Raw genomic sequence first — 72,089 nt, 5'->3', positions numbered from 1 at the left:
GTAAATAATACAATCTTTTTCCAAGCCCAGTTTCATCTCATTGAATATAATAGAACTTCAAATTTTCACCTTCAACACCTCCTGCTGGCCCTTCTCTGCTTAATCCATCTTTGACTTTCAAGACCTGTCAAATCTGCCTCATCTGTTATACAGAAATCAGACCATGTAAGAGTCTCCAAAAATTAACAAATCCTGAATGCACTCTCATACAAAAAAAGTAACAAAATAGCCCATATCACATACATCTCAAGAGAAAATGACACCATGTGTAAACACTTCAACATGACTCTCAGCAATTCATCAGAAAGTGACTCCATGTGTAAACACTTACAATATAACTCTCAGTAAATGGTTGGCAAATGGCGACCTGCCATCAAATAATAAGCCCCTCACTCTCTCCCAACCATTTAATTGTATCACAGTTAACTAATGTTTTATGAAATACATGCAATCTGCAAATATAGCACCTGCACTCAAGGCCACTGAATGACCACAGACAGACTACAGTGAATCTCTTATCCTTCTCTTGTGTACCACATATCTCACCACTAACCTTTCTGGCCATGCCCTATGCTGTAAGGGTTACTCACTCACAAAAAAAGTGTAGGATGTCCTAGAAGATGTAGCTCGTGACTGATGAATTAACCACCCTGCTACATATTGCCAGTGTTCCATACCTCTTCTTGTACAGTTGCAGGTAGCTCTGCTATTTCTGGGGCTACAGCTTGAAAGCTGAAGAACTGGAAATAAGACAAACTCACAACCTGGACATTCAATTTCCCTGGATCATATTTAGCAGAGGATGTCACTAACTCTAAGAGAATGTTAACACAACTTTCTCAACAAAAGCTGAACCGTATTAGATCATATGAACTTTTTTAAACAAAATGTGCACTTCTGCCTCGTTGCCTAAATGAAAATCTACATTGATGTTGCTCAACTAACCTTGTAAGGCTACACTGGATACCTAAATGGGCATCAACTCCAGAAAACGTATAATTTTCCCTTTGCAACGCCAGCTCTGTGACAAAGGCACCATAAACTACTTACTTTTAAAATAAACTCCCACCCCTAGATCTCCTGCTGAATTCACACAGCTGCAAAGCATCTGATAAAACCCAGGCATTTTACCACATAGCCAAACCATTAAAATACTCCAAGACCTGATTGCAGGTTAATAAATCTTTCTCCTTCTTTTTTCAGATGTTGAGTTCTTGCCTGGATTTAAGGATTTAAATTGTGGTATAGCAGTTTTATTGTGCTGAATGTATTTATAAAATGTAACAGGATAATTAAATTCTGGGCAAAAAAACACAGAACTGTGTAAGACTGACATATTAGCATATTATCTTCTATGGGAAAAAGGATACAACACGTTCTTATACTACATGTAAATGTATAAAAAGTACAGACGTGTAAACAGATGTACTAAGTGTCATTTTGTTTTTATAAAATGATGTATCTTTCCTCTTTTTTTTTCTGTGTGATTTTTTTCCCATTCTCAATAGTTTCTAACAGATGAGGTGCATGGTCATCAGTTTAATATCGCCTCTAATGGATGGCATCTCAGATGTGCCTCAGTCCCATTACTCTACAGTAGTATGTTAAATACTGGGAAATTAACCAAAGCACCTGATATGGGAGTAGAACCGAAGCCTTCTGATCATCCTGGTAGAATAGGAGAGTGTGCCACATAAATAGCCAATGAGAAAAATCTCTATCGGTGATCTTAGTATATTTTCATTTTCATGCATGAAACATGTCCATCATATTGACTAGCACTACTAGCCAATGTCCAGCAAACTAAGATTTAGTTATTTAGTTATTTATTGACAATTTTTAACCAGGTTGGTCCAGCTGGGCTTGTGGCCCATTTTCAGTGGAGACCTGAGGAGAAAAGCTCCAAAAAAAAAAACACAAAACAGTTTACAGAGAATCAGACATTTGAGTCAAAAATATGGTCAAAATCACTTATACAAGACCATTAGAGAGACAAAGCAGAAATGTAAACACATGATATATACATATCAATATTTTTGCAGACTAAAAAATATATTTACATATTTATAAAAAGAAGTTAAGTCCAACAGTATTGATTGTAGAGTTTAATATGTATCCACAATAGTGGAGTACTTAGCTGTATGTGGAGGGCCTGAAAAGGTATGTAGTAGAGTGGTGGGGAGCTTAAATAGGGGCTTGACAAGGACATATTTTGGAGCTGAGTAGATGAAGGTTGAGTTTTTTCTTTAAAGTGGGCTGGGTGAATGATGAAATAGTTTTAGAAACAAAATCTTCTTAGACATGTACTGTTCAATAGTCACAGGAGAAATAACTCATAGAAGTTTTCTTCTGCATTAGTAAATGCATTTGTCTTACATGAGCTTCAGTCCTATTAAAGTGGGTCCTTATGTTTGAAGAGGGGAAAAGAGTTGATGCCAGTTGCAAGACATTTTTGGTCATCAGAAAATAACATTTAAATTGATTTCCTTGCTAAGGTTCATATTGTGCAGTGGATGTGGGGATTTTGCCGACATATCACTTAAGTTCAGAATATATAATGATGACTATTTAACAGTCTCTTACAAGAAACTATTAGCTGGCCTTTGCATCGCAAGAGAAATACATTGATTGGCTTTTTAAAACATTCTCTCATTTCCTCATGATAAAGGGATTTTTTCACATAATTACTCAATGTAAACATCCTTACAAATAAATCTAAAATGTCTGCTTGATGAGTTAGTTTTAATAGCTACTTTTTTGTAAAACCCAATTATTTAATGGATCATGACAAGCTTAACTATCAACAAGAAAAGAGAAAAATTGCTTATATTTTGGAAAGGCAAACTGTGATCATTTCTTCCAAGTATGTGGCTTGCTTGTTAAAATGAAATAAAGGCTGTAGTTTATATAACAATGAAGTAAACAGCTTGCTCAAAAGAACTATAGCAGAATGATTGTGGTGTACATGAGTATGATATGAAACAGATTCATGAAACCATGAGGTACTCAGAGAGTCTTATTTATTGTCATTGATTGCACACATCTTGCAAACCTTTAATAATGTTTATGCTGTCACCAGACTAGAATACTTCTGTGACACACAATTGCATAGCTGTTGTGCTGTAATATTGCAGAGCTGCTTAAAGTAAATTACAAGGTACAACATGATAGTAAAAGTAAATACATATATAGCCTTACTGATTTTCATTGCATATTAATTAACTTTAAATTATTACTGATTTAAAAATAAAGTTCTGTAGAATGTACTATATCAGTTCACCAAAGTAAAATATAATAGACACCGGAGATAAGCTGACATACATAGATTGCTGCTGAAATAATACACACTTATGAAGACAAAATGCAAAAAGAATAACTAGTCTGTAAATAGCTATGAAAGCATTTTGCTTCTGTGCTCTTAAGATTAATGACCAAGAAAATTATTTGCTCTGTCATCTGTATCTGGCTTGCTAACTGTCATTATGCTTAGATGAATATGATCACATGCATTTCTTTATGGTAATATTGGTTCTGCAAAAGAACCCAGTAACCCTCACATGTGTTTCAGTAGGGGACACTAGTTAGATCTATAAAATTCTATGTTGTGAGGAATTTTTTCTTTGCAAAACCATCTTTGGACTATGCCCCCACAAAATATGTTCCATCTTAAATAATCAGATCAAAAACTGCTGTGATTTGAAAAAAAGTGACTACTTGTCACATTTCTGGTAAGTTTAGCATACAAAGGATGACTTTTTTTATAAACAAACCTTTCAAACATTGTAGTACACAATTTTTGGTGGTAATCATTGTCCTGGGTTTTGCACCTGCTTAGCAGTTATAAGCAAAGAGAATTGCTACACCTTTGTGAAAACACAGTAAGCACAAGCTATTTGCACTGAATAAGAAAATGTGAAGGTATTTTGATAAACTCTCCTACTTCTAGCAAAAGCATAAACTAGCTCAAGTTAGTCATTAAGTATATGGAATAGGACTATATCAAAGTCTTGGGCCTTGTATGAAGTTGCATTTATTCTGTTACTGAAAGCGAACACTGCTATGTGTAGGAATGCTTGGAAAAGTTAAGATAAGTGTCAGACTCCACAGATTTCTATTATGAGTATTAAAAAAAATAAAGAAGTTTAAAATGTGTTATATATGGGCCGCTTTATTTGGACACTGTGATGGTATGCTTAAAAGAATAGAAAGGGAGAGATAAGAAAGACTGAAAAATGTAAGATGTAACAAAGAGGGGAATACAAAGGAACACATTAGGAAACTTGTGTTGAAGGAGGTGGGAGAGGAGGAGAACTATGTTTTTGGCATGGGGATAGACCCCCTTATATGTGAGTGTAATTTGGGGGGTAAGTAGATAAGATGGTGTATTAGAGAGGATAAGAGAAGGAAGGGAATGAAGAAGATTGTGGCCTAAGAAATGTCTCCAGTCCACAAGACCTCAAATATTTCCACTGCCAGATAGTGTTGGAAAGGAGGAATCCAGTGTTGAGGGTGCAGAGGCCTGTGGTGGCATTGTTGTCAGCAGTGGCAGAACACTGAGTCTTTTATCTGCTGCAGAGAAGCCTAGATTTGTTGAAAACATCTGTCCACAACCTGTTTCAATGAAGTTCCAATTCCCCGATTCGCTGAGGTTTGCCAGACTGACACATGACAGGGTACATGAACAGGCAGAGGTTGAACATTCCCTAACCTCAGAGGTAAAAAGATGAGCTTTTCCAGAAGAATTTGGATCTGCAAAAAATTAACAGAAATAGGAGAGAAAGAAAATTAAGAAGAACAAAGAAATACATAATTAAATAAGAAAAAGAAAGTAAAATTAGGCTGGGGCAAAGAAGGAATACACACAATAAATGCACACAATGTTAGGCATCATTCATTTTATTATTATCAGTTTTATTTTTATTAAATCATTATTGAACTAAAACAAAATGGATGTGAAGTATTTATACATACATGGAAGCAATGATATGGGAAGTGTTTATGCATACATGGGAAGAATAAGTGTACTGCAAACAAAGAAATGTTAATACATTTGATATTTCTGCCTGATGTGGATTTTGATTGCAATGCTGTGCACAAAATACTTTATTCCTTCTATTGCCATTTTTTATGAAATCACTTAAAGACAGAAAACAGCATTTATTACTTCCTTCATACATAACAGCACCTTCAACCAAGCTTTTAAGTCTCCGACATTTATGACTATGATTACACTCAATTTCATCTTTCGTTAGATTGAGAAGATGTAAGACCATTGTTGTTTTCTTGTATCTCACCTATTTTCCTTAATATTTATGATATGATAAAAAAAAAAAGAAAAAAAAGATGACGCCATGAATGGCAACCTCAGTTCAGTGCTCTCTAGTATTCTTTTTGTTTTTGTTTATTTGTCGTGCTGATTAGTGTTCAACTGTAATTAAGTATAATCGTGAAGAATTGTTGAATATTCAGCAATTTACTTTGTGCAATTTGACGCGGTGGTGGTACTGCAGTAGCATTGTCGCCTCACAGTAAGACGTTGTCCAGTTCGATTCTCAGCTAAAGCGTCTTCTGTGTGGAGACATGCATGAATGGGCGTACCTTCTTTGAAGGTTGTGCATCAGGGCCGGCAACTCGGCATGTAAAAATCTACTGCCAATCATTAGCGGACCTGAGTTCCGCTGTGGCGACCCCTAAATGGGAAAAGCCGAAAGATACAACAACAACAACAACTTTGTGCAATTTGACACTGGACTTTTCATAATTAAGATATTTTCTGGAGATCCTAGCTGAGGGAGCAGCAGCTGCCAGCAGCAGAGGTAGACATAGGCATTGAAAAAGAAGGAAATGCTCTGGTGCACTTGTTAGGCTGAGACAGAGGGGTTTTTGAATGGCATTCCCAACTTTACATCTGGCAAACCTCTGCTCCCTGTGCAATAAGATGGATGAACTGTTATTTCTCAGTGAAACTCACAAGGATTCTTCACTTTCTTCTGTACTGTGTTTCACAGAATCCTGGCTAAATGAATCCATTCCAGACTCTACATTATATATATATATATAGACATACATTAGAAATGGATACAGAAGAGGTTATCAGGGACCTGGGGACCCAAGATCACTGCTGGACTGAACCTATATCTGCCCAACTTTCAACTTTACAGAGTGGACCGAGTATTGGAGACATCAGGGAAGAATAAGGGAGGCAGAATCTGCTTTTATATCAATGAAGATTGGTGCACTGATGGCATGGTGTTAAGTAAAAAATGCTGCCTTGACTTAGAAACATTTTTTTTATTGTAGACCTTTTTATTCACCTCAGGAGTTCTCTTCATTTATTCTGTTTAGTGTTTACATTCCACCTCAAGCCTGTGTTATAGCGGCACTACAAAATCTGTCAGATCAGGTAATGTGCACAGAGCAGAATTATCAGAACTCCCTTCTGATTATTCTAGGGGACTTTAGTAAGGCAAATCTCAGCCATGAACTTACTAACTTTGCACAGCATATAGAGTGCCCTACCAGAGACAAGGACAGGAGCACTCTGGATCATTGTTATACAGTGTTAAAACATGCTTATCGCGCTCTGTCTGTTAAACCTGTGATAAATACAATGAGAAGGTGGACTGTTCAGGCAAAGCTGAAGCTGTAAGCCTGCTGTGATTGTAAGGTCTGGAGTGTCTTTAAAGTTTCTGCTGCTAACTTGCATAAACTGGCAGACACAGTAACATCTTACGTTAGCTTCTGTGAAGATATGTGTGTCTCCACTAAGACCTGGTTAAAATTTAACAACAGCAAACCCTGGTTTACTGCTAAACTTAAGCAGCTTTGTCAAGCCAAGGAAGATGCCTATAGAAGTGGGGATAGAACACTTTTTTAGACAGGCAAGGAACACACTGACAAAAGAAAGCTAAGTGTCTAAAAAGAACTATTCTGAAAAGCTGAAAAAAAACCCAGTTTTTAGCCAATGGTCCTGCATCAGTGTGGAAAGGTCTACAAAACATTACAAACTACAGGAAACCATCCCCCTGCACTGCAGCTAATTACCAGCTGGCTGATGACTTCAATGCTTTTTACTGCAGGTTTCATAAGCCTGAGGCTACAAATGACACTGTTAGCAGCTCTGTCAGTGTTCAGACTTATATGACTCTCTCTTCCACACATTCTCACATTCAGCCTGCATTAATTATCTCTGAGGAGGATGTGTATCATTTTTTAAAAGACAGCAAATTAAGAAAGCCGCTGGTCCAGATCGGGTTTCATCCTCCTGGTTAAAAACGTGCTGATCAACTGGCTTCTGCTTTTACTTGGACTTTTAATAAATCCTTAGAGCCGTGTGAAGCTCCTTTATGTTTCAAACAAGCCAAAATCATTCCAGTCCCTAAAAAATCCAGTATAACAGGACTGAATGACTAGAGGCCTGTTGATTTGACATTGGTGGTCATGAAGACTTTTGAGAGGCTGGTATTAGCTCATGTAAAGCATATTACCCCCTTCAGTTTGCTTATCGAGAGAACAAGTTAGTGGATGAGGCAGTTAATATGGGTCTGCACTATATTTTGAAACACCTTGACAACCAAGGGACATATGAAGGAATTCTGTTTGTGGACTTCAGCTCTGCATTTAATACAATAATTCTGGAACTTCTTCACTTGAAAGTCTCCCAGCTTTCCATTCCTGCCTCCACCTGTCAATGAATCACCAATTTTCTGACCAATAGGAAACAGCAGGTGAAACTAGGGAAATTTACATCTAGCTATCACACAATCAATACAGCTGTCCCTCAGGGATGTGTGCTCCCCCCACTGCTATTCTCCCTCTACACTAAAGACTGCACCTCTAAGGACCTCTCTGTCAAACTTATTAAATACGTGGATGATACAACCTTTATTGGGCTCATCAGGAATGGTGATGACTCTGCATACAGATGGGAGGTTGAGCAGTCCCCCCCCCACCTTTGGACCTTTGGTGTAGTTAGAATAATCTAGAGCTGAACCTGCTTAAAACTGTGCAGATGACAGTGGACGTTAGGAGTGGCACTACAATATCATCCCCCTCTCTATATTTAATATTGCTGTGTCAGTTGTGGAAACCTTCAAGTTTCTTGGATCTATAATCTCCCAGGACTTGGAGTGGGAGACCAATGTAGGGTTCATCACAATAAAAAAGGCACAACAGTGAATGTACTTACTGTGACAGCTGAGGAAGTTCAACCTCCCGCTGGAGTTGTTGATTCACTTCTACACAGCAGTCATTGAGTCTGTTCTCAGCTCATCCATAACAGTGTGGTTTGGGTCTGTGTCTAAACATGACAAAAATAGGTTACATCAAATTGTAAGGTCTGCCAAAATATCATTGGTGCTAGTTGGCCATCCTTACAAGACCTGTACTATTCCAGAGTCATGGAACAGGCAGGGAAATCATCATAGACCATTCACACTCAGGACACCATCTTTTTGAAATATTACCATCAGTCAGGCATTATAGATTAATACACACCAAAACAAGCAGATATAAGAACAGTTCTTTTCCACATAAGTGGTTAATTCAGCTTATTAGCCTGGGTATTCTTTTTCCCAAGCCTTCAAGGGTCCTGCGATATTGTTTATGTATTGTTAACACTTGTTTCTTTCAGAGTTTTTCAGTATTTTCTTGTACTGAGTTGAATTTTGTACATTTATGTATATGCATGTTTACATTTTTTGTCTCGTTTTTAATAGTTGTATGTATGTTGTTTATGTAACTCATACTTGGAGAGTCATTGAAGCCAGAGTCAAATTCCTTGTATGTGTGCATACTTGGCCAATAAATGTGATTCTGATTCTGAAGTACTCTGTAAGGCATTTCAGTTGCTGTTGCAGTTACTTAGTACATCTGGTTACATTTTTAAACATTACTTCATATCTGAATTATCATACTGTGCCAGTATTTCCTCTAATGCAAGTTAAATAGTTAGATTAAACATCCTTCAAATTGTTACACTTTATATCTGTTCACAGCCTTAGATTACACATCCTTCAAATTGTTACACTTTATATCTGTTCACAGCATAAGTGTTTGTGGGACTGTGTTGTCTCTAATCTTACCATACACTTTCTGTCTAGATTCTACATTCAATGTTTTATGGTTTGCATACCTAAGTTGCACTTTTGTGCAACAATCTGTAAATTTTCTTCAAGCAGACACTGTGGACACACATAAACATGTAACAATTGAAAGGGAGTTTTCACTTCCTTTCAATTCAACAAAATGTATTTACTGTTACAGAGAGATACAGGATGTAGTTCAGAACAATAATGTGGTGCAAGGAGTTCCATGAAAACAGCCAACATTTGCACAGGACCTGATCTTAACAATGCTTAGAGGGGTGCTTAATGATTGTTAAGCACTGCTCTACAGGTTGTTAAGGTTGGGTCTGCATTGAAGCAGACAGTGCTGGCCAGTAAACGGTATTAGCAACAAATGAAATGACTTAGGTTTCAAAAAACTCCTGTTTCTTCCTGCAGTCTGCTAAACTACACAAAACATTTTTAATTAAACTGCTTCCCTTACACATGGAATATGTAAGGATGTAAACCACTCCCCCACTGCATTACTGGTTTTCAAAGCCGATACAACAAATCATATTTTTTATCTTACTTTTCACTAACTAGTAGTACATGGAGCAGATAAATCTTCATGCACTACAAAGAATTATGATCAGGTCTGCAAACAGAATGTAATATTTTGTGTTCTTGACATGGATGTTATGCTCTTGAGGTGAATTTCTTGCCATAAATGCTGAGAACAAATAATATATATGTTGTGATTGAAGACCCAATCATAATCCTTGATGTGGAGCATTTATATTTTTCTGCTTATTAACTGTAAGCATATAAGGAAATTGTTTGAAAATGAATATAGAAGTAATGCAGCTGGTCATTTCTCACTAATATTACGTGCAGCCATTCACTTGACACTGAAACCTCCACTCCCCTCCCTCCTACCTCCTCTCCTACTAGGGTGTGGTGCCCGACTGAGTTCAGCCATGTTGCACATGCAATTAAAATTGTGGAAGAAATGGCTGCCTTATATAATTATTATACTAATAAGTACTTTCTGGTCTACAAAAACAAAATCCTTTATTTATAAAAACTGCCTGCATGTACTTCAACTACTAACTAAGGTAATATATATAATGTAAATGAAATTATTTAGCAATCCAAATACTTTGTATGTGTGTGTGTGTGTGTGTGTGTGTGTGTGTGTGTGTGTGTGTGTGTGTGTGTGTTCATATAAATATATAGATTTATAAACATGAAAACCGAGTTACAAGAATACTCGTGCAGAAGTATATCTGTAATTTACAAACATGTATATGTATACTTACTGTACATACATTTCTTGACTCATACAGATATATCTGTGTTTATACATAAAATTTATCTTATAAAATATCATATATTTGTATACAGATACGATTCTATGTATTGATATGTTCATGCTTTCTTTTCCATTATTATAAGAACATTATAGATACACATTTGGAATTGCACATATTTCTTCTACCAAATACATTCAGTCATGCAATCTTCTTATAGCTTAATTTTAAGCACTAGTTAACATGACCCCTCCTCCCCAAAAAAGAGTGCTGTAGAACTTTGGCCTTCTCACTGCTGCCTCAACAACTAACTCAGCCAGCTGGTCAGGCCTGCAGTTTTGTAGGTCATTTTAACTCTGCTATGGGGGTCAGGGTGGGAATGCCCACAATTTCTTACAGATGTCAGCATTTTTATAGTCAGACATTCTAATGCCTGGATCTTACCTAGGCATGAATCACCCAGAAGGTAGAGCATAATTTTGGTTTCCTTGCCAGACCCAGCCAGCTCAGAGAGTAGCCTCATACCATCACAGGTGCTGTGATCATTTGAATTGCCAGTACCAGAATGAAGAGTGTATGAGCAGTCCTGTGGTTCACAGGTTTAGAAACATTTCATCTGGGGTATGACATTAATAGAAATACATATAGTTAACCAGAAGGGGCATTAAACCAAGTACATATAAGTGGCAACTTTGATTTGACCAAAAGTGCTTTGTCACCTATATGTTATTTTTAAAGAAATTATTAATATTTAATTTGTATGGTGGATAAAAGTCACTAATAAAACCATCATTGTTTTTATCTTGCTTAAAAATTGCTACAGCTGCTGTGCTCTGCTTTTGCTACCTTTTTGGAGTATTACACCTGAATGGCATTATACATTCTTCATGTAGTACAGCAGCAGTATTACTGTTTTTTTTTTGTTTGTTTGTTTTTGCTTGCTTGTTTTTTGAGGGGGGGTGCTTTTTTGAATAAATAAATATTTATGTGTGTGTTCAAGCACCAATGTTTAATAAATGTTGCGTGCTTTGAGTTGACAAGGTGTGCCAGATGATGTTAGATTGGCAGGGATTAGGCTTCATGGTTGAGCAAACTCACATGCATTTGACTCCATTTGTTTTTTCTAAACAGTGATTCTAGGGATTGCTGGGGACTGTTTTAGAGTCTGTCGCTGTCTGCAGTGCATGTTCATGAATCTGAAGCATCATTTAGTGGTACCCAAGCCTGGTTACATGATAGGTTGATTTACACATTCACATATTACTGTGATTCATAAAGACAACTGAAAGTGATCTAATTTGCATAATAACTTAGATGTAGCTATGCACAAGTGTTCAGGGAAGCACTAATAAGAAAATTAATGATTAAAATGGGTATCCATCCATGTAGACAAACACTGCTGCCAGTTCACCCACACCACTGCACAAATGATGATGCTTTTCTCTTTGAGGCCACAAATTATTGTGAATTGCAAGGTATGCAGTCATGTTAAATACTTAATTAACACATTTTATTAATTGTACCACTTCTGGACATTCAGTGCATACATACTTAGGTATACCATCTCTGCAAAATATATTGTACAAAACGATTAAAATGTGATTATTCTTTATTTAATGCCTTACAACATTACTGAAGAAGACTCAATAATCAATCAGGCATGACTACTGCAAGCAATAATGCAAGTACCTTCTCTGAAAAAAAAATGTATTTAAAAATGAAAAGTCTGATAAACAGTGGCAGTACACCATGTACCATAAAGCATAGCTCACAGATGTGTTTTTACAAGAAAGGAAACACTAACCTGAATGTCATGGTCCATAGTTCTGGACTAGTTGCCACCTTTTTACCTTTGTAGCAATATATCATACACAAGGCTGCCACATGGGATCCCTTACTCCTGCTGTCAGCTGGCCAGTGTTACTCATCGTAGGTCTGGAAATGGGAGCTGCAGTGACAGCATGGATCATTTCACCACCAGGTAGGAGCATGATCATGTGCGGAATGCAACATGCAGTCAATATCCTGCATGGAGTTGCTCAGTCATACTTGAAAGGTAACTGCATACTCATTCAAGTACCTAAAATTAATTTTCAAGAGACCAATGATCTTTCACTAACAATAATTTATTTATTATTTTATTTATTGACATTTGGTCACCGGGAAAGTCTGACTGGGTTAGGAACCCATTTTTCCTCAGAGGCTCAGGGAAATAAGTTCCAAAAACAGTAACTTACAGACAGGAACAGCAAATCAATATTCTAAAATAACATATGACTAACTTCAAGATCATGACATCATTTTAAAAACAACATCTGGTAGTAGAAATAAATACATACATTTTTTTTCAATTCGATCATTTACACAGTATATATCTTTCACGGTATAAAATTAACAATATGAGATAGACACAGAGAACATTCATTTTTGGTTTAAAGGGAGTAACATTAGGTGCACAAAGTAGTAGTAGTAGAAGAAAAGAGAGGTAAGCTAAAGGTGGATTATATGCAATATTATTAAGTAGTATAGGAGAGAAAGGGCAGATAGCTGTTACTGGACAGTGTATTTATGAATTGGAGCAAGGAAAAGTGAAGTTTGTAGGATGCTGGAGGGTAGGTGGAAGGAAGAGATGGGTGGATAATAAGGGTCTGGCATAGGACTGTGTTGTAGTTATCTTTACTGCTCCACATGGATTTCTCATTATTGTCATGAGCCATGGCCCTAGTTGATATCTAGCATCACCTGAAAGAAAAAAAAAAAGATAGAATAAAAAAGAGGAGGGAGACAAACAAATAAAAGTGGTGCAGTATTTTGCAATACATTTTAACACAGATAACTTCTTGACTTACAAACTAGATGACCTCTGGGCATCCTACCATACAGGATGAGGTGGGAGAGTGAGATAATATGCCTCATATGGGAATCATGCACACTACCATGGTGCTTGGCAGAGACATTGATGATGCACCCCCGTGAAGTAACATAGCTAGGGTGGGGTGACAGGAGCAACTGCCCTGATCACAAAGTGTTGGGGGAATGCAATCAACAGAAATTACGAAAAACTCTGTGAGTACTACAGCTGCAAGGTCTCAAAATAAGAAAGACATTCCAAAAAAGAATAGAGAGACCAACATATAATGGCACCAGAAAATACTTTAATAAAAGTATTCTTAAAAAATACGCTTCCATAGCTGAATGAATACAAAGCCTTCATCAGTGTGAAAAAGTAACAAATTAAGAAATACTTAAATACAAAAAGAAAAAGACATGTGATCAAACAGAGATGCTCATTAAGTCCTGGTTTACAGAGACCTCCTAATTTAACAATCCATTTTTTCTCCGTAGTGTTTAACAAATCGTGCCAACCCAATGTGTTATTCCTGGGTCTCATAATTTTATCAATAATAGTAAAATTAAAATATGCATTTTTATGTGACAGGATATGCTTATAAAGGGCATTGATTTCTTTGTGGTGTTTTATCTCACTAAGATGTTCAGATATCCTAAATTTCAAAGGTTTGGAAGTTTGACCTATGTAGAAAGCTGAGCAGTTGCAATTAGCCAAGTAAATCACCCAATCGGAAGTGCAATTAGCAAAAAATCTAATGTCATAGACTTGAGGGGTGTTTTGACTGCTAAAACGTCTCATTTTCAGTATCCTGGAATAATGGGCACAATGGCCACAAGGATGGTAACCAATTAGGGGCCCACCTGACAAAGAGGTTTCAGTTGGTTTAATATTGGGAGATTGCCCATGTCTGAAATGGTTAAAAAATGCATCAAGATTTTTGCCTTTGCGAAATTAGAAAAGACATCTGTCACCCAACAATTCACTCAGTCTAGTATCACATGTCAAAATATTCCAATGTTGTTGAACAATATTCATTAATGCCTTAGCATTGCGTCCATAGGTGGTGATTAGTCTAGGTGGCCAACCCCCTCTGTCACCCTTAAGAAGGTTATCTCGCTCCATATTATCAACCACATGTTTTGTATGTATAACCTGACCCATTTGTTAACCTCTGTCCCTGAATCTAAGTACCAAATCATCTCTAAAATGTTTATAGGTGTTATTATCGGAACAAATGCATTTCATTCTCATGAATTGAGATTTAGGGATATTCTTACAAATATGACGTGGATGAAAGCTGGTGGCATGGAGAAACAAATTATTTTCAGGAAATTTCTGGTAAACTTCAGTGGTCAATGTATGGTCAGGTGCATGAGAAACCAAAACATCCAAAAAAATAATTTTGTTTTTGTCATAGGTGACCATAAATTCAATTCTCCATTTGTTCTCATTTAAATATGTAATAAATTCCAAAAGGTATTCCGTATCCGATCTCCACACCAACCAGCAATCATCCAAATATCTTCTCCAGATATCCATTTCCTCTATGTATAAGTTATGGGAGTTATCATAAATGATCTGTTCTTCCATATAAGCCATAAATAAATCGGCATATATTGGTGCAAATGATGCTCCCATAGCTGTACCTTTTATTTGAAAGAAGCACTTGTCCCGATAAAAAAAGATGTTCTTTGTGAGCACATGTTCGGACAAGCACAGTAACAGAGCATTAAAACCAGGTTTCTACATTTCTGTTTTGTTTAACCAATATTCTAAGGCTTCTAACCCTGCCCAGTGTGGTATATTGGTATAGAGAGATGTGACATCTAATGTGCACAACAACCAGTCTGGTTCTAATTTTACTTCAGAAATAATCTGAAGAAATTCTGTGGTGTCCCTGATACATGCTCTGACACATTTTAGGAGAGGTTGCAAATATTTGGTTACAAAGTATTGGGGGAATGCAATCAAGCAATCCTGATCTCTAATGTAATACTGGCTTGCATTTGCAGTCAGAACTAAGCACCATAGCATTCCATATGTAGTCTAAACTGTAGCAACTACTTGATACATTATAGCAAGCAGTTTGTTACAGTTTAAAAGTAAAAAAAAAAATGCTCTCAATTTTTTTTAATAATTAAAACCTGAGCACTGTAGCCATCCTTGCAGGCAGGGTATAAACTATAGCAGTTGTTTGCTACATTTGTAGCAAGAAACTTGCTACAATTTATAAGATTTTTTTTAACTAAGACATGAGCTCCATAATGCTCTATACATGTAGAGTATAATAAAGCAGTTTACTACAGTTTATAAGAAGAAATATTCTTTTTGTTTTTATTTATATTTTTAACTAAAACCTGAGCACTGTAGCACTCCATGCAGGCAGGGTATGAACTATAGCAGTTGTTTGCTACATTCGTAGCAAGAAGTTTGCTACAGTTTGTAAGAAGATGTTTTTAACTAAGACATGAGCTCCATAGTGCTTTATGCATGTCGAGTATAATAAGCAGTTTACTACAGCTTATAAGAATAAATGTTTTTTTTGTATTTATTTATATATTTTAACTAAAACCTGAGCACTGTAGTACTCCATGCAGGCAGGGTATAAACTATAGCAGTTATTTATTTTGCTACATTTGTAACAAGCAATTTGCTATAGTTTAAAAGAAGAAATTGGTATTTTTTATTTTAATAAACTGTTTTGTAAGGCTTGTCAGCAGTAGGGCACAGAAATGGGACTTCAGTGTCTGGGCAGGATGAAGGGGGGTGTTGTGCATCTGGCCACCTGGTTGGTGTTTCAGGAGATGGAATATCTGTTTTTTTGTTCAGTGGAGGAGCTTTTAGGAGGGTGTACATTGCTATATAATAAGACAACTGCAATATTACTCATCACTTGAAGAGCTGGGGGGGGGGGGGCTGGTTGAGTTACCTGTGTTTCTGCCCCAGTGCAACACACACTACCTGGCATTTGATGGACTGATAGCCCTTCATATTGCAGTGTCACTCCTTCCATGGGTCAGATGAGGCCTTAATTGCAGCATGGATGCAATCTGTTTCACTGAGTACCTCAGGGAAACATGCCACCCCATAAAAGGCATGCATAGTTTGTGCTTCGTCCTGAGGTGACACTGGGAAATATATGTACTGATCTACACATGCCAAGAGTATACCTAGGAAATATTTAAGTATTCTTGAGGCAGAAGTCTGTAAAATACCCAACAAGTCCCCAGTCTGCCTCTGGAAGGTCCCAGTAGCAAGTATTGTGAAATCTATATGTACCTTTGTATCCACTGGGATAGGAAATCTATGTGTCCCCACAGTGCCCCTTTGGGGCCATACATACTCACTAAGATGCTTGCAATATCCCTAGCCACTCTGAACCTGTCAAGTATCTCCTGATTGTCAAAATGATAGTGTGCAACTCTGTCTTTATCTCCGTCTTCTTGACTTGTGAATGCCACTGGGCACAAGTTTTTTTAGCTTGACCATGACAAGCAGCTCACACCAGGAAAAGCAAGGCTAGTAGCTAGTGATAGCATCATTGTAGATTTCAAAGTAGATAAAATAGGTATGACTCTGACTTTTGTAATGAATTTGTGGACAGCTTGGAAATGCATAAAATCATGCTTATGAATCACAAACAGGCAGGAGAAGACTTCATTAACATTCACCATCCATGTCTAATTTGCATTTCATTATGACTTAATTTGCTTATATTTTTTTTATGGCCATTGTGTATTAATTAGCATAAGGGGCCTCCATGAATCACTCCTTTGCTATAGGAAAGCGTGGATATCCTTTGCATGTTCATACAATGATTACAAATACAAATATTTCTTTCAGAAAGGAAAAAAAAGACTCACAAAATGCAGCTGTTACAGTGCTTGGATACAATTCTTTATTAGCTAACTCATCTTTCCAATTCACGTGCTCCTGCAACTGTAATTTTAAGTTTGAACTCATAACAATATTCCTTTAAGGAATTTTGCTTTTAAGGAAGAGAATATTAGGACCAAATCATTGTAAATTAGAACAAGTTGCCAAACTGGTTATGGTATGTGAAATTAATTTTCATTTTCTTGGGGTCATTCTTCGCTGAAAATGCAAGATAAAAAGAGTTAAATTCAAAATTTGAGTGTTGTAGGGGCAGAAAGAAAAAACTAAGCCAGCAACAAGTGAGCCATGACACAATTAGTAGTTTATTAAAACTACTTGAGACTTCATAAAAAGTTTAATTAACAGACCGGTTTCGGCCTGGATTTAACCTGGCCTTCTTCAGTGTATAACAAAAAAGCTTACCAAAAAGAAGTCTTATATAGTAAATCAAAACATTTGATTGGCTGACAAGACACATCCAATTCCTTAAGCTCATGAATATTCATGTAATGTTAAGCAATATTTATACACCACAAAAAATTTTTCTATCATAAATATTCATTAAGCCCTGGATTAAATAGGGCACCAAGTTTGGTAATCCATTTCTTTTCTTTTGCATCAAGTTTCTGATGCCAACCAGATTTATGAGTTCGATCACCAATGAGTTTATCAATAATAATGAAATGAAACTGAGCTGTTTGATGTATAAGTGTGTGTTTATATAACGCATTTGAAGTTCTTTTGCATTTAATGTCACTCAAGTGTTCTGACATACGTAACCTAAAAGGTCGAGAGGTCTGACCTATATAGAAAGAATGGCAACTGCAGCAAGCCATATAAATAGCCCAGTCAGTGTTACAGTTGGCAAAAAATCGAATGTCAAATACTGTGCTACTATTTCTGCTACTGAATTCTTTAGACTTCAAAATGTGTTTACAGTTAATGCAATGACCACAAGGGAAACAGCCAATCAGTTTGTCACCCAAAATAGTGGTCTGATATAACTGAGGTAGTATAGATTCAGAATGATGTTTGTAGTGATTAAAATGTCCTGCTAAATTTTTTCCTTTACGAAAAGCAAAAGAGCATGTATTGGGAATTATTGTTTTGATATTACCATCCGCCTTCAGTATGTTCCAATTGTCCTTGACAATATCCATAAATCTGTTAGTGTTTCTACCAAATGTAGTGGTAAAGCGTAATAACTGCTAATCCCTATATATTCTTACATATACCTTATACCTGTTATATTTTTGTAAAACTACCTTCTCCTCTCCATCTTCCTGTACCTTTCTCCCCAAGCCCTTCTGATTACACTACATAGCTTAGGAAACAGTAATGTTTCAGCTTACTAAACTGATTGACTCGCTCTCCCCTCTAGCTATTTTTCTGGTTGCTCTGCCTCACGCCCCTTTCCATTATCCTTCTTGCCATTGGCTCTCCCTCTTTGATTCCCCTCCACCCTACCCCCCTCGTACTCTACAAATAGGGGTTCCCTCCCTGAGGCGCCATCTTTGAACTTCCCCTAGCCTACTGCAGGTTCTCCCTGGTGCCCGCGTGGTGTGCTCCCTGTAAGTATGTTTTCAGAGTGGAACATGATTTAATTTCTCTATTTTTTTGTTTAAACTGACTTTAGAGTGTTTTTAGAGTGTTTCCCAGCAGTCGCTGATATCCTATACACTAGAGTAACCGAGCCAACGCTGTTTTGTAATTATTTAGCGTCTGACTTTAGAGTGTTTTTAGAGTGTTTCCTAACAGTCGCTGACATCCTAGACACTAGAGTAACAGAGCCAATGCTGTTTTATGATTATTTAGCATCCTGTTTTCTCGTGGACCGCATTGTACACTGTTCTCTTGTAGGCGCTAAGTCTGTAGTTGTTTCCTCCTGTACTACACTGCTGGGTGGTCTCCTGCAGGCGCTGTGGCCCTAATATTCTAAATTACTACAAATGCTGTTAGTAGTGGCTTGTTGCCGAGTAATATCCTCTGCACTGAAACTTGTTACAGCTTGTCGTAGGTTGTATTTTCCACCGCATTTTGACTAGAGGGATCTTTAAATGTTATAGTCACTGTATTAGTCCCCAGATACTTACTAACTGGTGGATAGTGTGTACGATTTTAGTCGCTAGGACATATGTACATCTGGTTTACAAACACTGTATTAGTCGCCAGGGACTTATTAAACTGGTAGTTTGAGTGGGATTTTAGCCAGGACACAAGCAAATCTGTTTTATTTTCTACTGCGTTTAGACGCTAGACACTTGTTTCCCTTGGTTTATTTTCTACTGCAATTAGACTCTAAGGATTTATACTACCATTGCCCTGTATTTAAGTTACTAGAGACCTTTAAGACCTCCATTTTATGTATGGGATTTTAGTCGCTAAAGTTATAAATAAGCAGTGCTTAAGTTTAACGCTATGACAATGATGCCTACTTCCATGTTCCCACTGTTCACAGTTGCTAAGTAATTACTCTTCTTTTGAAACAAGTATACTACTGATGCTGCTTGATTGTAGTGTTTGCCCAGTACAGGAGATCAGCGTTAACTCATAAGATATGCCTAACTGAATTGTAATATAATACACTGTACCTACTCCTTGCATGTACACTTCCTAACCTATTTGAATGTGATTGAGCATTTAGCTCTTAACTGCAATGACCCTGTCTTGAATAACTACTTAAGGTAATCTGTATTACTGCATTATATCTGGTGCTACTAGAAATGTACATTACCTTGTAATTACTTGTTGCTGTGATTTGCAGATATTTTATTTTCTTTCTATTGTACCTGTATACTTCTTACATGATATCTCTCCTTCCTCTTCCATGCTAACCTCCTATGTTATTTCTGTTTCCCAATCTTATGTTAACCCTCTTCTATGCTAACCTCCTATGTTTCTTCCTGTTACCTATTTTCCCTAACCCTACTGTTCTGTTTTTGTATTCCAGCATTTTAAGCCTTGTGCTCCTCATCGGGTGTCCCCTCCCTATTGGCCTATCTCACTTGGATTCCCAGAAGATACAAAGCAGGCCATTTTGTGCTGGCACCCAGGAAGCACCCCTAACTCCTCCTGAATGATGGTCTAGTGATACTTACTCTCAACATTACGGACTGTACGTCTATTTGCTGAATTATATTATTCTATGTGTTTTCCTCTTGTGGGCAGCACTCACGTGGCTCCAGTTAGGACTGTTTGTCCCCTGCCTACCTGCAGTTTACTAGTTCCCCTTTCATCTTTCCTAGTTACTCCCTCCTGCCCCTGTTTGGCCTAGAGTCTCCCTCCTCTGCCATCTTCACCTCTGTAGCGACGTCCTGCTCGCCTGTCCTTTTCTGTTCCCTCGCTGTACCTACACTACTTTCCTGGCTGTTGCATTCCTCTCACTCTTCTTCTCACCTATTGATTCTCTAGATGACTGTATCTTGACTTTTCTGCTTACCTACATACTCTCACTTACTCCTTTCAGGGACCCACTGCTAATCCCTATATATTCTTACATATACCTTATACCTGTTATATTTTTGTAAAACTACCTTCTCCTCTCCATCTTCCTGTACCTTTCTCCCCAAGCCCTTCTGATTACACTACATAGCTTAGGAAACAGTAACGTTTCAGCTTACTAAACTGATTGACTCGCTCTCCCTCTAGCTATTTCTGCCCTTCCTCCCTCCCTACCCCTTATCCCACCCACCCCACGGGCCCTCAGCCTTATACCTCACATACCACACCCCTTTCACTACACCTATCCAAAACTCCTACTCTAGTTTGTACCTCCCTCCCAAACACACCCTCCTCCATTACCTCCCCTATCTCCACCCTCCCACACACAGACAAATACTTACTTTAACCCTTCCTTCTAGCTTCTCTTACTAATTCTATAATCTGACCTAACTCCTTAGTTAACTCCTTTCTCCACAGATAAACATGTCCTGCAAAGCTTTCAACACTTCTTCTAAAAACTCTGTAACAAAAACTGCACGGATAAAACAAATACTTCTATTGATTATTTTGCTTGCTCTCACACTACCCTACTTCCTAACCTGTTATGAATCATGCCTCAATTACCACTTTCACCACACTCCCAAATATACAGCCTCAGATTTCAATAGCCTAAACTTTACACACTTAAATATAACTTCTACTCCCAGCTTCATCCTAGCTAAATATCACAGGCTATCTCATATTAAAGTTCAAAATCTCATGCTTAAGAAACTAAAATACTTCCTGAACTTGTCTAACAAAGCTCACCTTGAATTTACCCACTCTACCTTGGCAGATGGGGACATTCACCCAAACCCAGGATCTTTCCCTACCTCATCAGACATTATCCCAACCACACTAAACTCTTCCTCACTGATACCAAACTCCAACACTAATACCCTACTCATAGGGCATCTTAACATATGAAGTATAAATAACAAAATCACCCATCTCCACTCCCTTCTTGAAAACCACTCCTTTGATATTCTCTGTTTAACTGAAACCTGGTTAAAACCCTTCACTACAGACAATGAAATCACTCCCCCAGGTTACAACATCTTAAGACTCGACAAAACTAATAAAGGTGGAGGAGTAGCTCTTTATTCAAAATGAACTCAATGTAACATTAGTACCCTGTGACAACCTGGACATTAGCAAGTCTGAACTTCTTATCTCAACGCTTGAACTTAACCGAAAAAATCTATCTATATAATCTGTATTTATCTACCACCAGGCAACAACATTACTACCTTAGAAAATATCCTCAGTTGGTCCACCTCCACCCACCCACAAGAAACCATAATACTAGGAGACCTTAATCTAGACTGGACCTATTTTAACACTAATAACCCAACCTCTCATATCAACCTCCATGGCTTTACACAGACAATAAGCACCCCTACTAGGATAAACAAACCTAATAACAAAGAAAGTATTATTGATTGGATTCTCGTGAATAAACCTCTACTAAAATATAAGTCTGGAACATTACCTGATGACTTTAGTGATCACAATTTAACTTATATTATAAGACAGAAAAATGCCCCTTACAATACTCCAATTTTTTAGAACCATACGATCTCAAACATTTCAACACTATTCAATTTAAAACTGAACTAAATGCCTGTAACTGGAACCCAGTAAAGACACTGCCTCTTGAAGAAGCTGTCCAATACTTTAACACCACATTCCTAACAATTCTAGATTACCATGCTCCAAAACGCTCCATCCGAATTAAATCTAAACCTCCGGGTTGGCTATCTAATGACACTAGACAAAAATGTTACTTAGAAATAAAGCATGGAAAAATGGCGAACTAGCAAATCTCCTATGGACCAACAGTCTTTCAGGCACCTAAGAAACACTACCAAAAAAGCCATCTTCACTGATAAAAGGAGTTATTTTAGTAACCTCCAGCAAGCTAATCACAACAACCCTCAAAAATTCTGGTCAACCCTAAATAGACTTCTTCACCCTGGACAGACTTCCACTCCATCCCCATCTGGGTCTGAAAAGAATTCTGCCCTTGATATAGCCAATACTTTCAACTCTTTCTTTACTGACACTATTAATGCCTTGGCCTCTCATCTCTCTAGTGACAACAGTAACATCCCTGACCTTGTATCCCTCAAACTACCAACCTTTAGGCTTCTACCCATCTCTACCTCCTTTATACAGAAATGTATCCATAAACTCAAACCATGCTCCCCTTCAGCAGACCAACTTCCATCTGAATTCCTTTAAAAAGCAGCCTCCGAAATAGCCTATCCCATATCCATTCTCATTAATAGAACTATAAGTGAAGAAACCATACCTGACATCTGGAAAATCTCACACATCATACCCTTACACAAAGGAGGTAACTCCTATGATTACTCAACTATAGACCCATAGCTCTCTTGTCCCCACTCGCTAAGATCATGGAAAAATGTGTTCACCAGCAGTTAATGAACCACCTAATAAAAACAACATTCTTACTACTTGTCAACATGGCTTTAGGCCTTTTCATAGCACAACTACTCTCCTCTCCTTTACTGACCTGATTAACAAGAATCGTAATGATAACATCCTGTCTTCAGCTCTCTTTATCGACCTATCCAAAGCCTTTGACATGGTTAATCACTCTCTCCTTATACAAATTCTCAAATCTCTTTCCTTAGAGCCTAAAGCTGTCCACTGGTTCAGTTCCTATCTCTCTAATAGGAAACAAGCCATTCTCTGGGATAAGAAACTATCATCTCTTCTACCTATCTCACTTGGGGTCCCCCAAGGCTCTATCCTCGGACCTCTTTTTTTCTCCCTCTTTATAAACGACCTACAAGCAGCTATTCCACAGGCTACATGCATACAATATGCTGACGACTCCACACTAATTTGCTCTGCTAAATCCATTGCTGAACTCCAAACTAATACTCAAGATATATTCTCCAAAGTCGAAACTTGGTTCTTAAAACGTTGCCTACTCCTTAACGCAAAAAACAAACTCCTACTCTTTAAGCCTACTAATAGATCCCTGCACTAGATTTCACTATCTTATCTAATAATGGAACCATTATATCACCTGACCCCACTACCAAACTGCTAGGTGTCACAATAGACAACAACCTTACCTTTGACTGTCACATTAATAATACCATTAAAATGTAAACAGGAAACCTCTCTATCAATTAGGACTTTTTAACCTCCCAGCCAAAGCTACTCTTGCCCACTCTCACCTCATCTCTACTCTTCTCTATGCCTCACCAATCTACACTAACCTCAAAAACAATCTTCACAAACTATCAACCACCTACAATAACATAGCCAGATTTGTTACTGGTAAGCCTTTTAGAACACATCACTGTTTAAATCTGCAGCAACTTAACTGGCTTGAACTGTCTAACATGCTACTTCTTTCCCAACTTACAGTTGTCCATAGAGCTCTATACCAAAGTCAAAATACACCTGCACTTTCTAACCTCTTAACCACATATTCTAATCTAAACTCCCTCCGCTCATCAAACAAACTGCTAGTTTCCTTGACAAAATCTAATAACCTAGCTGGTGACTCCCTCTTCTCAAATGCCTTGGGTAAACACTGGAATCAACTTCCTACTGAACTTACTTCTATGGCATGTACTACTTTGTTTAAACAAAAACTTAGAATCTACCTGAAAAGCCACTGGATGTGTCCCTGTTCAAATCCTGATTAAATGTTAATTCCTTACCTACCACTCCTCTCCCTTTTCTTACGCCTTAACTGGCCTTTCACCACCTTGCCTCCTTCTCCTCACAAATCCTATTCCTTGTGTCTCTGACCCTATTCCCAGGAAGCTTATATCTTTTTCAACTCTACACTGCCCTTCTACTGCTTTTTGCTAACTCCTGTCCCTTTACTCTCTTCTCATGCTACAATATGTAATTATGCTAAAGATGATAGTATTTAGATAGTCTAGGTAGTGTACTTCTTTGTAATCTAGTTTTAGGTTTCAATGTTTTAGTTCATTTCCCTGGTCTCTCTTATTATTTATCAGGTTCTAGAAGTTGTATTGATGTTTAATAGAATGTATTTTAGTTTTTCCAGTTGCCTTCTTTTTGTAATCAAGATGCATTGGTTGAAGTGTTACAAGTCTGTAACTTGTTATTTGTAACTTGTTATTTGTACTCGTTATAAATCTCTTATGTCCATATGTGGAGCTTTTCTCCCCGGGCCTCTGCTGAAAATGGAAATATATCCAGTCAGACTAGCCCGGTTAACAAATGTAAAATAAATAAATAAATAAATATATTCTTTGACAAAGATTTTCTCTTATACATCAATAGATTATGTCTATGTAGACCCGAAGCATAGTTTTGGGCCATGGTGACATACCCTGAACTGTAACCCCTATTTATGAATCTATGGTATAAATTCTGAGAATGATGTTTAAAACTAACATCATCCGAGCAATTACGTCTAATTCTGATAAACTGTGATTTCGGAATGTTTTTGGCGATATGTTTTGGATGATAGCTGGAGGCATGGAGTAAGGTGTTATATTGGGGAAACTTCCTATATACTTCTGTATTCAAGGTATTATCCTGATTTCTTGTTACCAAAACATCCAAAAACGTTATGGAGTTCTGGTCATGAGTAATAGTGAATTGTATTCCCCATTTGTTATCATTAAAATATTCCATAAATTCACGAAGATACTCGATGTCTGATCTCCACACCATCCAGCAATCATCCAAATACCTCCGCCAGATGTCAATCTCAGGCAGTAACAAATTATGGGTATCATCATATATCAGAATCTCCTCAATATAAGCCATGAATAGATCAGCATAGATGGGGGCAAAAGATGCCCCCATTGCTGTACCTCTGATCTGTAATTAACATTCCTTATCATAGAAAAAGACATTTTTTGTAAGTACATGCTCAGTCAGATTTATCAAAAAAGTGTTGAAACCAGGTTGATACATATTGGACTTGTAAAGCCAATATTCAATGGCATCAAGACCAGCCCAATGAGGGATGTTGTTGTATAGTGAACTTACATCTAATGTGCATAGCCACCAATCCTCCTCTAACTGCATGTCATTAACAATACTTAAAAATTGGGTGGTGTCCTGTATCCTAGATCTAACCCATGGTAATAATGGTTTTAAATACCTGGTCAAAAATTCAGAAAGGGGCTCAGTAAGTGATCCTATGCCCGATACAATGGGTCTACCTGGTGGATGTGAAGGGTCCTTATGTATCTTTGGCAAAAAATAAATGAATTGTCTAGCAGGATCAGTGATAGTTAGATGACTTAAGGTTTTAGTTGTTATGATCCCATAGTCAACCGCAGAATGCAAAAAGTTATCAATTTGTTGTTTAAACACAGGGGTGGGGTCGAGTGGCATTTTGGTATAATATCGAGCATCACCCAATTGTTTGTGAGCCTCGATGTCATAGTCACTCCAATACATCACCACCACCGCTCCACCTTTATCTGCATGAAGAATGACCAGATCTTTGTTTTGTGCTAGTTCGTCTAAACAAGACAACTCATTGTCTGTCATATTATTCGGCATTAGTTGACAAGTGTTAGACTGAAAATGTAAATCACTGAGTACACTGCGTAAAAAAAGATTTACAGAGGGATGCATAGGAGGTGTAAATGATGAGGCATGATATTTAAAAGTATCCATTTGTTGTTGTTCTTCTTCCCCCTTGTCCTGAAAAAACAATTTAAGGTTAATGAGTCTACAAAATGTAAATAAGTCTTGTGCAAAGGTGTCTTCAGGCACAAAAAAGCCAGGGATAAAAGATAATCCTTTATTCAATAAAGATATTTGTTCAGGTGTTAATACAGTGCTAGAGATGTTACAGACATTGTTTACTTGTTCGTTAGTACTTCCATCAAATTTTGTAGACTTGTAACCCTTCTTGTGTTTCCTGCCACCTCTCCTCCCTCGATGTTGCCTAAAGGGGATGTGTAATTTTTACGTTTAGGAGTAGGGGACTCCATGGTGTGCTGTGTTTCTGTGTCAGTACCTGATGAGGTGTCATAATCAGTGGAATCAGTATTATTACCACGTCCTTTTAAAATGGAGCGTGGACGTTTCCTTTTGGAACTGGATGTATTTCTATTGTGCACATCTTGAAATCTTACATGTCTAGTGTATTTAAAGGGTTGCCCCTTCTCCTAATCAGACAGATCACGAGAGAATTTTTTAAGTTTTCTTTCTTTAAGATGAGTGTCAAAATTTAACAAATCAGAACTAAGTTTAGATAATAATGCAGAAAAAAATGTATCATTCTGATACTGATTACAATCATCTATTAATTGTAACACTTTGGAAGTTTCTTTGTCAGTAATCCTAAAATAATACTTGGACAGAGATTCAACAAACTTCATTGAACATTCTTGTTGAATGGATAGCCATTCCGTAGTTAGAATATCATCAGGGTCAGCCGCTAAAGGCTGAATTTTGACCCTCAAACCCCTAGGACAAATGCCTTTAGCCAAATAAGCTTTAAGTAATTTAAGGTGCCAAACACAAGATCTGAGTGTTTTCATATTTTTGTTTAAATCATTAAATAATTTTTCACATTGTTGTTCTGGCTTCATGGAACTAGTATTTACAGAGCCATCAGAACCATGACCAATACCAAAAGGTGCAAGATCATCCTTATCAGATGATAAATCCAAAAATATTTTATTTAGATCCATTACTGGTATAAAGTCAATAGTGTATTGATATAAAATCAATAATGTGTTGATATGAAAACCAACCACGCCCTGTATCAAGAGAGACAAAAAATAATAATCGGACAATAATGGCAATATTCCAGTTTGTGCAATATTGTACAAACAATAGCCACGTCCAACACAGGACAATAATGGTGTAAACAATCAAATTAGGATGAATAAATACTGTAACATCCAATACACAGTATCCAATGACTTTAAACAGATCAAATGTTGAGCACCTTAAATATAGAAGAATTATTATTCTAATATAATCAGAACAATAATATATAATTTTAATTTTAAAGGTCCGAGAGAAAAAAACAAAAGAAAGTTTTAGTAATCAGACCCTGAGTGATATCAAAAGCCCAAGTATTAACAATGGATTATATATTTTAATGTCTTCCAAGAAAGTGCATTAATGGTGCTTAGGACAAATATGATCATAAATATCCAATAAACAGTATGACCAAAATATTTGTGTTTGTACTCTTGAATAATAATAAGATTAATGTAAATGCTTGTGACTGAAACATATAGGTGGCTAATATACTAGTTCAAAAAAACAAGTGGAAATCCACTTGAGCTTAATTCTTAGTGTTGTTTCAACATATACAATATTTAAAGATTCCTTCAAACCAATATAAAGCATTAATAAATCAAAAACACATCTACACATAATCCTAAATAGGTCATATGAATATGTGTATATAGAGCATACTGCAAATAAGGTATAGGCACTCCCATTGATCCCCTAATTAGTTCCATTAATAGAGATACTATCCAGCTGTTATTGAGACATTCATTATAATACCTCAATAATAATTGCATAGATGTAGTGAAAAAAATTCAAACAGTTTTATACAATCATAAGCAAACAACAATGACCGCCCACTGATATGACCATAAAAAAGCACTTGACCAGAAGCGGTCCCAGTTTCCCACAAAATTCAATAATATTCAAAAGTAAAAATTAGAGTTATATCCTTACTCATAAATCCCGGACATGTAATGAAATTGCAAAAAAGGATATTAATAATGTATAAACATAGTAATCACATTCACAACTCAAAATTAAATGTCCAACGACCTGATAATTCACACTGTCCGTTCCTGTAAATGGTAATGCTTGCGGCGGCCAGTTGGTCAAAGTACATTGCAAAAAAAGATCAAAACAACCCCCGAAAGTTAGTGTAGTCTCTGTTTGTCTCAATCACGATAGAACTTCAATACATCCGCCCGTTGGTATCGCCAAAAGATAGTAAAAAATTCCCAAAGCATTTGAACAAATGCGACGCCCAAAGAAAACACTGTACCCTACAGAAAAAGCTTGATTATGTCCGCTCAGTGATATGTCTTCACGACAAAATAATGTCTTTAAGCGCCCACATAAACACACACATAATATCCAATTTTAACGTGCTTGTAGTCAACGACTCACCAAAAGCAAGTCCAGTAACCAGTCTCTTGCATCCGTTAAATAATGTATCCTCACGTGAATTGGATATTAGTAAGCGCCGATATCAGCACCCACATGGTTTTCCATTTCGCATAGTCAGCATCTCACCGAGAAGAACTCAATAGCCAGTCGTTACAGTTTGTAAACTTTCAAATGTTACAGAAAAGTAATCCAAACCTTGGCAAAAGGATGTCTGAATTAGTAAAACATCAAGTCAGCCATATGAACAAGGACGATCACGCCAACACAGCACACCATGAGTCCCCCAGCAGGAAATGCAAACACGTGTATCAAGAACAAAGTTCCCCTGCACGTAGGGAGTTGCACGGCAAAAAACAGGACCAGAAAGAAAAAACTAAGCCAGCAACAAGTGAGCCATGACACAATTAGTAGTTTATTAAAACTACTTGAGACTTCATAAAAAGCTTAATTAACAGACCGGCTTAGTTTTTTCTTTCTGGTCCTGTTTTTTGTATTAAGGGGGCTGCCACCTATGTGGTAATGCATGGGTGTTTTGTTTTTCCCAAATGGGATGACTATGCATTTTTTGGCATTTAGCTTAAGGCCATGACTTTAACACCAGGTGTCCATCTCAGTAAGGCCCTTTTGGAGGATGTTCATGTCAGCCGGAGAGTCAAATATGGCTTCCAGTTTGCAGTCATTGGTGAACTTGGTTAGCCATAGTCCTCCTGTGTTTGCCTGTACTTCTGAGAAGTATATGCCAAACAGTAGGAGTCCCAGGACTGAGCCTTGTGGGACACCACTTGTGACTGGTTTAGAGTCAGACCTGGAGCCTTCTATTCTTACAGTGTGAGTTCTGTCTGTAAGCCAGTTGGCAACCCATCTCGTGATGTAGGGGATAATATTCAGGCTGGAGAGTTTTTCTGTAATACCCGACTGGGGAATGGGGTTGAAAGCCTTGTCGAGGTCAAGGTAGGCTGTGTGAACCACCTTTCCCTCGTCTCTGGCCTTGGTGACTGTCTCGAAGAAGTCAGCCAGGTTTAGTAGGCATGATCTGCCCTTAACAAAGACAAACTGGGTTGGGTCAAGTTTTTGGAGGTTCCCAATGTCTTTGTTAATGAGTTCCATGATGATGCACTCCATAGCCTTGCAGACCAGGCTAGTCAGGCTTATGGGGTGATAGTTGTGGCCCCTCCTTTGTGGAGAGGAATAAACGTTGCCATTCTATGGACACATAGACTGTGGAGATGCTGATGTTGAACAGCATGTTTATGTGGGGGGTTAGTTTGTTCTGTAGTTCATACAAGAAGCAGCCTGGGACACTATCTGGTCCCATTGATGCTGTGTTTTTGGCTTTTGAAAGGGCTGTTTTCACCTGTGCGTCTGTGATTTTTGGGACACTACACTTTTCCGGTATTGTTGTGGGCCCTTTTGGAGGTGAAATGGGGTGAAGTTTGCACTGAATCTATCTGCCAGGATATTGGCACCATCAGTAGGTTCAGTATATTTTGTGCTATTTTGCACTAGTTCAGTGCATATCTGTGAGTTGCCACTTAGATTATTAACATAGCTAAAGAAGGCTTTGTGGTTATCTGTTGAATCCTTGGCTATATTTCTTTTGAAGTTAGCCTTGGATGATTTCATGAGGGACCTTAGCTTCTGATCAGGGATGTCTTTCCTTCTTGGGATTTGCTTTTTTTCTGAACTAGTTTCCTCCTTCTATTGTATAGCCTGTTTATTGCAGGGGTCCACCAAACTGGTTTCCTTCTCTTAGAGGAGTGAGTCTTGGTTTTGCTAGTGATGGCATGATCCATGCATCCTTATAGGTGCTTATAGAGTGCATTTGTAAAGGCTTCTGCATCTTGGGCAGCGTTATCCTTTAGCGTGGGGGCTGTGAAACGTACCACCTCTGTCTTAAGTAAGGTGAAGTTTGCAGTTTTTTACTGTGGTTTCCTTAGTTGGGGGTGGTGGTGGGGTGTGGACATCCAGAGTGATTAGTTTATGGTCTGTGCTAACCAGTGATGGGTTGACCTCTAGTGTGGAACACCTGTTGCCCATGGTGGTGATGACCAGGTCCAATATGTTTTCACCTCTGGTAGGGCAGTTTACCAACTGATCCAGGGCGTTTGAGTTGATGAATTCTAGGAAGCACTGGGCCTGGGAAGTTGTACTCGAGTAGTTTTCCCAGTGAATGGTAGGGTAATTGAAATTGCCCAATATCAGAGTTTTCGGTAGGACCTTCATGTTTTCCATTGTCTCCAGAAAGGTCGAGTGGTGGTCCTGGGTCATGGAGGGTGATCTGTAGCAGGCCACAATTTGCATTGCAGATTTGCCCAATGTTAGTTGCACATGGATGATATCAGAGGTATCATGCTGCGCCACTAACCTGGAGGTGTAGGTATCCTTGATGCATATGGATACACCCACTCCTTCTGTGTTTCGGTCCGTGTTCTGTGGCTGAAACATGTGGCATGAGTTGTAGCCCAGTAGTGCTGGGGTGCTCGCTGGAGCCTTGAACCAGGTTTCAGTTACTGCACAGATGTCGCTGTTCTCCATACTGAGGAGTGCTTTGAGTTCGTGCATTTTGAGATTTAACGCCTGGCATTGAGTAACATAACCCTCAGTTTTTTGTTAAATGTGCTATTTATGGAGGTGGGTTTGACTTTTGAGCCTTGCCTAAAAAGGCATTGTCCTAAGCACCATTAATGCACTTTCTTGGAAGACATTAAAATATATAATCCATTGTTAATACTTGGGCTTTTGATATCACTCAGGGTCTGATTACTAAACTTTCTATTGTTTTTCTCGGACCTTTAAAATTAAAATTATATATTATTGTTCTGATTATATTAGAATAATAATTCTTCTATATTTAAGGTGCTCAACATTTGATCTGTTTAAAGTCATTGGATAATGTGTATTGGATGTTACAGTATTTATTCATCCTAATTTGATTTTTTACACCATTATTGTCCTGTGTTGGACGTGGCTATTGTTTGTACAATATTGCACAAACTGGAATATTGCCATTATTGTCCGATTATTATTTTTTGTCTCTCTTGATACAGGGCGTGGTTGTTTTTCATATCAACACATTATTGATTTTATATCAATACACTATTGACTTTATACCAACAATGGATCTAAATAAAATATTTTTGGATTTATCATCTGATAAGGATGATCTTGCACCTTTTGGTATTGGTCATGGTTCTGATGGCTCTGTAAATACTAGTTCCATGAAGCCGGAACAACAATGTGAAAAATTATTTAATGATTTAAACAAAAATATGAAAACACTCAGATCTTGTGTTTGGCACCTTAAATTACTTAAAGCTTATTTGGCTAAAGGCATTTGTCCTAGGGGTTTGAGGGTCAAAATTCAGCCTTTAGTGGCTGACCCTGATGATATTCTAACTACGGAATGGCTATCCATTAAACAAGAATGTTCAATGAAGTTTGTTGAATCTCTGTCCAAGTATTATATTAGGATTATTGACAAAGAAACTTCCAAAGTGTTACAATTAATAGATGATTGTAATCAGTATCAGAATGATACATTTTTTTCTGCATTATTATCTAAACTTAGTTCTGATTTGTTAAATTTTGACACTCATCTTAAAGAAAGAAAACTTAAAAAATTCTCTCGTGATCTGTCTGATTACGAGAAGGTGCAACCCTTTAAATACACTAGACATGTAAGATTTCAAGATGTGCACAATAGAAATACATCCAGTTCCAAAAGGAAACATCCACGCTCCATTTTAAAAAGACGTGATAATAATACTGATTCCACTGATTATGACACCTCATCAGGTACTGACACAGAAACACAGCACACCATGGAGTCCCCTACTCCTAAACGTAAAAATTACACATCCCCTTTAGGCAACATCGAGGGAGGAGAGGTGGCAGGAAACACAAGAAGGGTTACAAGTTTACAAAATTTGATCGGAGTACTAACGAACAAGTAAACAATGTCTGTAACATCTCTAGCACTGTATTAACACCTGAACAAATATCTTTATTGAATAAAGGATTATCTTTTATCCCTGGCTTTTTTGTGCCTGAAGACACCTTTGCACAAGACTTATTTACATTTTGTAGACTCATTAACCTTAAATTGTTTTTTCAGGACAAGGGGGAAGAAGAACAGCAACAAATGGATACTTTTAAATATCATGCCTCATCATTTACACCTCCTATGCATCCCTCTGTAAATCTTTTTTTACGCAGTGTACTCAGTGATTTACATTTTCAGTCTAACACTTGTCAACCAATGCCGAATAATATGACAGACAATGAGTTGTCTTGTTTAGACGAACTAGCACGAAACAAAGATCTGGTCATTCTTCATGCAGATAAAGGTGGAGCGGTGGTGGTGATGGATTGGAGTGACTATGACATCGAGGCTCACAAACAATTGGGTGATGCTCGATATTATACCAAAATGCCACTCGACCCCACCCCTGTGTTTAAACAACAAATTGATAACTTTTTGCATTCTGCGGTTGACAATGGGATCATAACAACTAAAACCTTAAGTCATCTAACTATCACTGATCCTGCTAGACAATTCATTTATTTTTTGCCAAAGATACATAAGGACCCTTCACATCCACCGGGTAGGCCCATTGTATCGGGCATAGGATCACTTACTGAGCCCCTTTCTGAATTTTTGACCAGGTATTTAAAACCATTATTACCATGGGTTAGATCTAGGATACAGGACACCACCCAATTTTTAAGTATTGTTAATGACATGCAGTTAGAGGAGGATTGGTGGCTATGCACATTAGATGTAAGTTCACTATACACCAACATCCCTCATTGGGCTTGTCTTGATGCCATTGAATATTGGCTTTACAAGTACAATATGTATCAACCTGGTTTCAACACTTTTTTGATAAATCTGACTGAGCATGTACTTACAAAAAATGTCTTTTTCTATGATAAGGAATGTTATTTACAGATCAGAGGTACAGCGATGGGGGCATCTTTTGCCCCCATCTATGCTGATCTATTCATGGCTTATATTGAGGAGATTCTGATATATGATGATACCCATAATTTGTTTCTGCCTGAGATTGACATCTGGTGGAGGTATTTGGATGATTGCTGGATGGTGTGGAGATCAGACATCGAGTATCTTTGTGAATTTATGGAATATTTAAATGATAACAAATGGGGAATACAATTCACTATTACTCATGACCAGAACTCCATAACATTTTTGGATGTTTTGGTAACAAGAAATCAGGATAATACCTTGAATACAGAAGTATATAGGAAATATCCCCAATATAACACCTTACTCCATGCCTCCAGCTATCATCCAAAACATATCGCCAAAAACAATCCGAAATCACAGTTTATCAGAATTAGACGTAATTGCTCAGATGATGTTAGTTTTAAACATCATTCTCAGGATTTATACCATAGATTCATAAATAGGGGTTACAGTTCAGGGTATGTCACCATGGCCCAAAACTATGCTTCGGGTCTACATAGACATAATCTATTGATGTATAAGAGAAAATCTTTGTCAAAGAATATATTACGCTTTACCACTACATTTGGTAGAAACACTAACAGATTTATGGATATTGTCAAGGACAATTGGAACATACTGAAGGTGGATGTAATATCAAAACAATAATTCCCAATACATGCTCTTTTGCTTTTCGTAAAGGAAAAAAATTAGCAGGACATTTTAATCACTACAAACATCATTCTGAATCTATACTACCTCAGTTATATCAGACCACTATTTTGGGTGACAAACTGATTGGCTGTTTCCCTTGTGGTCATTGCATTAACTGTAAACACATTTTGAAGTCTAAAGAATTCAGTAGCAGAAATAGTAGCACAGTATTTGATATTCGATTTTTTGCCAACTGTAACACTGACTGGGCTATTTATATGGCTTGCTGCAGTTGCCATTCTTTCTATATAGGTCAGACCTCTCGACCTTTTAGGTTACGTATGTCAGAACACTTGAGTGACATTAAATGCAAAAGAACTTCAAATGCGTTATATAAACACACACTTATACATCAAACAGCTCAGTTTCATTTCATTATTATTGATAAACTCATTGGTGATCGAACTCATAAATCTGGTTGGCATCAGAAACTTGATGCAAAAGAAAAGAAATGGATTACCAAACTTGGTGCCCTATTTAATCCAGGGCTTAATGAATATTTACGATAGAAAAATGTTTTGTGGTGTATAAATATTGCTTAACATTACATGAGTTTTCATGAGCTTATGGAATTGGATGTGTCTTGTCAGCCAATCAAATGTTTTGATTTACTATATAAGACTTCTTTTTGGTAAGCTTTTTTGTTATACACTGAAGAAGGCCAGGTTAAATCCAGGCCAAAACCGGTCTGTTAATTAAGCTTTTTATGAAGTCTCAAGTAGTTTTAATAAACTACTAATTGTGTCATGGCTCACTTGTTGCTGGCTTAGTTTTTTCTTTCTGGTCCTGTTTTTTGCCGTGCAACTCCCTACGTGCAGGGGAACTTTGTTCTTGATACACTGTTGTAGGGGCAACCATCTCCCTCATGCAGGTAGCCTCAACCCCTGTGCACTCCTCATAATATAATGTACTTTGTAGTCAAAGAACTTAGGTTCATAGGTTCATAGGTAGATACTAGGCTATCTGCCCGAGGGCATTTGTAAGCCTAGCCAGAGTGTGTCGGCTTTTGCCGCCCCATTGATTAATTAACTGATCCTCTGTCAAGCAGAGCCAATGAAGTGATCCCAGGGGTGTATTTTCTGTTACCCATCCACTCATCAAGGTTTCTCTTGAAGAGTGTTAGTGAGGGGCTCTGCCAGATGAATTTTGTTCCAAAGCATGGGGAATCTCTGTGAGAGGAATCTATCCCTCCAGCATGTTCTATTTATTGTTGTGGCGAGGTTTAGCTCACTAGAGCACATGGCTCGCAGTGACTTGGATTTCTTTAGGTGGAGCATGTCCATCAATTCTGAGTTGGACATGGCTTTGTAAGTCAGGCAGAGATCACCTCTGAGTAAGCGATATGCCACTGAGTACAGCCGGAGTTTTTTCAGTCGGGCTGCATAGGACATATGTTTGAGGCCAGTAATCCTCTTGATGAGGTACTTTTGTGGTCTTTCCAGCTGTTGGATGTGTCTTGTGATTTACATACCAAATGGGGCATTGTATTCTATGATGGGTCTAATGAGTGACGGGTAGAGGGGTACTATAACCTCTTTATTTCTAGATGTGAACCCTTTAGTATTTAGATGGGCCTCATAGAAGGATTTCCTAACTACTTTGGCAATATGATTGTCAAAGGAGAGATTACTATCTACCTGGGTCCCCAGATCTCTTATTACCTCTTCTGTATTAAGGGGGCTGCCACCTATGTGGTAATGCATGGGTGTTTTGTTTTTCCCAAATGGGATGACTATGCATTTTTTGGCCTTTAGCTTAAGGCCATGACTTTAACACCAGGTGTCCATCTCAGTAAGGCCCTTTTGGAGGATGTTCATGTCAGCCGGAGAGTCAAATATGGCTTCCAGTTTGCAGTCATTGGTGAACTTGGTTAGCCATAGTCCTCCTGTGTTTGCCTGTACTTCTGAGAAGTATATGCCAAACAGTAGGAGTCCCAGGACTGAGCCTTGTGGGACACCACTTGTGACTGGTTTAGAGTCAGACATGGAGCCCTCTATTCTTACAGTGTGAGTTCTGTCTGTAAGCCAGTTGGCAACCCATCTCGTGATGTAGGGGTTAATATTCAGGCTGGAGAGTTTTTCTGTAATACCCGACTGGGGAATGGGGTTGAAAGCCTTGTCGAGGTCAAGGTAGGCTGTGTGAACCACCTTTCCCTCGTCTCTGGCCTTGGTGACTGTCTCGAAGAAGTCAACCAGGTTTGGTAGGCATGATCTGCCCTTAACAAAGACGAACTGGGTTGGGTCAAGTTTTTGGAGGTTCCCAATGTCTTTGTTAATGAGTTCCATGATGATGCACTCCATAGCCTTGCAGACTAGGCTAGTCAGGCTTATGGGGCGATACTTATCAGGGTCAGTTGTGGCCCCTCCTTTGTGGAGAGGAATAAACGTTGCCATTCTATGGGCACATAGACTGTGGAGATGCTGAGGTTGAACAGCATGTTTATGTGGGGGGTTAGTTTGTTCTGTAGTTCATACAAGAAGCAGCCTGGGACACTATCTGGTCCCATTGATGCTGTGTTTTTGGCTTTTGAAAGGGCTGTTTTCACCTGTGCGTCTGTGATTTTTGGGACACTACACTTTTCCGGTATTGTTGTGGGCCCTATCTGCCAGGATATTGGCACCATCAGTAGGTTCAGTATATTTTGTGCTATTTTGCACTAGTTCAGTGCATATCTGTGAGTTGCCACTTAGATTATTAACATAGCTAAAGAAGGCTTTGTGGTTATCTGTTGAATCCTTGGCTATATTTCTTTTGAAGTTAGCCTTGGATGATTTCATGAGGGACCTTAGCTTCTGATCAGGGATGTCTTTCCTTCTTGGGATTTGCTTTTTTTCTGAACTAGTTTCCTCCTTCTATTGTATAGCCTGTTTATTGCAGGGGTCCACCAAACTGGTTTCCTTCTCTTAGAGGAGTGAGTCTTGGTTTTGCTAGTGATGGCATGATCCATGCATCCTTATAGGTGCTCATAGAGTGCATTTGTAAAGGCTTCTGCATCTTGGGCAGCGTTATCCTTTAGCGTGGGGGCTGTGAAACGTACCACCTCTGTCTTAAGTAAGGTGAAGTTTGCAGTTTTTTACTGTGGTTTCCTTAGTTGGGGGTGGTGGTGGGGTGTGGACATCCAGAGTGATTAGTTTATGGTCTGTGCTAACCAGTGATGGGTTGACCTCTGGTGTGGAACACCTGTTGCCCATGGTGGTGATGACCAGGTCCAATATGTTTTCACCTCTGGTAGGGGAGTTTACCAACTGATCCAGGGCGTTTGAGTTGATGAATTCCAGGAAGCACTGGGCCTGGGAAGTTGTACTCGAGTAGTTTTCCCAGTGAATGGTAGGGTAATTGAAATTGCCCAATATCAGAGTTTTCGGTAGGACCTTCATGTTTTCCAGTGTCTCCAGAAAGGTCGAGTGGTGGTCCTGGGTCATGGAGGGTGATCTGTAGCAGGCCACAATTTGCATTGCAGATTTGCCCAATGTTAGTTGCACATGGATGATATCAGAGGTATCATGCTGCGCCACTAACCTGGAGGTGTAGGTATCCTTGATGCATATGGATACACCCCCTCCTTCTGTGTTTCGGTCCGTGTTCTGTGGCTGAAACATGTGGCATGAGTTGTAGCCCAGTAGTGCTGGGGTGCTCGCTGGAGCCTTGAACCAGGTTTCAGTTACTGCACAGATGTCGCTGTTCTTCATACTGAGGAGTGCTTTGAGTGCGTGCATTTTGAGATTTAACGCCTGGCATTGAGTAACATAACCCTCAGTTTTTTGTTAAATGTGCTATTTATGGAGGTGGGTTTGACTTTTGAGCCTTGCCTAAAAAAGGCACTATGGGAGCAGCAAGTGCCTTGGCCAGTATTCAAAAACCTAGGGGTGACAGGTGCAAGCCATCTCTTGCGAAGCAATGCGGCTTGTCAAGCATGTTGTCCCAGGCTGACAGACACTGGATCCCCTTTGAATGACACCAGAAGCTTAGCCAATTGTTGAAACTGATAATTTTTTCTTTATACTGAGGTATCATTCTTGGTGACGGCAGGATGCTACTCAGGGTCAGGGTCATACCAGCCTGGTCTGCATGATCAGAGAGCTCTTCAATGACTCTTTTCATGTAGTCCAGGGAGGTACGTCTCAGGTCATTCACACCAACATGAACAATGACAGAGTCATATTTGTACTTGTTCTGGAGTGACCTGAATGCTTGAGTTATGTGGTGGATTCTGGCTCCCGACAGGCAGCTAACAGAAACCTTCTGCTTGTCCAGCCTAGTGAGTGGGAAGTCAGTGTGCCTGACTATAGAGTCACCTATTACTAGTGTGTTAGGTATGTTATTTCACCTTAAGGGCTGTGATTGTGCAGCACACTGATTTTGTGTTTTATGTGTTGTCTGGTTTGTGACGGGAAGTGCAGGTTGTTTGGGTGTCTGCTTTGGAGGTCTCTCATGCTTTTGCAGGTTTTTATTTAGAGCCTCCGAGTATGATTTTGTGTATTTATGTGTATTTTTTGCCAGTGCTGTTTTAGTAGGTCTGTGCATGGCTGGAGGTGTGGTGTAAGTGTTAACCTTCTCCTCTTGACTGTCTGTTCCAGTCTCGGGTGGAGACAGCTTAGCTTCCAGTTTGACTGTATAAATGCATCTCTTGCATATGTTAGTGTTTTGTGGTAAGAGGAGAGGGTTGTCTGTGTACATGAGGCAGTTGTAACATTGCCTCAGGATACCCAGATTCACTAGCTGGACTGGAGAGTGTACCTGAAATTGCCCTTTGGTCACGCCTGAATAGTAGGGTGAGCTGCTTAGTCACTTGGTTGGTGACGGGTGAATAAAGAGTCTTGCCCTGCTGGGCAATCAGTGTCAGGGTATATTAGTGCTTGCTATTAGGTCTGAGCAAGTGCTGGGCTGTAAGATGCTTTTTGAGTGCTTAGGTTGAGAGTTAGACTAGTTTCAAGGGAAAAAAAATGAAGAGGAGCCGGGAATAATTTAACCATAGCTAACAGGCACTGCCCGGTGCGCAAAACCATGCAAACATGGTTTTAATAGTAGGGAAATTAAAGAGATAGAAATTAGCCCAAAATGGCCAATAAACTACTAACTTTTGGGTTGGAACCACTCATCCAGAGACAGATAAGTTGCTCAAAGCTCCCCTCTCTCACAGGTGAACAAAGAAACTTCCTTCTATCCAAGTAAGGTATGGGTAACTAAGAAAATAGTATCACAGCCCTGAATTCAGCACTAGCCTGAAAACTGGACTATACTAGCTTAGAAAGGCAGGAAACAAGGAATTTTTTGTTTTGTTTTTTGTGTTTTTTTGAAAAGATAAGGCAAAAACAGTAAAAAATACACTTAAAACAGCTTTAAACATCTACCAACTATCAAAAAAGGCTATTGCACTTTAGTGTGTAGCCTACAGCAGTTAAACAAATTATTTAAACAAAAAACAACTTTTTAAGAGTGCAGCAGGCAGTCAGATAAGTACAATATGTGAAAAAAAACAAGCTTTTAAATCACAATAAATGCTGGAAAATCTGCGTTTAGGTGGAAAACAGTTACGTACAGCAAGAAAGTACAGAAAACTGATACTTCATCACTCCAAAGTCTCTCTTCTAAGCTAGAAGGCTTGTATCAGTTTAAGGCTTTCTAGTGCTACCCAGTAGGATAGCTACAGGAAAGATGGGAAACAAGCACAGATGTGGTCTTTTAAACCAGAAAGTTGAATTGAGACGGACAAACTGTCCAAATGGTCAATAAACTACAATTTCTGGGCCAAGAACCTCTTCTCTCATGGTAGACAGGCTACCTAGTGCTTACCACTCCCACTGATAAGCTAGAAGGCTTTCTTCCAACACAGAAAGGCTCAGAAGCTCAGAAGCTTACCAACAGTCCTGGACACAACAACTCTGTATCTGGACTAGGCTAGTTACAGGAAAGGTGGGAAACAAGCGCAAGTGTGGCTTTTAAACCAGAACATTGAAAGAGATGGAAAAAAAAACTGCCCAAACAGCCAATAGCTACAATTTCTGGGCCAGGAACCACTCCTCTTGTGGTAGATAGGCTACCTAATGCTTACCACTCCCACTGATAAGCTAGAAGGCTTCCCTCCAACACAGAAAGGTTTGGGGGTTCAGAAGGTTACAAAGAGTCATGGATCCAGCAAATCTGTACCTGGACTAGACTAGTTAGAGAAAAGGTGGGGAGCAAGTACAAATGTAGGCTTTTAAGCCAGCAAGTTGAAAGAGATGGAAAACTGCCCAAACTGCCAAATAAACTACAATTTCTGGGCCAAAACTCACTCTTCCCATGGAGGATAGGCTAACTAGTGCTTACCATTCCCACTGATAAGCTAGAAGGCTTCCCTCCAACACAGAATGGCTTGGGGGGGTGGGGCTCAGAAGCTTACCAACAGTCCTGGATACAGCAAATCTGTACCTGAACTACACTAGTTATAGGAAAGGGAGGGACTAAATGCAAAATGGGCTTTTAAGCAGAAAGTAGAAAGAGATGGAAAAACTGCCCAAACGGCCAGTGAACTATAATTTCAGGGCCAAAACCAACTCTTCCCATGGCAGATAGGCTACCTATTGCTTACCACTCCCACTGATAAGCTAGAAGGCTTCCCTCCAACACATAAAGGCTTGGGGGGGCTCAGAAGTTTACCAATAGTCCTGGATACAGCAAGTCTATGTCTGGACATGACTAGTTACAGGAAAGGCAGGAAACAAGCTTAGATTTTTTTTTTGTTGTTACAGCAAAGCAGCTAAAACAGCAGTAAATACAATTTCAATTGTAGTGCAGGCCAGCACACCCGAGTGTGTAGCAACACTACGGCAAATACAGTTCAAATAAATGCAATTAAATTAACAAATGTCTAAAAAACAAGTGCAGAAGGCAGTAAATTAGAAGGCTACTAACAAGCAGTAATAAGTGCAGAGTAAGAGCAACTGAACAGATAACAGCACGCAGAAGAGCAACTAAGACAGTTACAGTAAGAGCAGCGGAATAAAAAAAAAATATATATATATATATATATATATATATATATATATATATATATATATATATTTTTTTTTTTTTTTTTTAGGCAGGGAACAGAGTAGAATTAAGATGCTACAGGGGTTGTCCTTCCCAAATGCTCTCTTTGTACACAGTAGGAGTGCCTGAAATCAGAATATGATCTTACTGCACTCAGTTGATTGAGAAAATGAGAATGGCCCAGAAGGAGTATCCAAATACAAATCTACAAGAGGGGCAGGCAATTTCAAAGCCACCAACATTAACACCAAAACAAGAACAGGAAGGGTGGGTGGGGAACTAACTGTAGAGAGACAGCCACAACTTCAGTTGAGTTAATATTAAGTGAAAAACACAAATAAATAAATTAAATACAGTACTACATGCAAAAGAGCAGATAAAAGTGTGCTTAAATTCACTTATACATCCAGCTGATTCCAGGTAGATGTTAGCTGGCCAAAGCTCTGATATTAAGCAGAGATAACTCAAAATGTGCCACTTATATGAGGCAAGAATGTCAGTGATGAGCTGAAACTACCCACCACTGCTATCAATGGCTACACAGAAATTTTAGAGTACTCTGTAGAGAGACAGCCACAACTTCAGTTGAGTTAATATTCAGTGAAAAACACAAATAAATAAATTAAATACAGCACTACATGCAAAAGAGCGGATAACAGTATACTTAAATTCACTTATAAATCCAGCTGATTTCAGATAGATTAGCTGGCCAAAGCTCTGATATTAAGCAGAGATAACTCAAAATGTACCACTTATGTTACTAATTTCTGTAAAGTGAGATTTTGATGTACCAAGATTAATTTTGTAATTGGTTAACAGCTGCATAAGATTAATCCCAGATAACCTTGTTATTTATTCCTAAATGGGGAGAAATCACTCATTCAGTCTTCCTTGTTTTTGAAGACCAGTGTCTGCATGTACTGTGCAAGCAATGGATGAGTCAATATAGCACATATCTGATTATAGTCACTTACAGAGCTATGAAGAGTCCCGATAAGACTCCTATGCAGGCTCTGTAGATTGAAAGCTGATAAACAATGTCAGGAACCCTCACTGAAGTTCTTGGAAGACTTTATTTTGGACCTCTGGCTAATGACAGTGCTGCCAGACTATCTATACAGTTTGTATCAATGTCTGAAGACTAATTTTATAATCTCTTTAGACTGATTTTCAAAGCATTACATAAAGAAAAAGACTTAAGTCACATAAGTACTTATTAAAACATCACTGACAAAATGCTGCATGCTTCAGTCATGAGATCATTTGCTGCCTGCAGACATAACCTTACTGTCTCTTTTGCTGGCATGGCTGCTAATAATGACATTACTACACTCTGTTGATGAAATATGATGCAATGTATTTTGCGCAGTATATAAGTTAGCAGATCAGATATCGCACATGAGCCAGAGTCTAGATCTTTTTCTTAAGCTTTATCATTTTTCTACATATGATGCAAGCAAACAAAATCTTATTGCTATTTGGCAGGTCTTTCTTTAGTTACTTTACAGCAACCTGAAAATAAGGACAGTTCAGTCGTTCGGTGGTGCTTTGCAGCCCTTGGCTATCTGTTTCAGATCATGGCTTGAGTACCTTGTGTACCTTGCTTGTGTAGACAGCATGTACTTCCCATATAAATTGTGTCTTTTTATTGGGGGATCCAGTTTCCTACCACATCCCAAATATGAGGTGACAGGAAGATGTTGGTCTTGCCACTGAAGTGTGTGTACAGCCATATGGATTCACAGATCATGCCAGTCTCTTTATATAGCAGGGCTCCTCTGCCCTATTTATAGGCAGGGTGGATTTGAACCTTTGCTTTTTTAGCAGATAGATGTTCATGATAGCATACTCATTGCAGCTTTTTTAGTAACAATGTCCTATGAGGGTTCAAAACTTTAAAAAATCTTTAAAGCTCAGCAAAATGGAGGCATATTGATGATGGGGAGTCATATTAGTCCAAAGGAAGTCCAGTACAAATGTAGCAGTTTACTGATATCTGCAATTAAGCATTTTATAAGGGAGTATAGACAAGTCTTATATTCTAACAAAAACAAATACATGGGAGTGATATAAATTATTTCACTATGTCTGGAGCACTGGTTTTAGACCTATAAAAGGGGATCACATCTCAACAAGTTTGCATCCATCCATCTATCCATCCATCCATCCATCCATCCATCCATCCATCCATCCATCCACAAGCCCTTTTTCCAATTTTTGCACATAGGGTCAGGGTTTCACTTCAACAGTGATAATCATCTAGAGCCTTGGTTTACAATGCTGGTTGGCTAGCCCTACTGTGGACAACAAGTTAGCATGACATTATATATCTATTTATGGAATAATCAATTATTTCTACAAGATAAGAGGTTGTTTTTCTTTTTTATTTTGATAAACAAAATGTCTTTGAATATTTTAGACCACTTCTTTACAAAATTACAATGTATTAGATATCATATATGTTTCAACAAAGTGAAGATGACAAAGACACCATGCAGACAACACATTCCTGCATTTTACATAAAACAAAACCATAATTATAAGTGCAATTTAAAATGACATAAAACCTCTTTTTCATTGGTAAAGATAAAAGATCGTCATTGTGGATGGACTGGGTTTAAGGTGAGATTCCATTTGCCAGGAATAGTTGGAATTTCTCTAAAACTCTTACATTTGAAGAGTTAATGATTATTATCCCAAATCTGACAGTAATGTGTTAGCAATACCTGCAGATTAGAGCTTTTACATTGTCTGAGGTTAAACAGACCAGTGATGGGTTTTGGCTTTCTCATGTCATGAGTTTGAAGATAGTACCAGTATATTTCAGTTGAGTGCTTGCTTGGGTTTCAACTGATTTTATATCCATACTCTTAGTTTGCCAGAGGTAGTACTGGCCAAGCCAAAACATAAATAGGAGAACTTGTGTTTGCAAGAAATAGCATTAGTAGTGAGAGTCTTACTTAAATTTGCTTAATGAAGATGGTCTCCCCACCCTTACAGTTTTTGGTTATGTTACTCTCCTGTACTGCTTGCAGCTTACATTAATACCAACTGTTGAAGCACTGACGCAGCAATGATGGCAGGTGCTGGTGATGTCATGGGGAGGCTACTAACATTTTGCATTTAATTCAGTCTTGTTGTTGTGTGTAACCCTCATGACTAAAACCTGTGAATGAGATATGTTTCATTTGGATCATAACCTTCCACTCATTTGAGATATTTAATTTTGGTTACCTGGAATGACTTAACAACTTGTACAGTTGCCTGTTATCAGTTATTTTTGGATATTGAGTATATCATTCTATTTTAACATAAGTTGAATTGGAAGCAAATTCTCCAGGACACTGTATTTACATTTCATTTGTTGAGTTATAACCTTAAAAAAGGTCATGCGCCCAGTTAGATATGGTGGAATGCTCTTTGACTGCTTTGCTTTATGTGTTATATAGGGAAGGTGTATTAAAAAAATGCAAAACATTTAAATGATGCATTGAGGCCTATTGTTATGTGCTTTGGTATATAATGTGTTGCTTATAATTGATAATATATGTTTATCTTTAAATAAAACCATTTTTTGGTTTAAAAATATAGAAACAGGCTTAATATCTGATCTTCCAAATTGTACAAAGGCTTGGGTATATTGTGAATGTACTAGGTCTGTATATGTTTATGTGGGGCATGATACACAGGCATCATCCGAATCTATGGCTTTTTTTACCTAAAAATTACAGCTTGACATAACAAGTTCAGGCTTACTCATCACTCTGAATGAGATAAAGCATGTATCAAATGAGTGAATGAATGAAACTTAAAATGAATATGATGTCACTTTTTGCGATGGATAATTATTATTCCACTCCAAACAGATATTTTCTTCAGACTGTCTCAATTCTGATACATCGTTGCCTACACAATATCTTCCTTCTGCTTTTATATCTTTTCTGTCTTTACCTTGTTTATTGCCTTTTCACATCAACCTTTATAGACTCACCTCATATAATTTTTCGCTATCTGCTATGTAACAATCATGACAAATAGCTACACATTTAAACAGAGATCTTGCAAGGATCTAAAGTAAAACATTTATCTGACTTCACTAAAGATGAATGAGTGGGAATCTGATGAGGTTGCAGCTCATCGAGTACTTTTTTCGTATGAAATTATTACTAGCACAGTTTCTATTACAACATCATCACTGACACACTCTTTTTTGAAAGCTCTCATTTCTCATCAGTTGTACAACTATGGAATTGTTATGTATAATTAAGAAAGTGTGGAAGATAAATCCCCACAACAAGGGGTAGAAGGGGGTTTGTCCCTTCTGCAAAAAAGGCTTATTTTATACTTTTTATTGGGTTATTGAAGCTCCCACTGGATGCATTCATCTGGTTGAAGCTTCAAGTACTTCTTACTCTGGGGCATATAGTACAAAGTCATTTTCCATACGAGAAGCCATTGTCTTCTATAGGAATGTCTAGGATAACATACTCTAACTTCAAGTGTTAGCCACTAAGATGCCATTAATTTGGATGGCAGACTTCAACCATCATACATGATTTGATTTGCCTCAACCTTGAAATCAGAAAAAATGAGTGCTCTACATTTAAAAATTAAAGGACACATTCAGATAAGGTATACAACAATAGAAGAGTCTGAATATTATCAGTATTACAGCTAAAATGGTCTAGGTTTTTTTTGTTTTACTTCAAGTAATTTGACGACCCTGCTTTGGTGTTATCTTTTTCACAAATTACACTAAAGTAGTGCATTGTGCTATATTAAATAGTATTTGCAAACATACATATATTTTCACTTTCACTCTTTCAAATGAGTCAGAAATGTGTTGCCTATACCATTTTGATTATTAATGAAAAAAGCTAATACTATTTGTAACACTGCTGTACATGATATAAAATAAGAGAAGGACAGAGTAAAGTTTACTTCCATACATGTAAGACCAAATAGTGTGAGCCATGACACTTCAAAAATCTACTTTGTGTCAAACAAGGCATACTGAATTTGTTATAACATTATGGCACTCCATCCTTGCAGTAGAGCTCTATCCACCATAATCTCCAAAGTACCGGTGGCCCCCTACATCCCTATTATTTGTATACGTCAACGCTGCAAGTATGACTCCTTGAGATATGTGGAACATTCTAAAGTTCCACAACCATGGAATTAGTGAATACTCCTCTTCCCCATTTGTACTTTCAGTACTTGCATTACAAGGATCCAGTATATAATCCTAAAATGTCAGCAAACCATGTCATTGCAAAAGAAATAGAAAACAGATTGTTTTTTCATGGGTAGGAGGATTCAGAGGTTCATAGGTAGGTACTACGCTATCGGCCCTAGGGTCTATACAAGCACAGCCAAAAGGTACCCTGGCTTTTGCCACCCAAGAAAATGATTTTCCTGTGCCACTGTCGAGCAGAGCCTTTGAAGTGATCCCCGGGGTGAATTTCCTATTTTCCATCCAATCATCAAGATTTTTCTTGAAGAGTGCTAATGAGGAGCTTTGTTTGATATAGTTAGGTAGTTTATTCCAGTGTATGAGAAGTCTCTGGGACAGGAATCTATCCCTCCAGCATGTTCTGTTTATTGTGGTGGCAAGGTTTAGGTCCCTGGAGCATGTAGCTCAGAGGGATTGGGATTTCTTTTAGTGGGGCATGTCCAACAGCTCTGGGTTTGACATAGCTTTGTATGCTAGGCAGAGATCACCTGTGAATAGGCGAGATGCGACGGAGTAAAGCTGGAGTTTTTTGAGATGCGACAGAGTAAAGCTGGAGTTTTTTGAGACGGTCTGCATAGGGCATCTGTTTGAGGCAGGTAATCCTCTTTGTGAGGTATTTCTGCAGCCTTTCCAGTTGTTGTAGATGTCTTTTGAGGTACATACCAAAAGGGGCGTTGTACACTATAATGGGTCTAATGAGTGATGAGTAGAGGGGAACAATTACCTCTTTTTTTCTGGATGAGAAGGAACCTTTTGTGATGAGGTGTGCCATGTAGAAGGATTTCCTGACTACAGTGGTGATGTGATTATCAAAGGAGAGACTACTGTCCACCTGTGTTCCAAGGTCTCTTATCACACTTTCAGTGTTAAGTATACTACTGCCTATGTTGTAGTTCACGGGTACAGAGTTTTTACCAACGGGGATGACAATGCACTTTTTGGCATTGAGCTTGAGGCCATGGCTTTGACACCAGGCATCTGTCTCAGTGAGGCCCTTTTGTAGGATGTCCACATTGTTAGGAGTTTCGATTATGGCTCCTAGTTTGCAGTCATCTGTGAACTTCATTAGCCAAAGACCTTCTGTGTTAGACTGTACTTCAGAGAAGTAGATACCAAACAGGAGAGGACCCAGGACTGAACCCTGTGGTACTCCATATGTCACTGGTCTGAAGTCGGATTTGGAGTCTGCTACTTTCACAGTGTGGGTTCTGTCAGTGAGCCAGTTGGCAACCCATCGTGTGACATAGGGATTTATACCCAGTTTGGTGATTTTATCTATAATTCCAGAGTGAGGGATGGTGTTGAAAGCCTTGGCAAGATCTAGATAGGTTGTGTGAACCACCTTACCCTCGTCTACAGCTTTGGTGACTGCTTCAAAGAAGTCTATCAAGTTTAAGAGACAGGATCTGCCTTTTACAAACCCGAACTGGCTGGGGTCCAGAGTTTGGAGACTTCCAATGTCTTTGTTTATAAGGTCCAAGATGATACATTCCATGGCTTTGCAGACCAGGCTCGTTAGGCTAATGGAGCGGTAGCTCCCAGGGTCCGTGGTGGCTTCCCCCTTGTGGAGTGGGATATCCGTCACTGTGCGCTATTCATCGGGCACAAACCTGAGGTGAGGCTATGATTTAACATGGTACATAAGTGGGGTGCCAGTTCATTCTGTAGTTTATGTAGAACACAGCCTGGGATGTTGTCTGGTCCCATGGATGCTGTGTTCTTGGCTTTGGAGAGTGTGTTTTTTACCTGTGCAGCCATGATTACAGGAATGTTGCATTCTTCCATATAGAAATGGGCCCTTAAGGGGTTGAGAGGGGGTAAAGTTAGCACTAAACCTATCTGCCAGGATGTTGGCAATATCAGTTGGGTCTGTATATTTAGTGCCATTGTGTTGTAACTCAGAGCAGATCTGAGTGTTGCCATTGAGATTCTTGACATAGCTATAGAATGTTTTGTGGTTGTCTTTAGAATCAGTTCTGATTTTATTTTTGTAACTAGCTTTGGAGGATTTTATGAGGGATCGCAGCTTCTTACTGAGGCTGACCTGGGAGCTCCTCCACTCATGGGATTTTACTCTCTTTTTCAACAGTTTCTTTATTCTGTTGTACAGTTTGTTTATGGCAGGGGACCACCAGACTAGCTTCCTTTTTTTTGGAGGATAGCGTCTTGGTTCTGTTTGGGATAGCACGATCCATGCACTCGTGTAAGTGCTTATAAAGTGCAATTGCATAGGATTCAATAGTTGTAACTGTATTGTCCATCTGCACGAGTGTCATGAAGTTCACCACTTCTGTCTTAAGAAGCATGAAGTTGGCTTTGGAGAAATATTTTACCATGGTTTCCTTAATGGGGGTGTGAGCAGGATGTGGATATCTAGTGTGATTAGCTTATGGTCGGATCGAACCAATGAGGCATTGACTTCAAGTTTGGAACACCGGTCACCCATGTCGGTAATGACTAGATCTAGGGTATTGTTGCCCCTGGTGGGGGTGTGGATAAGTTGATCCAGGGCATTGGAGTTTATGAATTCAAGAAAGCGTTGAGCAAAGGAGTTGGTACATCAGTAGTTTTTTCCAGTTAATGGTGGGGTAGTTGAAATCACCCATTATTAGGGTGTTTGGTTGAAACCTAATATTTTCCAGTACATCAAGAAAAGAGGAGTGGGAATCCTGGGGTATGGTGAGAGATCTGTAGCAAGCTACAATTTGGATTGCAGTTTTGCCCAGAGTTAGTTGCACTTGGATAACCTTGGATGCATTATACTGAGCAACTAGACTGGAGGTGTGGATATCCTTAAAGAATATGGACACACCTCCACCTTTAGTGTTCCGGTCCAGATTACATGGCCGAAAAGTGTGGTATGGATTATAGCCTGGTAGTGCAGGGGTGCTTTCTGGAGCCTTGAACCAGGTCTCAGTCACTGCACAGATATCGATGTTCTCCATTTTAAGGAGTGCCTCGAGTGAGTGCATTTTGAGATTTAGACTTCTAACATTGAGTAACATCACCCTCAGTTTTTGCTTGCCTGTTCCTGTTACGGTGGTGAATTTGTCATTTGAACCTTGCCTAAAAAAGGCACTATAGGGGTGGCAAGAACCTTAGCCAGTATCCAGAATCCCAGGGGTGACAAGTGCAGGCCATCTCTGGCAAAGCATCATGGTCTGTTGACCATGTCATCCCAGGCAGACAGATACTGGATCCCTTTAGAATGACAGCAGAAGCTTAGCCAATTGTTGAAGTCAACCATTTTGTCCTTGTACTGCGGTATCATTCTGGGTGATGGCAGAATGCTACTCAGGGCTAGGGTCATACCTGCCTGGGCTACAAGATCAGAGAGTTCTTCCATGTCTCTTTTCATGTAGTCCAGGGAGATACGTCTCAGTTCATCCACACCAACATGGACAATGACAGAGTCATATTTGTACTTGTTGTAGAGTTACCTGAGATGTTCCAATTATACCCTCAATGCGTGGTTCTCAGCTGTATACCCCTTAAATATAAATACTTCTGCAATGTATTACATTGGAGACAGGAGGAAAATGCAGTTAGATGGAACTCCAGTTGTTGTCTCTGTCACTACACTGGTATATTTTTGAAGTTGATATATTTAAGTAGTGAAGCTATTGTATGGATGCAGCACATGAAGCTCTCTTAAAGGGAGTTGAAAGGAACAAAGCCCTGTTCTGCATAACTATGTGTCACTTTTTAAAGTTATTTACTTCGTATACTGTATTTTGTTTAGGCATGCCAACTAATGTTCTAAATCCATCTAGATAAACTTTGTCTAACAGTTGCATGATTAGTGGTGATGCATCATTTCTGCACAGTATAATGGCATGCTGGTGCATAGGTTAATGACCTGCCTGTGCACTGCAAAATAGCATACTGGCACAGCTGCTACACTGCTGTATGTGCACAGTGGAATGTCATGCTTGTGCTTAAGTTAGTGTACTACCTGTGCACAGTGGAATGTTATGCTAGTGCTGAGGTTAGTGTGCTACCTGTGCATTGTGGAATGTCATGCTGGTGCTGAGGTTAGTGCGCTACCTATACATTGTGGAATGTCATGCTGTTGCTGAGGTTGGTGTGCTACCTGTGTATTGTGGAATGTCATGCTGGTGCTGAGGTTAATGTGCTATCTGTACACAGTGGAATGTTCTGCTGGTGCTGAGGTTAGTGTGCTACCTGTGCACAGTGGAATGTCATGCTTGTGTTGAGGTGATTGTGCTACTTGTGCACAGTGGAATGTCATGCTGATGCTGAGGTTAGCGGCTACATGTGCCTTGTGGAATGACATGCTGGTGCTGAGGTTAGTGTGCTACCTGTGCATTGTGGAATGACATGCTGATGTTGAGGTTAGCGTGCTACCTGTGCATTGTGGAATGATGTGTTGGTGCTGAAGCTAGAGTGCTGCTTGTGTATTGAGGAATGGCATGCTAGCACATGGATTAGCAGGTTGTCTGTGAACTGTGGAATGCCATGCTGTTGCAGAGGATAGTGTGCTGCCTGGGCCTTGTAGAATGTCATAGTAATGCAGAGGCTATAGAGCTGTCTGTGCACTATTTGATGCATTATGTTGCAGTGGTTAGTGTGCTTCCTGCCCAATGAGGAATGACATACATTTGAAGTGGAGATAGAGTGCTTCCAGTCCATTATAGAATGCCATGCTGGAACAGAGGTTAGAATGCAGCATCACATTGCTTTGCTCATTATTTTTCTCCTCAGGAGTTACACCCTTGTGAGTGGAGTATGCATGCTTTCTCCAAGTTTGCTTATGTTTTCTTGGGATCCAGGCATGTTTTTCCACATTCCATTCAGTTTTCTGTTAAGGATCATATGATCATAGGATCATAAGAGGTTACTAGGCTATTGGCCCTGAGGCCCTTATAAGCCAAGCCAAGAATTTAGCCCATGTTTAGACAAGTCAGAACCTGGTGCCCCTGTCCAGCAGGGACACTGGTGGAATCCCAGGGGTATATTTTCTGTTTCCCATCCAGTTATCCAGGTTGCACTTAAAAAGAGGTAAAGAGATACTCTGCGTGACATGGACAGGGAGTCTATTCCATAGATGGGGGAGTCTGTGGGATGCAAATCTGTCTTGCCAACAAGTCCTGTTGATGTCACAGACCAGGTTGAGGCCATGTGTGTGAGTTACTTGAGTGGAGCATGACTTGCTGATATGCAGCAGTCCCATCAAGGTGGGGGTCTGTGATCACCTTGTATACCAGGCAGAGGTCTCCTCTGAGGAGTCTGTATGAAACAAAGTAGAGGGATAGGGTTTTTAGCCTATCTGTGTATGGTAGATGTTTGAGGCCCTGCATTCTCCTGGTGAGGAACCACTGTGGTCTCTGCAGCTGCTGCATGTGCTTTGCGAGGTACATGCTGAAAGGGGCATTGTACTAAATAAAGGGCCTTATAAGGGAAGAATACAGGGATGTTATGACCTCCTAGTCCCTGGATGAGATACCCTTACTTATGAGGTGGGCCATGTAGAATGGTTTCCGTACTATGGAAGCAAAATGGTGGTCAAAAGTCAGGTTGCTTTCAAACTGGGTGCTCAAATCCCTCATGACTGATTGCATGCTTGGGATGTTGTTATTAATGTGATAATTTGTAGGGACATCACTCTCCCTGAAGGGGATGATGAGGCATTCTTTGGTACTCAGCTTGAGGCCATGTTTCTGGCACCAGTCATTTGTCTGAGTGAGACCCTCTTGGAGGATGTCCACATTATTACAGGAATTGATGACAGCACCCAGCTTGCAGTCATCTGCAAACGTGGTCAGCCATAGCCCACTGGTTTTGGCCTGCACATCAGAAAAGTATATCCCAAATAACAGATGGGACCAAACCCTGGGGTATGATGCTTGTTACAGATCTACTGCTTGAGGTGGCTTCCTCTATTTTGAGTAGGTGGTTCTGTCAGTGAGCCAATTTGCTACCCTTCTGGTAACATATGGATTAATGCCTACTTGAGAGAGTTTATAATTTATGCCCAAGTGGGGAATAGTGCCAAAGGTTTGGCCAGGTCAAGGTAGGCGATATGCACTGTCTTCACCTCATCCATGGCTTTGGTGACTGCCTCAAAGAAGTCAACCATATTTAGCAGACATGATCTCCCCTTGACAAAGCCAAACTGTGTGGGATCAAGTGTTTGGAGGTTGCCAAAGTCCTTGTTATTGAGGTCCATGATAATCTGTTCCATGGCCTTGCAGATCAGACTAGTTAGGCTGAGGGGTCTATAATTTCTTGGATTGGTGGATGCTCCACCTTTGTATAAAGGGATGACAGTGGCTGTCCTTCACTCAGCTGGGATGAAGCTGGTACTCAGGCTTTGGTTGAATAGGGTGCCCAATGGTGCTGCAAGTTCTTGCTGCAGTTCATGTAGGATGTAGCCTGGTATGTTATCAGGCCCCATGGAGACTGTATTTTTTGCCTTTGAGAGAGCAGTGATGACCTGTTCCCTAGATATAAGGGGAAAGGGGCAGGTAGTGGGATGTCCTGATTTACTTATGGGGGGACAGAGGGGTGACATTTTCACTGAATCTGTCTGCCAGCAAGTTTGCTATATCTACAGCATTTGCATATGCGGTGTCCTTGACCACCAGTTCTGAACAGATCTGGGTGCTTCCTTTTAGGATGCGGACATAATGTGAAGAAGGCCCTATGATTGTCTCTAGTAGATGTGGTCAATTTGGACTCAAAGTTTGTTTTGAAGGATTTCACTAGTGCTCTTATTTGCTTGTTCAGGCTAAAGAGATATTGCTTCCAACTGAGCACCTGCTCCTTCTTGGTCTTTGACAGCAATGTTGTCCTTTTGTTATAGAGTTTATTCATTGTAGATGTCCACCAGACAGGTTTACTTCCTTGCGGAGGATGATTTAGTCCTGTTGGGTATTCCTGATTCCATGTTTCTATATAAATGCCCATATAGTGCTTTGATGTAGTTTTGGGTATTGGTGCTAGTTCCTACAGAGGGGGACAGGGCTATGAAGCTGTTTATACCATCCCTCAGGAGGCTGTAATCAGCTTTGGAGAAGTATTTTATGCCTGATCCTGGCTAGAGGTGGGTTGGGGGAGATGGTGACTTCAAAAATGACCGCTTTATAGCTGGATCATACCAGGGAGGATGATACTATAGGGATGCTGCAGTGGTTACTCATGTTGGTTAATACCAAGTCCAAGATATTATCACCTCTTATGGGGCTATTGACTAGCTGCTCCAAGGCATTTTCATTGACAAAATTGAGGAATCTCTGGGTATTAGTGTTCTGGCATGAGTAGTTCTTCCAATCTGTGTTTGGAAAGTTAAAGTCAGCCAGGATCAGGGTAAAGGGTTGAATCTTGATAGATTTGAACAGGTCCGAATAGGCGGATTGGGCATCTTGAGTCAGATTTGGGGGCCAGTAGCTACCTATGATTTGAACAGGGTTCTTGTCAATGGTTAACTGCACCTGGAGTGTCTCCTGTGCATCATACTATTTGACCAGCCCGGAGGTGTGTATGTCTTTAATGTATATTGAAACTCCACCTCCTTTAGCTTTACTGACCACAATTTGGAGTCTGAATGTATGATAGGCTGAATAACCAGGTAAGGCTGGTGTGCTCTCCACAGCTTTGAACCAGGTTTCTGTGACTGCACAGATGTCAGCATTTTCCAGGGTTAAGGATGCTCGTAGTGAGTGCAATTTCATGTTTAAACTCCTAGCATTTAGCAACATGACCTTTAATTTGCATTTTGTTGAAATTTTTGTGTTGGTTTTATCGACCTCAGGACATTTACTAAAAAAAGGCATTATGTGGGAGGCAGCAGCCTTTGCCAGAAGCCTGAAGCCCAGGTGAGACAGATGCAGGCCATCTCTGGTAAAGCATCATGGTCTGTTGATCATATCTTCCCAGGCTGTCAGGTACTGGACCCCCCTGGAATGACAACAGAAACTAAGCCAATTAATCTGGTAATGATTGATTTTCTCCTTCCATGAACATGACAGTGGTTGAGTGAACTTGCGACCTATAAAAGACTAGCATCTCCTCCTGGCTAGTCAGTGTTATGACTTTTGAAAGTGTGCATTCAGCTCCCAACAAAATGACTGCCACACTTGTTTTGTTCAAGGAGCCACATCTGTAGAATTTCCACTGACATTTTGCTGTCTATACCTTACCTGGCTATTGCTGCACAAGAGCAAACTTTGGGCAACTTCTAGTAAAATCAAACTTCTCATTGCCTGTCAAATTCAGGGGTTATAGCAGCCTGCATAATGATTCAAACTATACCCTATAAACAGACAGATTTTGCATGACATGCTTAAATGCATTATGGAAATGCACTTATTCTCATGACAGTGCTGTTAGAGTTTACATTTCTGCCCCAGCATACCTAAAACTTTCTTGTTGCACCACCTGATAGTATATGTGAGTTTGTTTGAAAAGCATTCCTTATTAATTATTGTTGCTAATGTTATTAACTTAAGTTTCACAGCTATCAGTGTTGCTATCCTGAAATGTATCAATAGTACAGCAGATTATGTGTGGGGTACATTTGCACAGAACAGTGTAGTCCTGTGCCTGTTTCATACTCTCTTTCAAAATGGTGATATGCTGTATTTTATCAAGATGAGTAATGTTGTTGAAAAACCTCTTTCATATCAATATACATCAATCTCCACTTCTTTGAGTGCAGTTCCTTTAATAGATTAACTGACAGAAATATACTATTCAGGTATGTCCAGATAGAAGAAAATGTTGCAATTCAGGTAGGGTTGGGGTTAAAATTTAAATTAGTTTCTGTTTAAAAAAATCTGTTTCAGTAAAGTGAGTCTAGAAAAGATAGTTCATCAAATGGTGTTCCTTCAAAATAATTCTTCTTCCCAGTAGATGAGCAGCTTATGTTTACTGTGAACCACTTCAGAAGACCTTTACAAGGGATATTCTGTCCCATGTATCTGTTAAACCTTTTCATCTCTCACCCAACTCATCTAGTAACTGGCCCTATTGTTCTGCTAAGGGAAACAGGAATCTTTGCTTTTCTAGCCATGACAAATATTAAACTGCTTTATTGTTTGAAATATTATTGCACTCTATTTAATATTTAAGATAATTGATTGTTTTAACTTTTTGCAGTTATCCCTAGGATCATTTGTTGTCAACTTTATGATAGTGTTGACATTTTCATTTAATTTCTTCTTGATAGCAGTCATTTCACTATTCCAAGAGTCTTGTTTCCTTTTCTTTTTGTAGAATTTAATGAATTATCACAAAAAATAGGCTATTCTTAGCAAATATTTGTAGATATTATCGAGTTTAGTTTGTTTTTGTCATAAGTAGGTCAGATTATTAATTTAAAGCACATTAATGAATTCTTTCATATTACAAAAAGATCAACTCAAATGGTTAATGCATCTTGAAACTAAAACTTCTAAAGTTACACATCTGGACTTATAAATTAATGCTTAGATGACAGCATCAGTGTAATAACCCCGTAGTTTCTTTCTGTCAGTGAGGGGCAACTTCCTTGTAATAGCCTCCCTTTACATATGCACATTCAAGCTCACACGAGAGCCACAAAGGTCCTAATGATGGAATCCAGAGAGAGATGTGACAAAATATTAATAGAAAGAATAAAATAAAAGGTAAAGAGAGGTAAACATATATGAATGAATGAGCAAGAGGGGGTGGGAAGACAAGAAAGAAATTATTTTGGGATGCAACGGCTCTCTTCTATGATACTGATAAATGCCAGTGGAATAATTAAAATTCTACCTGATTTAAAATTCAAGACAATATATTTGTGTAAATTTAGTAATAACAATTCAAGTGTTTGGATGCTTCCCAAGTATATCTAATCAGTCTTATCTGGTACTAGAGTGTGGGATTTAAATAGTTCTGAAATGCTTTCCTTTTTAACCTGCTTATTTTATCCATTCCTGTCATAGTTGCTGGTATTTAAACTTACAAATACTCTCACAAATCAGGAATGTAATTGTTGACGTTTTACTGTTGCATCATGTAGTTCATTTGAATTGCTTGTATAAAATGACCCCCAACACTTCTTCTGAATAACTGTGAATTATTGATGTGTTCAAACAACTTTCATGTAATGCTTCCTGAAGTAAAGGTTTAATTAGGCATCACAGAATACAGCTTTTATTGTTCAGTTCAGTTTATGCTTTTGCCCTTGCATGTATGTCACATATTTCTTTTTTCTTTGAACAATTCTAATTAATGTGATGCTGATATTTTAATAATTTGCAGAACTGCAGATATAATCTACTTCATTATGAATCATAAGGATGGGAGAGGAAAACACATTTCTTTACTGTAGTCTTCCATTTCTGCTAGTGTTTCACAACTGCAAGAATTGGGAAGAGGAATATAAAGTTCCAATGTGCAACAATCAAGTTTCCTGTTATGTTTGTAAAAATCATTATTATGTTACTGTACTGAATTAAAATCTAGCACCTCCTTTCCACACCCAAGCAGCTGAAATTGTGGTAATGTACTAACTGACAACATGTACAAAGAACAGGAAAATATAACAAAAATACCTGCAGAAAAAAAAATGAACAAATCTCATTATAAGCAAAGAAACATGTCATAGTGGTATAGCCACAAGAGAAGTACACATTTTGCAATGACATTAACTACTGCAATAAATATAATTAAAAAGGTCATTTCTTGGGATCAGACAAAATACGTAGTGATTTTCTGTACAGCATTAAGGAAAGATTTATTAAAGCCCTATTGATCATGTGAATGTTGGTGAGTAGTCTGCATCATTAGGCTGCAGTTGCATTAATTCACAAAGGGTAACATAAGGAAAAAAATATTTTAGATTGATCTTCCTTGCCAGTATTCCACATAAAATCAAGGCTAGGGTCACAATAGAGCATATGAAGAATAATACATGAGTACAGCCATGCTGAGTGATGACCCTGTCTCTTAGATCATATCACATTCTTGGAAAAGGAAAATACTGATGGTCTGAAAGTCCATGCTCCTTATGCTGACCTTACTGAGACCCCTGGAAACCACTGAAATATGCATCATCACAGATACCTGGGTTAAGACCAATGAGAGTATTCACTCAGTGCAGGGTTTCAATGCCTATCAATCTTTCAGGCCCACTGAATTATATGAAGGCACATTTCATGACCAGACTCATTAGAAAAGATAACGACCTGGAACACATCCATATCCAACTTACTATTAACAAAAACACTTAAATATCACCTAATTCTAGGACTCCTTCCATTCCCCCTCAGCCCATACCTCCTACCTAGCCAGTATGGAGCCCCTGTGTAATAAGCCATACACCAATCTCCATCTAGAGTTCAACTGCTCTTCTTTTAAATGGGAGACTTTTACATCCTCACACATATATGCCAAGACATTTCTGGACTCCAGCAATATAAACACAATGGGTCAGCTGTTCCTCACTCCAAACAGAAGCAATAAAGTCTTGGAGTTGGTACATACCAATATGTGGCAGCTTTGCTGCCCACCTATGTTAACTTCCTCCCTGGTCAAATCAGACTACAAATCACTGACATTCACCTTATGACTGAAGCCAGAAGCATCTTCCAATACCTTGGTATTCAGATATTATGTTATGTGATGAACTGGCAACACTCAAATGCCCCTTCCAACTTAATGATCCAGATATTTATGTGGAATCCTTTACCTCCAAATTCTTTGCACATTTATGTATCCTCATGGATGCACCTGTCCCCCCTTAGAAGTAAATACAATACCAAGTTTAAAAATAAACTGCCTGTGAATTACCCTAATAAAATCAGGTTCTATAATAAAGAAAATAATTGCATACAAAAATAAATTTAAATCTTAATATGCTAAGATGTCAGTAATGTTCTTGCTAAACTTAACAAGGAGCTCTGGACCCTGATCAAATGAAACAAAGCCGGAAATGATGTAAATTATGTAAAATAGCCACTTATATGAAGGATAACAACAAGGCCTACTTTAACTGTGTTAGAAATTTCAAAAACAATACTCAGCACTGCAAAGAGCTGACTGCAATGGACATTACATATTTGGTTGGACCCAGAAGACATAGAGAATCTAATAGTAGGCAAATTTAGTTCAATGTTCAACTCATTGTCCCTGCTATATTTCCAGATCACATATCTGCATCTATACCCGATTACCAATCTAAAAAGAACAAGTACTCAAGGAACTATCCAAATCAAACAGCACTAATCCTATGAGGCTGGATAACATGTCAGGATGCCTATTGGTCTACTGGAAACATGCTTTGTTAGACCTCCTACAAAGGTTATTCAATATCAGCCTGCAAACAGGGTCTATGCCAGATAAATGGAGGAGAGCAATATTCATCCCATTGGACAAAGGTGGGAATCAACACACCAAAGCTATTATCAACCCATAGGCCTGACCAGTTTCATCTACAAGGTTATGGAAAAGATCATTATGGAATTAAGAAATAAGGACATAAGTAACCTACAAACTCTCAACCAAAGCCTGTTTAAGTTCATCAATGGCAAACCCAGCCTAATTAACTTGGTTGACATTTATGAGAAGGTTACTAAAGCAATGATTAAGGGCAAATTAGCGTACAGACACATATCTAGACCTCACAAAGGCATGCAACATCATCCCACACACTGTTAATATAGATAAACTCAACCAGCTAAATGTAAATCTGTAAGTAACTACTTGGATAGCAAATTGGATCACTAATAGAACCTAGGAAATTAGTGTGGGTTGCTCTACACCTTCCAAAAGGCCTGCTGCTAGCAGTGTATTGTAGGATTCAGTCCTTGGGGCACTTCTCTTTGACATTTACCTGTCAGGGGTCAAAGCAAATGTTAAGGGTTTATGGCTGACCAAGACTACAATGAACTATTTTCTTCTTCTATTCAAACATAACTGGGATGAATGGATAGGAAGTTTCATTCACTCCAAGTTTTGAACTCATGTCCCTCATGGATAAGGGCAACAAGAAATATTGCAATGTATCCCTGTTCTCCTCACCTCAGGATTGTTTGTATTTAAAATATAAGGGCTAAAAACTACCATGGGAATGTAAGCCTAGGTTTCTTAAGATCCTGAAAGATCAATACCCTAGTAAGCACCTATGGAGCTATGAGGAAATTGATTTCATGGCACATAATAGAATAATTAAATGTCAATACATGCATAGTTCAAATGACAAGCAAAACAAAAATTGAGTATGAATTCTATCTGTCTGTCACAAGAAGGGTTACCAGTGGTGTCCAACAAAAGGCTGCACTAGAATAACTTTTTGGGCTCTTCATCTTGACGATGCCCCACTTCTAATCCAATCCCTAACCCTGATCTTAACTCAGCCATGCATCTTACTTCAGAAAAATACCTCCATGTGGCTTTTCCAATATACTGATTTTGGAAATGCTGGCATCAATTACCTGTGCTTCAATGCCTAAGATTTAAATAAATGTGCATATACTATCATATAGATATGCATATACATAATTTTGCATACACACAAACTCATTCATTACATCAAGATAGATAGATAGATAGATAGATAGATAGATAGATAGATAGATATAGACATACAGAGATATATTGTGTGTCTGTGTCAAGGCAAGTTTATTAGAATTTTCAAAGTACAACCTTAAATCAAAGATTAAAGTCTTCAAATGTTGCAAGCTATTGACAAAGTGTGAGTTTGAGTCTTTTTAACAGTTTAATTGAATCATTTTGTTCTGTTCACTTACACTGTCAGTTTTAGCATGCTATGTAGTTTTCTTAAGATCAGCAGGCAGTGTGGTAAGGGAATTTGCCTATTTTTCTCACCATAGTGTAACCTTGGAGTTGATATATTTTAAATCATAGGGGTTTGGAAGCCTACTGCCTTGCAAAGAAATTATTTTTGAGTTTTTTTCCCCTTTTTTCTTTTAAATTGTATTTTTTAATATTTTATTTTTTATTTATTAAATAGGTTTAATGGAACCTCCCAGTTTGACTGCTTGACTTTGATTATATCAATTATTGATGTTACTAAACATTGATGAAGTGATACAAATATATGGATATGGCTATATTGAGATGTAGTAAGGCAAATGAAAGAGACAGATTGTCTGTATATAGTTCATGAGCAGAGGTTCAGTACAGTCTACAGTTGAGCTTATAATGCAACCTTCAGTTGAAACGGAGCTCATTACTACAGTGCATTGAAAACCATGTAGGTAATTTTTATGAGTGCTGTGAGGAAGTAGTCCAAAAGAATGGGTTTTGGATATTGCCTGTGTTTACTTAAGTAGAGGCAGAGTTCATATTTTAGACCTCTGTATGGAGAAAGACTGTAGAAAAGTTTATGTGAAGCTGTATCTGCTAGGCAGTCTGAGTGTCACCAGAGCTTGATGAAGAATAATAGTGTTGTTCTTTAATGATATGCTGCCCTGCCTGCTGATTAGAAAACTGTTTGGGAAGAAGAAAAAAAGGACTGAACTGTGTAACTGCTAATTATCTGCATGTTAGCTCTGAAAAATCATTGAGCTGATTGAAAAATCATTGCATCTACTATGGGATACTGCATTACTATAATGGATTACACAAGTTTAAAGAAGTTATGAAGGACTGCAGTTTTTTTACTGTTTATTCTGCTTTTTCATGTGTCCTTATTAATAGATATGTTGTTGCATCTGTGAAGCTGACTAAATGACTGGTTGATTTCAGAAACTGCTTTAAAACATAGTGAAGTATAGTTAGTGTGTATGCCAATTGCCCAAACATGTCTATCTTTGGCCCATTACTATTCAGTATATTCACTAATCTACTCTGCACCTCCTGTCGACAGTCATCCCTTGTACAATATGCAGATGACTCCACCATCATCATTATCACAGATACTCTCTCTGACCTTATCTCTGCAACTCAAGCATCTTTTAACTCAGTCAAATCTTGGCTGTGTGACAACCAGGTAATTCTTATCCATAACTCTTACTATTTCTCCCAAAGAACTTCACCCATCTTAACTCTACATTTTCTGTACTGTCCCTCAATAACACCCCCATTAATGTTGAACATAGTACTAAACTACTAGGAGTGATGATAGATGACCAACTCAAGTTTGATCTACATGTAAACAACTGCATTAAAAAGGCACACCAAAAACGTAGTCTTCTTTGTCGAAACAAAAAATGTCTAACATAGCAAATATAACCCTCTGTCATGCTTACCTCCTACCTAGCCTTCTATACAGCTGCCAAATTATTATCAGTCTTAACTCCACACTACTAACTAAACTAGAGTCTACCTACAACAAGGTTGCCAGATTTGCTGATTACCAAACTTGTAAAGCGCATCATTGCCTTTCACTAAGATACCTAAACTGTCTGGAATTACCTCACCAGCTTCTATTCTCTCAACTACAAATAATTCACTCTATTCTATACCTGAAATCCTTCTGCCCTAGCCTATCTCCCCTCATCTCTTAATATTCCCCCACTAGGTCCCTATGTATCTCAGACCTTAACCTACTACAAATATACAAACCTAAGACTAAAATCGGCTGCAACCTCTACAGCTACAATCCTACCATATCATGGAACAAATTAGCACTAGAAATCAGGTCCCTCAAGCATCCAAATCAATTCAAAACTGTCACTACAGAGTACCTCCAAATTCACTGGTCCTGCCTCAGCACTCATCCTCCCTGATCTAGCCCATGAATTCATATGTAATCACCAAATTTTCAAACCTTTTTAGCTTGTAAACCTCTACAAAGTATCACCCTTCTTCTCCATCTCTTCTCTCCATTTCTAATGTCACAGATCTCATGAAATGACTACAAACACTATGAACTCTTATCACTGATTATTGAAAATGTTATCTAATATTTTCTTTTATGTATGCTGATTATGTTTTTTCCACTATTTTTTTTTCTGATAAAATGTATTTCATTGTATGTATACATTGTAATCCCTTGACACTGTTAACACTAAAATTGTAAAACTGTGAAGATTTTCTCCACAAGCCTCCACTAAAAAGGGTGACTAACCAGGTTAACAAATGTAAAATAAATATAAAATAAATAAATAATAAATAAATATCACATTGGTAGAACATTTTGGCAATACTGGGTTTCTAATATTAATAACTAAAATCAAAATATATGAAAAGTGCTTCGATGTATTATTTGTATGTCAGCTTTCAGAAAAAGTACAGCAAATATTTTAGGCTATTGTACTTCTGTAAAAGGTAGTGACAATCTTTAAGGGCAACTGAACCCTAAAACTGAAAAAATGTACATTTTCAGCATCTCTTGAACTTTCCTGCATTACAAATATCCCAGTATCAATATAAGTGATTTGCTATTTTTTTCCAAGTTGCTATACCCTATAATTGCTTCTAAGAGGCTACCACACTACATTATTTTGTTTTATGGTCAAGGATTTCACTTCCCTTGGACAACAACCTGGTACAGAGAGATAAAATCATAACTATGGTCCATGCAAACCAAATTCAATTAATAGCTCTGGTGACTGAGTTACTGGTAGGGATCAATGGGCATTCCCGTATTAGGGGAGGCATTTGTCCTGGTGTTTCCTTGGAAAGGTATGGCCCTTGAAGCGACAATAACCATTAGATGTAGCAGACAAACACAGGGGGGATGTTACCAAGGGGACAGTTCATAAGTTAAAAAATTACCCAGTGTAAGCAGTTAATACCACAACACTACAGTATACCCTTAATTCCCATGCAGCCTCATCCTTTGAAAGGAGGTAGACTCACCAATAGATGGCAGCACTGGAGTACCCTGAATAAATGAAGAAGAAGGGGAACAAAAAAGGCTTTCACATCTCAGATGTTATTTTTATAGAGAGATAGAGAAGGGTAGGGAGAGAAAAGCATTTGTTGACAGGATCATTTCCTTCTTTGGATCTAGATAGAGAAGGGTAGGGAGAGAAAAGCATTTGTTGACAGGATCATTTCCTTCTTTGGATCTAGATAGAGAAGGGTAGGGAGAGAAAAGCATTTGTTAAGAGGATTATTTACTTTTGGATCTTTCACTCTAGCTAGCTCACAAGAGTACTGTGATTGCCCACTGCTTCTTTTCTTTTTTTTTTGGTGGCCATCTCTGATACCGAATTTTAAGGAACACTTGAATGTTAGGCTTAAAAAGTAGCAGACTTATTTGCTCTTTTCACAATAATAACAACAGTTTAATGCCTAAGTGTAAGAAATCTGACATCCGTGATTAACATTTTGTTACTCGGTCTTAGCTGGCTTATGTTGCACTTAAATATCTTTGATGCTGTAGCTAGATTTAGTGTCTTTGATTTTAACCATCTCTTTCCCCATCTTCCATTGACTTACCTCAGACAAGGTGGGTTGCCAGCTGTTCGATTTTTCCAAGCTATCCAGAAATCAAACTGATTGTTCAGTAGTCTGTCCAAACTCTGGTATAATACTTAAAAAAAACAAGCAGGCTATTGGAGTTTGTTGATATTGGTGGGGGGGGGGGGGGGTGTTCAGAAAAGCATTGCTAATGCAATGCAATTAAAACTTAAACAAGGAAAAGATGATGTTCATCCTCCCATGACATGCATGTGACATCACAAAATGGGTAGAGAAAGGGGAGGAGATGGGTGATAATTGTTAAATTATGCTTTTTTTCTATGTAGCGCTTTTAGTTTTAGACTGCAGTTTGTGGGGATCTTTAGAAGACTAGCCCAACATTCCCATGAAATTTTAAGCCATTGTAATTTTAGTACGAATAACTCAGTAAAAAACATCAATATGTGGTTACAGCAATAAGGATTATGAAGACCAGTAATTAGTAAGCTTAACAACTGTACCTATGATACAGATAAGCAAGAAAAATAAACCCATTTTGACAGACTAAGTCCATGGCATTTTCCATTTGTTTTGTAGAAAGTCTGGTATCTTCAGAATGATGAAATGATGAAAGCCCTAAAATTAATACATTGCCTGCACAGTTGTAACAAACTATAGCTCTGTTGCTGTGTAACAGCTGTGCTAACAAGGAACAATAAGTGACTCTAAAACTATATTTTGAGGGGGTCTTTAAACATTCTTTGACACAACAGTACTGCAGGTTGTTGATGATAAATGTATGCTTTAGTTTAGTGGTCTTATCTACTTAACAATTTCAGAAAAGAAAATAAATGAATGCAGTAAACCCTGAATGCAATGTGCCATTATAGCACAATCATAAAATTAGAATATTAAGACCAGCAGAAGTAGACAGCTCAGCTATGTATTAACAAATGTGATGCTAAAATACTGAAGAATACATGCCTCTTGGGTCATGAATACTATCCAAATAACCAGCATCTCTTCGCAGAAGGACTAATGATAAAGGTATGATGGATATGAAATGAAAAGTGCAAAAATTGAAACTTACTGTTACATTCTAGAATCAGGGAACATTATAACATAACATGTTGTGCTAACATTCCTATCACTGGGAACATGAGATTAATGTCTTGCTGTGATATTTGATCTGCAGTCCTCTTTTCAACACCTTAAAGTAGATGGGAGATACTGTAAAGACTGAGTTTTCAAATAAATATGAAGATAGAGAGAAAAGTTCATTTCAACCAGCACATTTAACACATGTATGCTGGAAGATATATGTTTTGGGCAGCAAGATAAAAGTAAAAAGTCACAGGCATTCAAAAGCCATGTAGCTCAAGCACTCGCTATCTTTAAGAAGTCATTTGCATATATCCCATGCCTCTACTATATTAAATTTTGGGGCACACATGTAGATGTAAAAGTCTCAACATGAAGGGGCTCCACTCAGTCAATTGCATAGTGGTCAGTAATGCATGAGGCATCATGAATGTGTGTGCTTGCAACACAGGCAGTAACCATGACTCACACCATAAGGCACACCTCTCAGTTTTACACAAGATTTGTTATGGGTAATGCTCCACAAGGCAATCTTCTAGGTGTTGCAGATAATGCACTGGAAGTGTACACACCTCGACTGAAAAAGAATACAATGCCCACGCTCAAATTAGAAACATCACAGAGTATGCGTTTGACATGCTAAAGTCATAGTTCTGGTGTTTGGACACATTAGGGGGTGCTCAGCAGTATGACCCAGCCACCTGCCCAGAAGTACTCACAATCTGTACCATGTTGCACACTATCACCTTGACAAAGCAGCTGCAACAGGGACAGCAAGGACCAGGACCACATTTTTTAGGACCACAGGCAGGGCCAGCTCCTCCAGCACATACAGACAAGGATTCTGAGAACCTTCAGCTGCAGAGGAAACAGGCAGATGTAGGTGTGCACAATATGCCCTCACCCTGCTAAGAGGCAAATGATAGTAACACATACAAATAGTAAACCAGATGCCAGCCAATGTCCACAAACTTTGCTTCCCCATGTAATGGCTTTGAACTGATAGCATCAGACAGAGACGGCCCCAAAGGACATAAGTCATACCTCAAGTAATGCCAAGGTAAATGTGGAACCTGTAGTATAAAAATAAATTTGTAAGAAGTTAAAAGTAACTCATATACCTGCATATCATTAATCATAAATGAATTCAAGCAGAACCTGTGTGAGGTGTCCAGCAATATCATTATGGGCTTATATGACTGATATGTACAATATACAGCTATGCATTTTATACAATAACCTGCATCAAGCTTATTGCTTACCCACTATATATAAACAAGTCAACAGGCCAATTATATGAACAGTTTCACAAGTAAAGCAATAAGCATGGCTGGAATCTCACTGATTTGAATGCATGATTTATATACTAACTTAAATAATCATTCTGAAATGAGATTGAACAAGAACATCAAAAATATTCTTATGAAATTTTATTATGTTTTCTTTTCATACAAAGCTGATATAAGCATATTTTTTTGCACTTGTTCCATTTCAGTGGTAGTTAACAAAACTGTACTGCATTTATTAGTTTGTTTCATTGAATATTGATTGATTATTGGTGGTGTCTCTCTCTGCATTTTGTTTCTCAGGGCTAGTTCAGCACTTGAGCTCTAAGCTAGCCGTTTCATAGTGTAGGGTTGCCTTACATTCTGTGAAGTTTTGCATTTATCTGATTGCCCGGGGATCTATCTTTTGTTTTATACTGGTGGTATAGTTACATTTCTGTGTATTTGTGCTCAGTAGCAGAGCTGTTTAGCTGGCTGTAACTGATTCTGCAACCATCTGGATATACAAAGTTGATATAAGTATACTTTTTTGCACTTGTTCTGTTTCAGTGATGGTTAACAAAACTGTACTAGATTTATTTACTTGTTTCATTGAATATTGATTTAATATTGGTGTCTCTCTCTCTCTCTCTCTCTCTCTCTCTGCAGTTTAGTTGTTTTTTCCCACCCTCCTGCCTAAGTATTGCTGTATTCTTAACTCATTACATCTGAGTGACGCATCCAGGTGCATCTGGAGTTAACTCCTACTGACGTTTCGAGTCAAATATTGCTTGTTCATATTTGCATCAATAATTTCAAAACCATGCTATGTACAAGGGTTTAAAAGATTTCATCTTAAAGCTTACACAATGGCAAACTCAACTGCATTAAAATTTGACCTCTGTGTAGTGCAAGTAAAGAGATATTAACTGTTGTTTTTATGATGTTAATTTATATAGATTTAATTTTCACATTTTTCTAAATGTCTCCACAAGCAAGTGACACAGACAGAACTCCTTATCCTCATATGAAAGCTCACAGCTTGATGAATAAAATGCTACTAACAGTATGTATGTAACTTGAATGGTTTCTGAGGCATTATAAGTTGTTTACAACACATTACAAATGTAATAGTTACGCCCCAGGATTCATTAAACTCTGTGTTGGAATAACATTATTCTGACATGGAATGGGCCATGTCCATGTAAGCGCAGCTGTAGCAGAAGCACACCTTGCATATCCATGAAGGCATGCTACTGTTATGGCTATGCAGACATGAATACTACTGAGTGCAAGGAGGATGTCTAAGCAGAACCCACAGATCTAACACACCCCCTGCACTCAGAAAGTGCTGTACGGCACTTCTGAAAAGAATTTCAGTGTCTGTGGACACTGAAATGAAATAAAATGAGTATTTCAGTGTCCACAGACACTGAAATAGATAGGGGAGCAAGAAACAATGCAAGGGTGTGTGTGGCAGGTTCTGTCACACACCCCCTGCATTGTAAAAGTGCCCTACAGCCATAGTCGTCAACTGTACAGGTTTCCCCAGAATGCCTAAATGCCTGCCTCACATATTTCTCAACCTCCTAGAGGAAGAAAGCTGCACAAAGCCTTAAATAATGGGGAGACAAAGGCACAAAAATAGAGACACACTTTAAATATTGCACTGACTAACCTGGAAAGCTGATAGAATAAAAAGTTTGCAGTAGCACAGACTTCCTGAAGGGTATGAAGACTGAAACACAAATGTCTGCCATTTGAAAGTGCTATATAGCCATAGCTGTCAACTGTACAGGTTTCTGCAGAATGCCCAGATGCCTGCCTCACATATATCTCAACCTCCTAGAGCAAGAAATCTGTACAAAGCAATAAATAATGGGGGACAAAGGCACAAAAATAGGGGCATTCTTTAAATATTGCACTGACAAACCCAGAAAGCTGATAGAATAAAAGGCTTGCAATAGCACAGACTTCCTGAAGACTATGAAGACTGAAACACAAATGTCTGCCATTTAAAAGTGCCATACAGCCATAGCCATCAACTGTATAGGTTTTTGCAGAATGCCCAAATGCCTGCCTCACATACTTCTCAACCTCCTAGAGCAAGAAAGCTGTACAAAGCCATAAATAATGGGGTACAAAGGCACAAAAATAGGGACACTTTTTAAATATTGCACTGAAAACCTGGACAGTTGATAGAATAAAAGGTTTGCAGTAGCACAGATTTCCTGAAGGGTATGAAATCTGAAATCCAAATATCTGTCAGTGTGTTCTGACTTAAACCCCAAGTGATTTGCCAATGATTTGCTAGAAAGCCACAGTCATGCTTCCTAACTTTGTAAGACCAATAATTAAAATCTGTCCCTATGTGTCCCTTTACAATTTCCCTTACTGTGACTGACAAGGAGTACAGATACATGTAAATAAAGTGGATTTATGAATTTATATATTTCTTTCCATTCTAAGGTATGTTTAAGAGTAGCTGAGTGGGTGTGTGGGTTATGGCCCTCTGCTAAGCAATGCTGAAAAATCCCATAGGAGATAAATAAAAAAATACAGCTGAAATCTGCATGCTGAGATAGCATAGTGGTTAGAGTCCCGGCATTGCATGCAGGTGTTGCGGCTCAAGCACCAAGACAGGCACTTTATTTTTACATGGGAAAGCAGTGTTAAAATTATTATTTTAATTTTAAATTATGTAGTAATTGATATTTGTCAACCATGGTGGTGTAGCTGGTCTAAAATGTAAGTGTGAGTGCATATAACATGTGAAATCACCCATGTATACACAAGTGTCCCATACAGTATAGTAACACCCCATGGTAATGTAATGAAAGCACATAGAGGGATTTCATATAAAGTAAATCATATACACTTACTAATATGTCAGTAATGATTAATGAAGTCATTATCCTGACTTTTTAAAATGAAAATTGAGCAATGGTTAACACTCCTCAGCTATCCTTAATTGATGTAAGCATTGCTTAAATGTGAATGCTCAGCAGCAGACAGCACAGGTTCATAGGTTCATAGGTTCATAGGCAGGTACTAGGCTATTGGCCCTAGGGCCTATACAAGCCAAGCCAAAAAGGTACTCTGGCTTTTGCCACCCAATAAAATTATTTTCCTGTGCCACTGTCGAGCAGAGCCACATAAGTGATCCCTTGGGTGAATTTCCTATTTCCCATCCAATCATCAAGATTTTTCTTGAAGAGTACTAATGAGGAGCTTTGTTTGATACAGATAGGTAGTTTATTCCAGAGTATGGGAAGTATCTGGGACAGGAATCTATCCCTCCGGCATGTTCTGTTTATTGTGGTGACAAGGTTTAGGTCCCTAGAGCTTGTAGTGGGACTTCTTTAAGTGGAGCATATCCAACAGCTCTGGGTTTGACATAGCTTTGTATGTTAGGCAGAGATTACCTCTGAGTAGGTGATATGCAACGAAGTAAAGCTGGAGTTTTTTGAGACAGTCTGTGTAGGGCATCTGTTTGAGGCCAGTGATCCTCTTTGTGAGGTATTTCTGTGGCCTTTCCAGTAGTTGTAAATGTCTTGTGAGGTACATACCAAAAGGGGCGTTGTACTCTATAATGGGTCTAATGAGTGATGAGTAGAGGGGGAACAATGACCTCTTTTTTTCTGGATGAGAAACCTTTTGTGATGAGGTGTGCCACGTAGAAGGATTTCCTGAATACTGTGGCGATGTGATTATCAAAGGAGAGTCTACTGTCCACCTGTGTCCCAAGGTCTCTTATCACACTTTCAGTGTTAAGTATACTACCGCCTATGTTGTAGTTCATAGGTACAGAGTTTTTACCAAAAGGGATGACAATGCACTTTTTGGCCTTGAGCTTGAGGCCATGGCTTTGACACCAGGCATCTGTCTCAGTGAGGCCCTTTTGTAAGATGTCCACATCATTAGGAGTTTCAATTATGGCTCCTAGTTTGCAGTCATCTGTGAACTTCTTTAGACAAAGACCTTCTGTGTTAGCCTGTACTTCAGAGAAGTAGATACCAAACAGGAGAGGACCCAGGACTGAACCCTTTGGTACTCCACTTGTCACTGGTCTGAAGTTAGATTTGGAGTCTGCTACTTTCACAGTGTGGGTTCTGTCAGTGAGCCAGTTGGCAACCCATCTTGTGACATAGGGATGTATACCTAGTTTAGTGAGTTTATCTATAATTCCAGAGTGGGGAGTGGTGTTGAAAGCCTTGGCAAGATCTAGATATGCTGTGTGAACCACCTTACCCTCGTCTACGGCTTTGGTGACTGCTTCAAAGAAGTCTATCAGATTTAGGAGACATGATCTGCTTTTTAAAAACCTGAACTGGGTGGGGTCCAGAGTTTGGAGATTACCAATGTCTTTGTTTAGAAGTTCCAAGATGATATGTTCCATGGCCTTGCAGAGCAGACTCATCAGGCTAATGGGGCGGTAGTTCTCAGGGTCCATGGTGGCTCCCCCCTTGTGGAGTAGGATAACCGTCACTGTGCACCATTCAGCGGGCACAAAGCCTGAGGTGAGGCTATGATTGAACATGGTACTTAGGTGGGGTGCCAGTTCGTTCTGTAGTTCATGTAGAACGCAGCCTGGGATGTCTGGTCCCATGGATGCTGTGTTCTTGGCTTTGAAGAGTGTGGTTTTTACCTGTGCAGCCGTGATTACAGGAACTTTGCATTCTTACGGTATAGAGATGGGCTCTTTAGGGGGTGAGAGGGGGGTAAAGTTAGCACTGAACCTATCTGCCAGGATGTTGGCAATATCAGCTGGTTCTGTATATTTAGTGCCACTGTGCTGTAACTCAGAGCAAATATGAGTGTTGCCATTGAGATTCTTGACATAGCTATAGAATGCATTGTGGTTGTCTTTAGAATCAGTAGTGATTTTGTTTTCGTAACTAGCTTTGGAGGATTTTATTAGGGATCACAACTTTTTACTGAGGCTGACCAGGGAGCTCCTCCACTCATGGGATTTTACTCTCTTTTGCAACAGTTTATTCCTTCTGTTGTACAGTTTGTTTATGGCAGTGGACCACCAGATTGGCTTCCTTTTGTTTTTTTGTTTTTTTATTTGGAAGACAGATTTGTGCACTGTTAAGCAATGCTGAGTAATTACCCCTTTAAGCACTGTTCAACCCAGCTTAGCAGATTTGTGCACTGCTTAGCTGAGCTTAGCATTTTCAAAATGGCCCAATGATGGCAAAGGGTGGGAATATGGCCTTATTTAAACCATGCAGGCATGAATACAGGCATAACCTGTTTAGTTTGGTGTCTACAGAAATATATCTGGCGTTGGAAAGGGAGCATGCTTTTGCACACACCGTTAGGGCATTTTGGAGTCCAGGGTCATGGCTGGACTCCTCGTATAACACCATGATGACAGACGACTACAAGGCCTGTACCAGGGCTGTCAGAACAAAGTGGAGGCCTGGGACCAGTTGGCATGCAACCTCACCAGTGCCAGTGGAATCCATCGAACTGGTGAGCAAGTACGGTGTCATTATGCTAACCTAAAGCATAGGAAGGGGGCGCTATTGGCCCAATGGATCCAAAATGCTCATGACCAGCATGCTTCAGCAGTTTGTAAGTATCCCAGATATATCTGTACCAAATTCTAGCTTGAGCATGTGATAGACAGGTATGCATAATGTTTGTTTCTCATCCCTATATCTGTAGAAGAGAGGGCTATGAACATTGAGGCCCATACCAACAGACTGACATAGATGCAATGACAGGCTGGTGAGTACAGATCTACCTTTCAGTATATATTGAAATAAATA

The sequence above is a fragment of the Protopterus annectens genome, chromosome 12.part0, assembly GCF_019279795.1.
Source record: "Protopterus annectens isolate FY-2018-M chromosome 12.part0, PAN1.0, whole genome shotgun sequence".
In the NCBI taxonomy this organism is placed as follows: Eukaryota; Metazoa; Chordata; order Ceratodontiformes; family Protopteridae; genus Protopterus; species Protopterus annectens.
The sequence above is the reverse complement of the archived record's forward strand: the minus strand, read 5'-3'. Positions refer to the sequence as shown.